This window comes from Cervus elaphus, chromosome 21 (genome assembly GCF_910594005.1).
Source record: "Cervus elaphus chromosome 21, mCerEla1.1, whole genome shotgun sequence".
Classification (NCBI taxonomy): Eukaryota; Metazoa; Chordata; class Mammalia; order Artiodactyla; family Cervidae; genus Cervus; species Cervus elaphus.
This window is the reverse complement of record NC_057835.1, coordinates 82,453,593-82,525,681: the sequence shown is the minus strand read 5'-3', so window position 1 is coordinate 82,525,681 and position 72,089 is coordinate 82,453,593. Positions and strand designations below refer to the sequence as shown.

The 72,089-nt window shown below is 46.9% G+C and overlaps 1 long non-coding RNA gene across 1 annotated transcript; it reads right to left on the bottom strand.

The window, feature by feature from the left end:
• Positions 1-32,131: 32,131 nt before the first annotated feature.
• Positions 32,132-44,408, bottom strand: LOC122679387. The gene is made up of 3 exons (XR_006336380.1): positions 44,278-44,408; positions 43,743-43,744; positions 32,132-32,143 (listed from the first exon to the last, which is right to left on the bottom strand). It is a non-coding gene; the product is annotated as an uncharacterized LOC122679387 (long non-coding RNA).
• Between the last annotated feature and the right edge of the window lie 27,681 nt (positions 44,409-72,089).

Genomic DNA, 72,089 nt, shown 5'->3' with positions numbered 1-72,089 from the left:
CAGGGGAATCGGGCCTCATCTCGCAGCGAGGGGGAAGTCTCATGGTTTTTCTCGAGTTGCGGCGGGAACCTGGGGTATATTCTCGAGTTACGACGGGGATGGCCCTTCCAACCACGTGTTTGTTCAGCGACGTCAGGATTCCTGCCTAGTTGCGAGGGACAACTCGGGATTCTCCTCGAGGCTTGGCAGGGCAATTGGGACGCCTCTCCAGCTGAGGCGGATACCAAGGGTGCCTTTCCACGTCCCACAGGAATCCTGGGAGTCCTATCAAGTTTCCCGAGGAGTCAGGCATCGTCTCCTTTGGAGGCACTGATCTCCGCGTACCTCTGGAGTTTTCAAAGGATGTGAGGCCTCTGGTCGCGATGAGGTGGAGGACTAGGTCTTTCTCTGTGGTCTACACAGGGGATTCAGACATCCTTTCATCTTGGGAGATGCAAGACGAGCCTGCATTCAAGTCACTGCAGGGATATCCGGCCTTATTTCGAGTGAGGGCATCGCGATGTCCATTCCACTTGAGGCCGCAAACTCAGGGTCCCTCTCACATACCTAGAGCTGAGAGAAGCCTCCTCTTGAGGTGCTTGTTGTAAGGTGGTATTCCTCTGGATTCGAAGCCAGGGACTAACCTCTCTTCTCGAGTTGATTTTTAGTCCACGGAGCTCTTTCGTGTTGCTACAGTGACCTCAGGATCCCTCTAGCCTTGAAACAGTGTTCTTGGGGTGTCTCTGGAGTGCCATCAAGGAAATCAAGGCTCCTTTCATGTGTGATGTGCAACACGGAATTGCTCTGCACGCAGTGTAGGGGAATCGGGCCTCATCTCGCGGCGAGGGGGAAGTCTCATGGCTTTTCTCGAGTTGCGGCGGGAACCTGGGGTATATTCTCGAGTTACGACGGGGATGGCCCTTCCACCCACGTGTTTGTTCAGCGACGTCAGGACTCCTGCCTAGTTGCGAGGGACAACTCGGGATTCTCCTCGAGGCTTGGCAGGGCAATTGGGATGCCTCTCCAGCTGAGGCGGGAGACCAAGAGTCCCTTTCCACGTGCACAGGTATCCTGGGACTCCTATCAAGTTTCACGAGAAGTCAGGCATCGTCTCCTTTGAAGGCACTGATCTCCGTGTACCTCTGGAGTTTTCAAAGGATGTGAGGCCTCCGGTCGCGATGAGGTGGGGAACTAGGTCTTTCTCTCTGGTCTCCACAGGGGATTCAGACATCCTTTCGTCTTGGGAGATGCAAGACGAGCCTGCATTCAAGACACTGCAGGGATATCCGGCCTTATTTCGAGTCAGGGCATCGCGGTGTCCATTCCACTTGAGGCCGCAAACTCAGGGTGCCTCTCACATACCTAGAGCTGAGAGAAGCCTCCTCTTGAGGTGCTTGTGGTAAGGTGGTATTCCTATGGAGTCGAAGCCAGGGACTAACCTCTCATCTCGAGTTGATTTGTGGTCCACGGAGCTCTTTCGTGTTGCTACAGTTACCTCAGCATCCCTCTAGCCTTGAAACAGTGTTCTTGGGGTTTCTCTGGAGTGCCACCAAGGAAATCAAGGCTCCTTTCATGTGTGATGTGCAACACGGAATTGCTCTGCACGCAGTGCAGGGGAATCAGGCCTCATCTCGCGGCGAGGGGGAAGTCTCATGGTTTTTCTCGAGTTGCGGCGGGAACCTGGGGTATATTCTCGAGTTACAACGGGGATGGGCCTTCCACACACGTGTTTGTTCAGCGACGGCAGGACTCCTGCCTAGTTGCGAGGGACAACTCGGGATTCTCCTCGAGGCTTGGTAGGGCAATTGGGACGCCTCTCCAGCTGAGGCGGGAGACCAAGGTTCCCTTTCCACGTGCCACAGGAATCCTGGGACTCCTATGAAGATTCACGAGGAGTCAGGCATCGTCTCCTTTGGAGGCACTGATCTCCGCGTACCTCGGGAGTTTTAAAAGGATGTGAGGCCTCCGGTCGCCATGAGGTGGGGAACTAGGTCTTTCTCTGTGGTCTCCACAGGGGATTCAGACATCCTTTCGTCTTGGGAGATGCAAGACGAGCCTGCATTCAAGTCACTGCAGGGATATCCGGCCTTATTTCGAGTCAGGGCATCGCGGTGTCCATTCCAACTTGAGGCCGCAAACTCAGGGTCCCTCTCACATACCTAGAGCTGAGAGAAGCCTCCTCTTGAGGTGCTTGTGGTAAGGTGGTATTCCTCTGGAGTCGAAGCCAGGGACTAACCTCTCTTCTCGAGTTGATTTTTGGCCCACGGAGCTCCTTCGTGTTGCTACAGTGACCTCAGGATCCCTCTAGCCTTGAAACAGTGTTCTTGGGGTTTCTCTGGAGTGCCATCAAGGAAATCAAGGCTCCTTTCATGTGTGATGTGCAACACGGAATTGCTCTGCACGCAGTGCATGGGAATCGGGCCTCATCTCGCGGTGAGGGGGAAATCTCATGGTTTTTCTCGAGTTGCGGCGGGAACATGTGGTATATTCTCGAGTTACGACGGGGATGGCCCTTCCACCCATGTGTTTGTTCAGCAACGTCAGGACTCCTGCCTAGTTGGGAGGGACAACTCGGGATTCTCCTCGAGGCTTGGCAGGGCAATTGGGACGCCTCTCCAGCTGAAGCGGGAGACCAAGTGTCCCTTTCCACGTGCCACAGGAATCCTGGGACTCCTATAAAGTTTCACGAGGAGTCAGGCATCGTCTCCTTTGGAGGCACTGATCTCCGCGTCCCTCTGGAGTTTTCAAAGGATGTGAGGCCTCCGGTCGCCATGAGGTGGGGAACTAGGTCTTTCTCTGTGGTCTCCACAGGGGATTCAGACATGCTTTCGTCTTGGGAGATGCAAGACGAGCCTGCATTCAAGTCACTGCAGGGATATCCGGCCTTATTTCGAGTCAGGGCATCGCGGTGTCCATTCCACTTGAGGCCGCAAACTCAGGGCCCCTCTCACATACCTAGAGCCGAGAGAAGCCTCCTCTTGAGGTGCTTGTGGAAAGGTTTTATCCCTCTGGATTCGAAGCCAGGGACTACCCTCTCATCTCGAGTTGATTTTTGGTCCACGGAGCTCTTTCTTGTTGCTACAGTGACTTCAGGATCCCTCTAGCCTTGAAAGAGTGTTCTTGGGGTTTCTCTGGAGTGCCATCAAGGAAATCAAGGCTCCTTTCATGTGTGATGTGCAAGACAGAATTGCTCTGCACGCACTGCAGGGGAATTGGGCCTCATCTCGCGGCGAGGGGGAAGTCTCATGGTTTTTCTCGAGTTGCGGCGGGAACGTGGATTATATTCTCGAGTTACGACGGGGATGGCCCTTTCACCCACGTGTTTGTTCAGCGACGTCAGGACTCCTGCCTAGTTGCGAGGGACAACTCGGGATTCTCCTCGAGGCTTGGCAGGGCAATTGGGACGCCTCTCCAGCTGAGGCGGGGGACCAATGGTCCCTTTCCACGTGCCACAGGAATCCTGGGACTCCTATCAAGTTTCACGAGGAGTCAGACATCGTCTTCTTTGGAGGCACTGATGTCCGCGTACCTCTGGAGTTTTCAAAGAATGTGAGGCCTCTGGTCGCCATGAAGTGGGGAACTAGGTCTTTCTCTATGGTCTTCACAGGGTATTCAGACATCCTTTCATCTTGGGAGATGCAAGACGAGCCTGCATTCAAGTCACTGCAGGGATATCCGGCCTTATTTCGAGCCAGGTCATCGCAGTGTCCATTCCACTTGAGGCCGCAAACTCAGGGTCCCTCTCACATAGCTAGAGCTGAGAGAAGCCTCCTCTTGAGGTGCTTGTGGTAAGGTGGTATTCCTCTGGAGTCGAAGCCAGGGACTAACCTCTCATCTCGAGTTGATTTTTGTTCCACAGAGCTCTTTCGTGTTGCTACAGTGACCTCAGGATCCCTCTAGCCTTGAAACAGTGTTCTTGGGGTTTCTCTGGAGTGCCACCAAGGAAATCAAGGCTCCTTTCATGTGTGATGTGCAACACGGAATTGCTCTGCACGCAGTGCAGGGAAATAGGGCCTCATCTCGCGGCGACGGGGAAGTCTCATGGTTTTTCTCGACTTGCGGCGGGAACCTGGGGTATATTCTCGAGTTACGACGGGGATGGCCCTTCCACCCACGTGTTTGTTCAGCGTCGCCAGGACTCCTGCCTAGTTGCGAGGGACAACTCGGGATTCTCCTCGAGGCTTGGCAGGGCAATTGGGACGCCTCTCCAGCTGAGCGGGAGACCAAGGGTCCCTTTCCACGTGCCACAGGAATCCTGGGATTCCTATCAAGTTTCATGAGGAGTCAGGCATCGTCTCCTTTGGAGGCACTGATATCCGCGTACCTCTGGAGTTTTCAAAGGATGTGAGGACGCCGGTCACGATGAGGTGGGGAACTAGGTATTTCTCTGTGGTCTACACTGGGGATTCAGACATCCTTTCATCTTGGGAGATGCAAGACGAGCCTGCATTCAAGTCACTGCAGGGATATCCAGCCTTATTTCAAGTCAGGGCATCGCGGTGTCCATTCCACTTGATGCCGCAAACTCAGGGTCCCTCTCACACACCTAGAGCTGAGAGAAGCCTCCTCTTGAGGTACTTGTCGTAAGGTGGTATTCCTCTGGAGTCGAAGCCAGGGACTAACCTCTCATCTCGAGTTGATTTTTGGTCCACGGAGCTCTTTTGTGTTGCTACATTGACCTCAGGATCCCTCTAGCCTTGAAACAGTGTTCTTGGGGTTTCTCTGGAGTGCCATCAAGGAAATCAAGGCTCCTTTCATGTGTGATGTGCAACACGGAATTGCTCTGCACGCAGTGCAGGGAAATCGGGCATCATCTCGCAGCGAGGGGGAAGTCTCATGGTTTTTCTCGACTTGCGGCGGGAACCTGGGGTATATTCTTGAGTTAGGACAGGGATGGCCCTTCCACCCACGTGTTTGTTCAGCGTCGCCAGGACTCCTGCCTAGTTGCGAGGGACAACTCGGGATTCTCCTCGAGGCTTGGCAGGGCAATTGGGACGCCTCTCCAGCTGAGGCGGGAGACCAAGGGTCCCTTTCCACGTGCCACAGGAATCCTGGGACTCCTATCAATTTTCACGAGGAGTCAGGCATCCTCTCCTTTGGAGGCACTGATCTCCGCATACCTCTGGAGTTTGCAAAGGATATACGGCCTCCGGTCGCGATGAGGTGGGGAACTAGGTCTTTCTCTATGGCCTTCACAGGGGATTCAGACATCCTTTCATCTTGGGAGATGCAAGACGAGCCTGCATTCAAGTCACTGCAGGGATATCCGGCCTTATTTCGAGCCTGGTCATCGCAGTGTCCATTCCACTTGAGGCCGCAAACTCAGGGTCCCTCTCACATAGCTAGAGCTGAGAGAAGCCTCCTCTTGAGGTGCTTGTGGTAAGGTGGTATTCCTCTGGAGTCGAAGCCAGGGACTAACCTCTCATCTCGAGTTGATTTTTGGTCCATGGAGGTCTTTCGTGTTGCTACATTGACCTCAGGATCCCTCTAGCCTTGAAACAGTGTTCTTGGGGTTTCTCTGGAGTGCCATCAAGGAAATCAAGGCTCCTTTCATGTGTGATGTGCAACACGGAATTGCTCTGCACGCAGTGCAGGGGAATCGGGCCTCATCTCGCGGCGAGGGGGAAGTCTCATGGTTTTTCTCGAGTTGCGGCGGGAACCTGGGGTATATTCTCGAGTTACAACGGGAATGGCCCTTCCACACACGTGTTTGTTCAGCGACGGCAGGATTCCTGCCTAGTTGCGAGGGACAACTCGGGATTCTCCTCGAGGCTTGGCAGGGCAATTGGGACGCCTCTCCAGCTGAGGCGGGAGACCAAGGGTCCCTTTCCACGTGCCACAGGAATCCTGGGACTCCTATCAAGTTTCACGAGGAGTCAGGCATCGTCTCCTTTGGACGCACTGATCTCCGCGTACCTCTGGAGTTTTCAAAGCATGTGAGGACGCCGGGCACGATGAGGTGGGGAACTAGGTATTTCTCTGTGGTCTACACTGGGGATTCAGACATCCTTTCGTCTTGGGAGATGCAAGACGAGCCTGCATTCAAGTCACTGCAGGGATATCCAGCCTTATTTCGAGTCAGGGCATCGCGGTGTCCATTCCACTTGAGGCCGCAAACTCAGGGTCCCTCTCACACACCTAGAGCTGAGAAAAGCCTCCTCTTGAGGTACTTGTGGTAAGGTGGTATTCCTCTGGAGTCGAAGCCAGGGACTAACCTCTCATCTCGAGTTGATTTTTGGTCCACGGAGCTCTTTCGTGTTGCTACATTGACCTCAGGATCCCTCTAGCCTTGAAACAGTGTTCTTGGGGTTTCTCTGGAGTGCCACCAAGGAAATCAAGGCTCCTTTCATGTGTGATGTGCAACACGGAATTGCTCTGCACGCAGTGCAGGGGAATCGGGCCTCATCTCGCGGCGAGAGGGAAGTCTCATGGTTTTTCTCGAGTTGCGGCGGGAACCTGGGGTATATTCTCGAGTTACGACGGGGATGGCCCTTTCACACACGTGTTTGTTCAGCGACGGCAGGACTCCTGCCTAGTTGCGAGGGACAACTCGGGATTCTCCTCGAGGCTTGGCAGGGCAATTGGGACGCCTCTCCAGCTGAGGCGGGAGACCAAGGGTCCCTTTCCACGTGCCACAGGAATCCTGGGACTCCTATCAAGTTTCACGAGGAGTCAGGCATCGTCTCCTTTGGAGGCACTGATCTCCGCGTACCTCTGGAATTTTCAAAGGATGTGAGGCATCCGGTCGCGACGAGGTGGGGAACTAGGTCTTTCTCTGTGGTCTACACAGGGGATTCAGACATCCTTTCATCTTGGGAGATGCAAGACGAGCCTGCATTCAAGTCACTGCAGGGAAATCCAGCCTTATTTCGAGTCAGGGCATCGCGGTGTACATTCCACTTGAGGCCGCAAACTCAGGGTCCCTCTCACATACCTAGAGCTGAGAGAAGCCTCCTCTTGAGGTGCTTGTGGTAAGGTGGTATTCCTGTGGAGTTGAAGCCAGGGACTAACCTCTCATCTCGAGTTGATTTTTGGTCCACGGAGCTCTTTCGTGTTGCTACAGTGACCTCAGGATTCCTCTAGCCTTGAAACAGTGATCTTGGGATTTCTCTGGAGTGCCACCAAGGAAATCAAGGCTCCTTTCATGTGTGATGTGCAACACGGAATTGCTCTGCACGCAGTGCAGGGGAATCGGGCCTCATCTCGCAGCGAGGGGGAAGTCTCATGGTTTTTCTCGAGTTGCGGCGGGAACCTGGGGTATATTCTCGAGTTACGACGGGGATGGCCCTTCCACACACGTGTTTGTTCAGCGACGTCAGGACTCCTGCCTAGTTGCGAGGGACAACTCGGGATTCTCCTCGAGGCTTGGCAGGGCAATTGGGACGCCTCTCCAGCTGAGGCGGATACCAAGGGTGCCTTTCCACGTCCCACAGGAATCCTGGGACTCCTATCAAGTTTCACGAGGAGTCAGGCATCGTCTCGTTTGGAGGCACTGATCTCCGCGTACCTCTGGAGTTTTCAAAGGATGTGAGGACGCCGGTCGCGATGATGTCGGGAACTAGGTTTTTCTCTGTGGTCTACACTGGGGATTCAGACATCCTTTCGTCTTGGGAGATGCAAGACGAGCCTGCATTCAAGTCACTGCAGGGATATCCAGCCTTATGTCGAGTCAGGGCATCGCGGTGTCCATTCCACTTGAGGCCGCAAACTCAGGGTCTCTCTCACATACCTAGAGCTGAGAGAAGCCTCCTCTTGAGGTACTTGTGGTAAGGTGGTATTCCTCTGGAGTCGAAGCCAGGGACTAACCTATCATCTCGAGTTGATTCTTGGTCCACGGAGCTCTTTCGTGTTGCTACATTGACCTCAGGATCCCTCTAGCCTTGAAACAGTGTTCTTGGGGTTTCTCTGGAGTGCCATCAAGGAAATCAAGGCTCCTTTCATGTGTGATGTGCAACACGGAATTTCTCTGCATGCAGTGCAGGGGAATCGGGCCTCATCTCGCAGCGAGGGGGAAGTGTCATGGTTTTTCTCGAGTTGCGGCGGGAACCTGGGGTATATTCTCGAGTTACGACGGGGATGGCCCTTCCTCCCACGTGTTTGTTCAGCGTCGTCAGGACTCCTGCCCAGTTGCGAGGGACAACTCGGGATTCTCCTCGAGGCTTGGCAGGGCAATTGGGACGCCTCTCCAGCTGATGCGGGAGACCAAGTGTCCCTTTCCACGTGCCACAGGAATCCTGGGACTCCTATCAAGTTTCACGAGGAGTCAGGCATCCTCTCCTTTGGAGGCACTGATTTCCGCATACCTCTGGAGTTTTCAAAGGATGTGAGGCCTCCGGTCGCCATGAGGTGTGGAACTAGGTCTTTCTCTGTGGTCTATACAGGGGATTCAGACATCCTTTCGTCTTGGGAGATGAAAGACGAGCCTGCATTCAAGTCACTGCAAGGATATCCGGCCTTATTTCGAGTCAGGGCATCGCAGTGTCCATTTCACTCGAGGCCGCAAACTCAGGGTCCCTCTCACATACCTAGAGCTGAGAGAAGCCTCCTCTTGAGGTGCTACGGTAAAGTGGTATTCCTCTGGAGTCGACGCCAGGGACTAACCTCTCATCTCGAGTTGATTTTTGGTCCACGGAGCTCTTTCATGTTGCTACAGTGACCTCAGGATCCCTCTAGCCTTGAAACAGTGTTCTTGGAGTTACTCTGGAGTGCCATCAAGGAAATCAAGTCTCCTTTCATGTGTGATGTGCAACACGGAATTGCTCTGCACGCAGTGCAGGGGAATCGGGCCTCATCTCGCGGCGAGGGGGAAGTCTCATGGTTTTTCTCGAGTTGCGGCGGGAACCTGGGGTATATTCTCGAGTTACGACGGGGATGGCCCTTCCACCCACGTGTTTGTTCAGCGAAGTCAGGACTCCTGCCTAGTTGCGAGGGACAACTCGGGATTCTCCTCGAGGCTTGGCAGGGCAATTGGGACGCCTCTCCAGCTGAGGCGGGAGACCAAGTGTCCCTTTCCACGTGCCACAGGAATCCTGGGAGTCCTATCAAGTTTCCCGAGGAGTCAGGCATCCTCTCCTTTGGAGGCACTGATCTCCGCGTACCTCTGGAGTTTTCAAAGGATGTACGGCCTCCGGTCGCGATGAGGTGGGGAACTAGGTCTTTCTCTATGGCCTTCACAGGGGATTCAGACATCCTTTCATCTTGGGAGATGCAAGACGAGCCTGCATTCAAGTCACTGCAGGGATATCCGGCCTTATTTCGAGCCTGGTCATCGCAGTGTCCATTCCACTTGAGGCCGCAAACTCAGGGTCCCTCTCACATAGCTAGAGCTGAGAGAAGCCTCCTCTTGAGGTGCTTGTGGTAAGGTGGTATTCCTCTGGAGTCGAAGCCAGGGACTAACCTCTCATCTCGAGTTGATTTTTGGTCCATGGAGGTCTTTCGTGTTGCTACATTGACCTCAGGATCCCTCTAGCCTTGAAACAGTGTTCTTGGGGTTTCTCTGGAGTGCCATCAAGGAAATCAAGGCTCCTTTCATGTGTGATGTGCAACACGGAATTGCTCTGCACGCAGTGCAGGGGAATCGGGCCTCATCTCGCGGCGAGGGGGAAGTCTCATGGTTTTTCTCGAGTTGCGGCGGGAACCTGGGGTATATTCTCGAGTTACAACGGGAATGGCCCTTCCACACACGTGTTTGTTCAGCGACGGCAGGATTCCTGCCTAGTTGCGAGGGACAACTCGGGATTCTCCTCGAGGCTTGGCAGGGCAATTGGGACGCCTCTCCAGCTGAGGCGGGAGACCAAGGGTCCCTTTCCACGTGCCACAGGAATCCTGGGACTCCTATCAAGTTTCACGAGGAGTCAGGCATCGTCTCCTTTGGACGCACTGATCTCCGCGTACCTCTGGAGTTTTCAAAGCATGTGAGGACGCCGGGCACGATGAGGTGGGGAACTAGGTATTTCTCTGTGGTCTACACTGGGGATTCAGACATCCTTTCGTCTTGGGAGATGCAAGACGAGCCTGCATTCAAGTCACTGCAGGGATATCCAGCCTTATTCCGAGTCAGGGCATCGCGGTGTCCATTCCACTTGAGGCCGCAAACTCAGGGTCCCTCTCACACACCTAGAGCTGAGAAAAGCCTCCTCTTGAGGTACTTGTGGTAAGGTGGTATTCCTCTGGAGTCGAAGCCAGGGACTAACCTCTCATCTCGAGTTGATTTTTGGTCCACGGAGCTCTTTCGTGTTGCTACATTGACCTCAGGATCCCTCTAGCCTTGAAACAGTGTTCTTGGGGTTTCTCTGGAGTGCCACCAAGGAAATCAAGGCTCCTTTCATGTGTGATGTGCAACACGGAATTGCTCTGCACGCAGTGCAGGGGAATCGGGCCTCATCTCGCGGCGAGAGGGAAGTCTCATGGTTTTTCTCGAGTTGCGGCGGGAACCTGGGGTATATTCTCGAGTTACGACGGGGATGGCCCTTTCACACACGTGTTTGTTCAGCGACGGCAGGACTCCTGCCTAGTTGCGAGGGACAACTCGGGATTCTCCTCGAGGCTTGGCAGGGCAATTGGGACGCCTCTCCAGCTGAGGCGGGAGACCAAGGGTCCCTTTCCACGTGCCACAGGAATCCTGGGACTCCTATCAAGTTTCACGAGGAGTCAGGCATCGTCTCCTTTGGACGCACTGATCTCCGCGTACCTCTGGAATTTTCAAAGGATGTGAGGCATCCGGTCGCGACGAGGTGGGGAACTAGGTCTTTCTCTGTGGTCTACACAGGGGATTCAGACATCCTTTCATCTTGGGAGATGCAAGACGAGCCTGCATTCAAGTCACTGCAGGGAAATCCAGCCTTATTTCGAGTCAGGGCATCGCGGTGTACATTCCACTTGAGGCCGCAAACTCAGGGTCCCTCTCACATACCTAGAGCTGAGAGAAGCCTCCTCTTGAGGTGCTTGTGGTAAGGTGGTATTCCTGTGGAGTTGAAGCCAGGGACTAACCTCTCATCTCGAGTTGATTTTTGGTCCACGGAGCTCTTTCGTGTTGCTACAGTGACCTCAGGATTCCTCTAGCCTTGAAACAGTGATCTTGGGATTTCTCTGGAGTGCCACCAAGGAAATCAAGGCTCCTTTCATGTGTGATGTGCAACACGGAATTGCTCTGCATGCAGTGCAGGGGAATCGGGCCTCATCTCGCAGCGAGGGGGAAGTCTCATGGTTTTTCTCGAGTTGCGGCGGGAACCTGGGGTATATTCTCGAGTTACGACGGGGATGGCCCTTCCACACACGTGTTTGTTCAGCGACGTCAGGACTCCTGCCTAGTTGCGAGGGACAACTCGGGATTCTCCTCGAGGCTTGGCAGGGCAATTGGGACGCCTCTCCAGCTGAGGCGGATACCAAGGGTGCCTTTCCACGTCCCACAGGAATCCTGGGACTCCTATCAAGTTTCACGAGGAGTCAGGCATCGTCTCGTTTGGAGGCACTGATCTCCGCGTACCTCTGGAGTTTTCAAAGGATGTGAGGACGCCGGTCGCGATGATGTCGGGAACTAGGTTTTTCTCTGTGGTCTACACTGGGGATTCAGACATCCTTTCGTCTTGGGAGATGCAAGACGAGCCTGCATTCAAGTCACTGCAGGGATATCCAGCCTTATGTCGAGTCAGGGCATCGCGGTGTCCATTCCACTTGAGGCCGCAAACTCAGGGTCTCTCTCACATACCTAGAGCTGAGAGAAGCCTCCTCTTGAGGTACTTGTGGTAAGGTGGTATTCCTCTGGAGTCGAAGCCAGGGACTAACCTATCATCTCGAGTTGATTCTTGGTCCACGGAGCTCTTTCGTGTTGCTACATTGACCTCAGGATCCCTCTAGCCTTGAAACAGTGTTCTTGGGGTTTCTCTGGAGTGCCATCAAGGAAATCAAGGCTCCTTTCATGTGTGATGTGCAACACGGAATTTCTCTGCATGCAGTGCAGGGGAATCGGGCCTCATCTCGCAGCGAGGGGGAAGTGTCATGGTTTTTCTCGAGTTGCGGCGGGAACCTGGGGTATATTCTCGAGTTACGACGGGGATGGCCCTTCCTCCCACGTGTTTGTTCAGCGTCGTCAGGACTCCTGCCCAGTTGCGAGGGACAACTCGGGATTCTCCTCGAGGCTTGGCAGGGCAATTGGGACGCCTCTCCAGCTGATGCGGGAGACCAAGTGTCCCTTTCCACGTGCCACGGGAATCCTGGGACTCCTATCAAGTTTCACGAGGAGTCAGGCATCCTCTCCTTTGGAGGCACTGATTTCCGCATACCTCTGGAGTTTTCAAAGGATGTGAGGCCTCCGGTCGCCATGAGGTGTGGAACTAGGTCTTTCTCTGTGGTCTATACAGGGGATTCAGACATCCTTTCGTCTTGGGAGATGTAAGACGAGCCTGCATTCAAGTCACTGCAAGGATATCCGGCCTTATTTCGAGTCAGGGCATCACAGTGTCCATTTCACTCGAGGCCGCAAACTCAGGGTCCCTCTCACATACCTAGAGCTGAGAGAAGCCTCCTCTTGAGGTGCTACGGTAAAGTGGTATTCCTCTGGAGTCGACGCCAGGGACTAACCTCTCATCTCGAGTTGATTTTTGGTCCACGGAGCTCTTTCATGTTGCTACAGTGACCTCAGGATCCCTCTAGCCTTGAAACAGTGTTCTTGGAGTTACTCTGGAGTGCCATCAAGGAAATCAAGGCTCCTTTCATGTGTGATGTGCAACACGGAATTGCTCTGCACGCAGTGCAGGGGAATCGGGCCTCATCTCGCGGCGAGGGGGAAGTCTCATGGTTTTTCTCGAGTTGCGGCGGGAACCTGGGGTATATTCTCGAGTTACGACGGGGATGGCCCTTCCACCCACGTGTTTGTTCAGCGAAGTCAGGACTCCTGCCTAGTTGCGAGGGACAACTCGGGATTCTCCTCGAGGCTTGGCAGGGCAATTGGGACGCCTCTCCAGCTGAGGCGGGAGACCAAGTGTCCCTTTCCACGTGCCACAGGAATCCTGGGAGTCCTATCAAGTTTCCCGAGGAGTCAGGCATCCTCTCCTTTGGAGGCACTGATCTCCGCGTACCTCTGGAGTTTTCAAAGGATGTACGGCCTCCGGTCGCGATGAAGTGGGGAACTATGTCTTTCTCTATGGTCTTCACAGGGGATTCAGACATCCTTTCATCTTGGGAGATGCAAGACGAACCTGCATTCAAGTCACTGCAGGGATATCCGGCCTTATTTCGAGCCAGGTCATCGCAGTGTCCATTCCACTTGAGGCCGCAAACTCAGGGTCCCTCTCACATACCTAGAGCTGAGAGAAGCCTCCTCTTGAGGTGCTTGTGGTAAGGTGGTATTCCTCTGGAGTCGAAGCCAGGGACTAACCTCTCATCTCGAGTTGATTTTTGGTCCACAGACCACTTTCCTGTTGCTACAGTGACCTCAGGATCCCTCTAGCCTTGAAACAGTGTTCTTGGTGTTTATCTGGAGTGCCATCAAGGAAATCAAGGCTCCTTTCATGTGTGATGTGCAACACGGAATTGGTCTGCACACAGTGCAGGGGAATCAGGCCTCATCTCGCGGCGACGGGGAAGTCTCATGGTTTTTCTCGAGTTGCGGCGGGAACCTGGGGTATATTCTCGAGTTCCGACGGGAATGGCCCTTCCACCCACGTGTTTGTTCAGCGACGTCAGGACTCCTGCCTAGTTGCGAGGGACAACTCGGGATTCTCCTCGAGGCTTGGCAGGGCGATTGGGATGCCTCTCCAGCTGAGGCGGGAGACCAAGGGTCCCTTTCCACGTGCACAGGAATCCTGGGACTCCTATCAAGTTTCACGAGGAGTCAGGCATCGTCTCCTTTGGAGGCACTAATTTCCGCGTACCTCTGAAGTTTGCAAAGGATGTGAGGCATCCGGTCGCGATGAGGTGGGGAACTAGGTCTTTCTCTGTGCTCTCCACAGGGGATTCAGACATCCTTTCGTCTTGGGAGATGCAAGACGAGCCTGCATTCAAGTCACTGCAGGGATATCCGGCCTTATTTCGAGTCAGGGCATCGCGGTGTCCATTCCACTTGAGGCCGCAAACTCAGGGTCCCTCTCACATACCTAGAACTGAGAGAAGCCTCCTCTTGTGGTGCTTGTGGTAAGGTGGTATTCCTCTGGAGTCGAAGCCAGGGACTAACCTCTCATCTCGAGTTGATTTTTGGTCCATGGAGGTCTTTCTTGTTTCTACATTGACCTCAGGATCCCTCTAGCCTTGAAACAGTGTTCTTGGGGTTTCCCTGGAGTGCCATCAAGGAAATCAAGGCTCCTTTCATGTGTAATGTGCAACACGGAATTGCTCTGCACGCAGTGCAGGGGAATCGGGCCTCATCTCGCGGCGAGGGGGAAGTCTCATGGTTTTTCTCGAGTTGCGGCGGGAACCTGGGGTATATTCTCGAGTTACGACGGGAATGGCCCTTCCACACACGTGTTTGTTCAGCGACGGCAAGACTCCTGCCTAGTTGCGAGGGACAACTCGGGATTCTCCTCGAGGCTTGGCAGGGCAATTGGGACGCCTCTCCAGCTGAGGCGGGAGACCAAGGGTCCCTTTCCACGTGCCACAGGAATCCTGGGACTCCGATCAAGTTTCACGAGGAGTCAGGCATCGGCTCCTTTGGACGCACTGATCTCCGCGTACCTCTGGAGTTTTCAAAGGATGTGAGGACGCCGGTCACGATGAGGTGGGGAACTAGGTGTTTCTCTCTGGTATACACTGGGGATTCAGACATCCTTTCGTCTTGGGAGATGCAAGACGAGCCTGCATTCAAGTCACTGCAGGGATATCCAGCCTTATTTCGAGTCAGGGCATCGCGGTGTCCATTCCACTTGAGGCCACAAACTCAGGGTCCCTCTCACATACCTAGAGCTGAGAGATGCCTCCTCTTGAGGTACTTGTGGTAAGGTGGTATTCCTCTGGAGTCGAAGCCAGGGACTAACCTCTCATCTCGAGTTGATTTTTGGTCCACGGAGCTCTTTCGTGTTGCTACAGTGACCTCAGGATCCCTCTAGCCTTGAAACAGTGTTCTTGGGGTTTCTCTGGAGTGCCACCAAGGAAATCAAGGCTCCTTTCATGTGTGATGTGCAACACGGAATTGCTCTGCATGCAGTGCAGGGGAATCGGGCCTCATCTCGCGGCGAGGGGGAAGTGTCATGGTTTTTCTCGAGTTGCGGCGGGAACCTGGGGTATATTCTCGAGTTACGACGGGGATGGCCCTTCCACACACGTGTTTGTTCAGCGATGGCAGGACTCCTGCCTAGTTGCGAGGGACAACTCGGGATTCTCCTCGAGGCTTGGCAGGGCAATTGGGACGCCTCTCCAGCTGAGGCGGGAGACCAAGGGTCCCTTTCCACGTGCCACAGGAATCCTGGGACTCCTATCAAGTTTCACGAGGAGTCAGGCATCGTCTCCTTTGGAGGCACTGATCTCCGCGTACCTCTGGAGTTTTCAAAGGATGTGAGGCATCCGGTCGCGACGAGGTGGGGGACTAGGTCTTTCTCTGTGGTCTACACAGGGGATTCAGACATCCTTTCGTCTTGGGAGATGCAAGACGAGCCTGCATTCAAGTCACTGCAGGGAAATCCAGCCTTATTTCGAGTCAGGGCATCGCGGTGTCCATTCCACTTGAGGCCGCAAACTCAGGGTCCCTCTCACATACCTAGAGCTGAGAGAAGCCTCCTCTTGAGGTGCTTGTGGTAAGGTGGTATTCCTGTGGAGTTGAAGCCAGGGACTAACCTCTCATCTCGAGTTGATTTTTGGTCCACGGAGCTCTTTCGTGTTGCTACAGTGACCTCAGGATTCATCTAGCCTTGAAACAGTGATCTTGGGATTTCTCTGGAGTGCCACCAAGGAAATCAAGGCTCCTTTCATGTGTGATGTGCAACACGGAATTGCTCTGCACGCAGTGCAGGGGAATCGGGCCTCATCTCGCAGCGAGGGGGAAGTCTCATGGTTTTTCTCGAGTTGCGGCGGGAACCTGGGGTATATTCTCGAGTTACGACGGGGATGGCCCTTCCAACCACGTGTTTGTTCAGCGACGTCAGGATTCCTGCCTAGTTGCGAGGGACAACTCGGGATTCTCCTCGAGGCTTGGCAGGGCAATTGGGACGCCTCTCCAGCTGAGGCGGATACCAAGGGTGCCTTTCCACGTCCCACAGGAATCCTGGGAGTCCTATCAAGTTTCCCGAGGAGTCAGGCATCGTCTCCTTTGGAGGCACTGATCTCCGCGTACCTCTGGAGTTTTCAAAGGATGTGAGGCCTCTGGTCGCGATGAGGTGGAGGACTAGGTCTTTCTCTGTGGTCTACACAGGGGATTCAGACATCCTTTCATCTTGGGAGATGCAAGACGAGCCTGCATTCAAGTCACTGCAGGGATATCCGGCCTTATTTCGAGTGAGGGCATCGCGATGTCCATTCCACTTGAGGCCGCAAACTCAGGGTCCCTCTCACATACCTAGAGCTGAGAGAAGCCTCCTCTTGAGGTGCTTGTTGTAAGGTGGTATTCCTCTGGATTCGAAGCCAGGGACTAACCTCTCTTCTCGAGTTGATTTTTAGTCCACGGAGCTCTTTCGTGCTGCTACAGTGACCTCAGGATCCCTCTAGCCTTGAAACAGTGTTCTTGGGGTGTCTCTGGAGTGCCATCAAGGAAATCAAGGCTCCTTTCATGTGTGATGTGCAACACGGAATTGCTCTGCACGCAGTGCAGGGGAATCGGGCCTCATCTCGCGGCGAGGGGGAAGTCTCATGGCTTTTCCCGAGTTGCGGCGGGAACCTGGGGTATATTCTCGAGTTACGACGGGGATGGCCCTTCCACCCACGTGTTTGTTCAGCGACGTCAGGACTCCTGCCTAGTTGCGAGGGACAACTCGGGATTCTCCTCGAGGCTTGGCAGGGCAATTGGGATGCCTCTCCAGCTGAGGCGGGAGACCAAGGGTCCCTTTCCACGTGCACAGGAATCCTGGGACTCCTATCAAGTTTCACGAGGAGTCAGGCATCGTCTCCTTTGAAGGCACTGATCTCCGTGTACCTCTGGAGTTTTCAAAGGATGTGAGGCCTCCGGTCGCGATGAGGTGGGGAACTAGGTCTTTCTCTGTGCTCTCCACAGGGGATTCAGACATCCTTTCGTCTTGGGAGATGCAAGACCAGCCTGCATTCAAGTCACTGCAGGGATATCCGGCCTTATTTCGAGTGAGGGCATCGCGGTGTCCATTCCACTTGAGGCCGCAAACTCAGGGTCCCTCTCACATACCTAGAGCTGAGAGAAGCCTCCTCTTGAGGTACTTGTGGTAAGGTGGTATTCCTCTGAAGTCGAAGCCAGGGACTAACCTCTCATCTCGAGTTGATTCTTGGTCCACGGAGCTCTTTCGTGTTGCTACATTGACCTCAGGATCCCTCTAGCCTTGAAACAGTGTTCTTGGGGTTTCTCTGGAGTGCCATCAAGGAAATCAAGGCTCCTTTCATGTGTGATGTGCAACACGGAATTGCTCTGCACGCAGTGCAGGGGAATCGGGCCTCATCTCGCGGCGAGGGGGAAGTGTCATGGTTTTTCTCGAGTTGCGGTGGGAACCTGGGGTATATTCTCGAGTTACGACGGGGATGGCCCTTCCACCCACGTGTTTGTTCAGCGTCGTCAGGACTCCTGCCTATTTTCGAGGGACAACTCGTTATTCTCCTCGAGGCTTGGCAGGGCAATTGGGACGCCTCTCCAGCTGAGGCGGGAGACCAAGGGTTACTTTCCATGTGCCACAGGAATCCTGGGACTCCTATCAATTTTCACGAGGTGTCAGGCATCCTCTCCTTTGGAGGCACTGATCGCCGCATACCTCTGGAGTTTTCAAAGGATGTGAGGCCTCCGGTCGCCATGAGGTGTGGAACTAGGTCTTTCTCTGTGGTCTATACAGGGGATTCAGAAATCCTTTCGTCTTGGGAGATGAAAGACGAGCCTGCATTCAAGTCACTGCAAGGATATCCGGCCTTATTTCGAGTCAGGGCATCGCAGTGTCCATTCCACTCGAGGCCGCAAACTCAGGGTCCCTCTCACATACCTAGAGCTGAGAGAAGCCTCCTCTTGAGGTGCTACGGTAAAGTGGTATTCCTCTGGAGTCGACGCCAGGGACTAACCTCTCATCTCGAGTTGATTTTTGGTCCACGGAGCTCTTTCATGTTGCTACAGTGACCTCAGGATCCCTCTAGCCTTGAAACAGTGTTCTTGGAGTTTCTCTGGAGTGCCATCAAGGAAATCAAGGCTCCTTTCATGTGTGATGTGCAACACGGAATTGCTCTGCACGCAGTGCAGGGGAATCGGGCCTCATCTCGCGGCGAGGGGGAAGTCTCATGGTTTTTCTCGAGTTGCGGCGGGAACCTGGGGTATATTCTCGAGTTACGACGGGGATGGCCCTTCCACACACGTGTTTGTTCAGCGACGTCAGGACTCCTGCCTAGTTGCGAGGGACAACTCGGGATTCTCCTCGAGGCTTGGCAGGGCAATTGGGACGCCTCTAAAGCTGAGGCGAGAGACCTGGTGTGCCTTTCCACGTGCCACAGGAATCCTGGGACTCCTATCAAGTTTCAGGAGGAGTCAGGCATCGTCTCCTTTGGAGGCACTGATCTCCGCGTACCTCTGGAGTTTTCAAAGGATGTACGGCCTCCGGTCGCGATGAAGTGGGGAACTAGGTCTTTCTCTATGGTCTTCACAGGGGATTCAGACATCCTTTCATCTTGGGAGATGCAAGACGAGCCTGCATTCAAGTCACTGCAGGGATATCCGGCCTTATTTCGAGCCAGGTCATGGCAGTGTCCATTCCACTTGAGGCCGCAAACTCAGGGTCCCTCTCACATAGCTAGAGCTGAGAGAAGCCTCCTCTTGAGGTGCTTGTGGTAAGGTGGTATTCCTCTGGAGTAGAAGCCAGGGACTAACCTCTCATCTCGAGTTGATTTTTGGTCCACAGACCTCTTTCCTGTTGCTACAGTTACCTCAGGATCCCTCTAGCCTTGAAACAGTGTTCTTGGGGTTTCTCTGGAGTGCCACCAAGGAAATCAAGGCTCCTTTCATGTGTGATGTGTAACACGGAATTGCTCTGCACGCAGTGCAGGGGAATCGGGCCTCATCTCGCGGCAACGGGGAAGTCTCATGGTTTTTCTCGAGTTGCGGCGGGAACCTGGGGTATATTCTCGAGTTCCGGCGGGAATGGCCCTTCCACCCACGTGTTTGTTCAGCGACGTCAGGACTCCTGCCTAGTTGCGAGGGACAACTCGGGATTCTCCTCGAGGCTTGGCAGGGCGATTGGGATGCCTCTCCAGCTGAAGCGGGAGACCAAGGGTCGCTTTCCACGTGCACAGGAATCCTGGGACTAATATCAAGTTTCACGAGGAGTCAGGCATCGTCTCCTTTGGAGGCACTAATTTCCGCGTACCTCTGAAGTTTTCAAAGGATGTGAGGCATCCGGTCGCGATGAGGTGGGGAACTAGGTCTTTCTCTGTGCTCTCCACAGGGGATTCAGACATCCTTTCGTCTTGGAAGTTGCAAGACGAGCCTGCATTCAAGTCACTGCAGGGATATCCGGCATTATTTCGAGTCAGGGCATCGCGGTGTCCATTCCACTTGAGGCCGCAAACTCAGGGTCCCCCTCACATACCTAGAACTGAGAGAAGCCTCCTCTTGTGGTGCTTGTGGTAAGGTGGTATTCCTCTGGATTCGAAGCCAGGGACTAACCTCTCATCTCGAGTTGATTTTTGGTCCATGGAGCTCTTTCGTGCTGCTACAGTGACCTCAGGATCCCTCTAGCCTTGAAACAGTGTTCTTGGGGTTTCTCTGGAGTGCCATCAAGGAAATCAAGGCTCCTTTCATGTGTGATGTGCAACACGGAATTGCTCTGCACGCAGTGCAGGGGAATCGGGCCTCATCTCGCGGCAAGGGGGAAGTCTCATGGTTTTTCTCGAGTTGCGGCGGGAACCTGGGGTATATTCTCGAGTTACGACGGGAATGGCCCTTCCACACACGTGTTTGTTCAGCGATGGCAGGACTCCTGCCTAGTTGCGAGGGACAACTCGGGATTCTCCTCGAGGCTTGGCAGGGCAATTGGGACGCCTCTCCAGCTGAGGCGGGAGACCAAGGGTCCCTTTCGACGTGCCACAGGAATCCTGGGACTCCGATCAAGTTTCACGAGGAGTCAGGCATCGTCTCCTTTGGACGCACTGATCTCCGCATACCTCTGGAGTTTTCAAAGGATGTGAGGACGCCGGTCACGATGAGGTGGGGAACTAGGTATTTCTCTGTGGTCTACACTGGGGATTCAGACATCCTTTCGTCTTGGGAGATGCAAGACGAGCCTGCATTCAAGTCACTGCAGGGATATCCAGCCTTATTTCGAGTCAGGGCATCGCGGTGTCCATTCCACTTGAGGCCGCAAACTCAGGGTCCCTCTCACATACCTAGAGCTGAGAGATGCCTCCTCTTGACGTACTTGTGGTAAGGTGGTATTCCTCTGGAGTCGAAGCCAGGGACTAACCTCTCATCTCGAGTTGATTTTTGGTCCACGGAGCTCTTTCGTGTTGCTACATTGACCTCAGGATCCCTCTAGCCTTGAAACAGTGTTCTTGGGGTTTCTCTGGAGTGCCACCAAGGAAATCAAGGCTCCTTTCATGTGTGATGTGCAACACGGAATTGCTCTGCACGCAGTGCAGGGGAATCGGGCCTCATCTCGCGGCGAGGGGGAAGTCTCATGGTTTTTCTCGAGTTGCGGCGGGAACCTGGGGTATATTCTCGAGTTACGACGGGGATGGCCCTTCCACACACGTGTTTGTTCAGCGACGGCAGGACTCCTGCCTAGTTGCGAGGGACAACTCGGGATTCTCCTCGAGGCTTGGCAGGGCAATTGGGACGCCTCTCCAGCTGAGGCGGGAGACCAAGGGTCCCTTTCCACGTGCCACAGGAATCCTGGGACTCCTATCAAGTTTCAGAGGAGTCAGGCATCGTCTCCTTTGGAGGCACTGATCTCCGCGTACCTTTGGAGTTTTCAAAGGATGTGAGGCATCCGGTCACGACGAGGTGGGGGACTAGGTCTTTCTCTGTGGTCTACACAGGGGATTCAGACATCCTTTCGTCTTGGGAGATGCAAGACGAGCCTGCATTCAAGTCACTGCAGGGAAATCCGGCCTTATTTCGAGTCAGGGCATCGCGGTGTCCATTCCACTTGAGGCCGCAAACTCAGGGTCCCTCTCACATACCTAGAGCTGAGAGAAGCCTCCTCTTGAGGTGCTTGTGGTAAGGTGGTATTCCTGTGGAGTTGAAGCCAGGGACTAACCTCTCATCTCGAGTTGATTTTTGGTCCACGGAGCTCTTTCGTGTTGCTACAGTGACCTCAGGATTCCTCTAGCCTTGAAACAGTGATCTTGGGATTTCTCTGGAGTGCCACCAAGGAAATCAAGGATCCTTTCATGTGTGATGTGCAACACGGAATTGCTCTGCACGCAGTGCAGGGGAATCAGGCCTCATCTCGCAGCGAGGGGGAAGTCTCATGGTTTTTCTCGAGTTGCGGCGGGAACCTGGGGTATATTCTCGAGTTACGACGGGGATGGCCCTTCCAACCACGTGTTTGTTCAGCGACGTCAGGACTCCTGCCTAGTTGCGAGGGACAACTCGGGATTCTCCTCGAGGCTTGGCAGGGCAATTGGGACGCCTCTCCAGCTGCGGCGGATACCAAGGGTGCCTTTCCACGTCCCACAGGAATCCTGGGAGTCCTATCAAGATTCACGAGGAGTCAGGCATCGTCTCCGTTAGAGGCACTGATCTCCGCATACCTCTGGAGTTTTCAAAGGATGTGAGGCCTCCGGTCGCCATGAGGTGGTGAACTAGGTCTTTCTCTGTGGTCTCCACAGGGGATTCAGACATCCTTTCATCTTGGGAGATGCAAGACGAGCCTGCATTCAAGTCACTGCAGGGATATCCAGCCTTATTTCGATTCAGGGCATCGCGGTGTCCATTCCACTTGAGGCCGCAAACTCAGGGTCCCTCTCACATACCTAGAGCTCAGAGAAGCCTCCTCTTGAGGTGCTTGTGGTAAGGTGGTATTCCTCTGGAGTGGAAGCCAGGGACTAACCTCTCATCTCGAGTTGATTTTTGCTCCACGGAGCTCTTTCGTGTTGCTACAGTGACCTCAGGATCCCTCTAGCCTTGAAACAGTTTTCTTGGGGTTTCTCTGGAGTGCCACCAAGGAAATCAAGGCTCCTTTCTTGTGTGATGTGCAACACGGAATTGCTCTGGACGCAGTGCAGGGGAATCGGGCCTCATCGCGCGGCGAGGGGGAAGTCTCATGGTTTTTCTCGAGTTGCGTCGGGAACCTGGGGTATATTCTTGAGTTACGACGGGGATGGCCCTTCCACACACGTGTTTGTTCACCGACGGCAGGACTCCTGCCTAGTTGCGAGGGACAACTCGGGATTCTCCTCGAGGCTTGGCAGGGCAATTGGGACGCCTCTCCAGCTGAGGCGGGAGACCAAGGGTCCCTTTCCACGTGCCACAGGAATCCTGGGACTCCTATAAAGTTTCACGAGGAGTCACGAATCGTCTCCTTTGGAGGCACTGATTTCTGCGTACGTCTGGAGTTTTCAAAGGATGTGAGGCCTCCGGTCGCGATGAGGTGGGGAACTAGGTCTTTCTCTGTGGTCTCCACAGGGGATTCAGGTATCCTTTCGTTTTGGAAGATGCAAGACGAGCCTGCATTCAAGTCACTGCAGGGATATCCGGCCTTATTTCGTGTCAGGGCATCGCAGTGTCCATTCCACTTGAGGCCGCAAAATCAGGGTCCCTCTCACATACCTAGAGCTGAGAGAAGCCTCCTCTTGAGGTGCTTGTGGTAAGGTGGTATTCCTCTGGAGTCGAAGCCAGGGACTAACCTCTCATCTCGAGTTGATTTTTCGTCCACGGAAATCTTTTGTGTTGCTACAGTGACCTCAGGATCCCTCTAGCCTTGAAACAGTGTTCTTGGGGTTTCTCTGGAGTGCCATCAAGGAAATCAAGGCTCCTTTCATGTGTGATGTGCCACACGGAATTGCTCTGCACGCAGTGTAGGGGAATCGGGCTTCATCTCGTGGCGAGGGGGATGTGTCATGGTTTTTGACGAGTTGCGGCGGGAACCTGGGCTATATTATCGAGTTACGATGGGGATGGCCCTTCCACCCACGTGTTTGTTCAGCGACGTCAGGACTCCTGCCTAGTTGCGAGGGACAACTCGGGATTCTCCTCGAGGCTTGGCAGGGCAATTGGGATGCCTCTCCATCTGAGGCGGGAGACCAAGGTTCCCTTTCCACGTGCCACAGGAATCCAGGGACTCTTATCAAGTTTCACCAGGAGTCAGGCATCGTCTCCTTTGGAGGCACTGATCTCCGCGTACCTCTGAAGTTTTCAAAGGATGTGAGGCCTCCGGTCGCGATGAGGTGGGAAATTAGGTCTTTCTCTGTGGTCTCCACAGGGGATTCATACACCCTCTCGTCTTGGGAGATGCAAGACGAGCCTGCATTCAAGTCACTGCAGGGATATCTGGCCTTATTTCGAGTCAGGGCATCGCGGTGACCATTCCACTTGATGACGCAAACTCAGGGTCCCTCTCACATACCTAGAGCTGAGAGAAGCCTCCTCTTGAGGAGCATGTGGTAAGGTGGTATTCCTCTGGAGTCGAAGCCAGGGACTACCCTCTCATCTCGAGTTGATTTTTGTTCCACGGAGCTCTTTTGTGTTGCTACAGTGACCTCAGGATCCCACTAGCCTGGAAACAGTGTTCTTGGGGTTTCTCTGGAGTGCCATCAAGGAAATCAAGGCTCCTTTCATGTGTGATGTGCAACACGGAATTGCTCTGCACGCAGTGCAGGGGAATCGGGACTGATCTCGCCGCTAGGGGGAAGTCTCATGGTTTTCCTCGAGTTGCGGCGGGAACCTGGGGTATATTCTCGAGTTATGACGGGGATGGCCATTCCACCCACGTGTTTGTTCAGCGACGTCAGGACTCCTGCCTAGTTGCGAGGGACAACTCGGGATTCTCCTCGAGGCTTGGCAGGGCAATTGGGACGCCTCTCCAGCTGAGGCGGGGGACCAAGGGTCCCTTTCCACATCTCAAAGGAATCCTGGGGCTCCTATCAAGTTTCACGAGGAGTCAGGCATCGTCTCCTTTGGAGGCACTTTTCTCCGTTTACCTCTGGAGTTTTCAAAGGATGTGAGGCCTCCGGTCGCGATGAGGTGGGGAACTGGTTCTTTCTCTGTGGTCTCCACAGGGGATTCAGACATCCTTTCGTATTGGGAGATGCAAGACGAGCCTGCATTCAAGTCACTGCAGGGATATCCGGCCTTATTTCGAGTCAGGGCATCGCGGTGTCCATTCCACTTGAGGCCGCAAACTCAGGGTCCCTCTCACATACCTACAGCTGAGAGAAGCCTCCTCTTGACGTGCTTGTGGTAAGGTGGTATTCCTCTGGAATCGAAGCCAGGCACTAACCTCTCATCTCGAGTTGATTTTTGGTCCACGGAGCTCTTTTGTGTTGCTACAGTGACCTCAGGATCCCTCTAGCCTGGAAACAGTGTTCTTGGGGTTTCTCTGGAGTGCCATCAAGGAAATCAAGGCTCCTTTCATGTGTGATGTGCAACACGGAATTGCTCTGCACACAGTGCAGGGGAATCGGGATTCATCTCGCGGCGAGGGGGAAGTCTCATGGTTTTTGACGAATTGCGGCGGGAACCTGGGCTATATTATCGAGTTACGATGGGGATGGCCCTTTCACCCACGTGTTTGTTCAGCGACGTCAGGACTCTTCCCTAGTTGCGAGGGACAACTCGGGATTCTCCTCGAGGCTTGGCAGGGCAATTGGGACGCCTCTCCAGCTGAGGCGGGAGACCAAGTGTCCCTTTCCATGTGCCACAGGAATCCTGGGACTCCTATCAAGTTTCAGAGGAGTCAGGCATCCTCTCCTTTGCAGGCACTGATCTCTGCGTACCTCTGGAGTTTTCAAAGGATGTGAGGCCTCCGGTCGCGATGAGGTGGGGAACTAGGTCTTTCTCTGTGGTCTCCACAGGGGATTCAGACATCCTTTCATCTTGGAAGATGCAAGACGAGCCTGTATTCAAGTCACTGCAGGGATATCCGGCCTTATTTCGAGTCAGGGCATCGCGGTGTCCATTCCACTTGAGGCCGCAAACTCAGGTTCCCTTTCACATACCTAGAGCTGAGAGAAGCCTCCTCTTGAGGTGCTTGTGGTAAGGTGGTATTCCTCTGGAGTCGAAGCCAGGGACTAACCTCTCATCTCGAGTTGATTTTTGGTCCACGGAGCTCTTTCGTGTTGCTACAGTGACCTCAGGATCCCTCTAGCCTGGAAACAGTGTTCTTAGGGTTTCTCTCGATTGCCATGAAGGAAATCAAGGCTCCTTTCATGTGTGATGTGCAACATGGAATTGCTCTGCACGCAGTGCAGGGGAATCGGGCCTCATCTCGCGGCGAGGGGGAAGTCTCATGGTTTTTCTCGAGTTGCGGCGGGAACCTGGGGTATATTCTCGAGTTACGACAGGGATGGCTCTTCCGCACACGTGTTTGTTCAGCGACGTCAGGACTCCTGCCTAGTTGCGAGGGACAACTCGGGATTCTCCTCGAGGCTTGGCAGGGCAATTGGGACGCCTCTCCAACTGAGGCGGGAGAGAAAGATTTTAGTTGATCTGACTTCACAGCTCAGTAGTTAATTACAGACAGGGGAACTATGAGCAAGAGGCAAAGAATGATGGCAGGCTTCTAGTCTAAGGAACGGACAGCAAAGCCTGGAACCATACTTGTGTGGTTGAGATTCAATCAATCAGTAACTTGTGTTCAAGCAACTTTCTCCAAGGGGAGTAATTCCACCATTAAACTATAGAAATACTGTTCCTGGGCCCTCGTACATGCGAGTCCCTAAGCACTTTGCATTTCATGAGTATGACAATTGCTTTTTATCTGGTCATCCAGGAAGGGTGTGGGTTTAGGACCTAGGATGGGCTTGTTTTAAAGGGTGTTTAGAGCCTTGCAGGATCTTGGGCAATCAAATACCTTCCTGAGCACTGACATTTATTTCTTAATTTTTAAATTTACAATTCATCCAAATCTTGCAGTCAAAAAAAATGTGAAAACATCACAGAAAAATAATATCTGAAAACATCTGATTGCCTTGTGATTCATAGGGGATAAGCCTAAACTGCCCTTGAAATTGAGGGACTACTGAATATTGGCCCTCAGATCTCATCATAATCAACGATGAGCAACTTTTTAAGAATTGCCAGAAGTATTTTCAAGTTCGGTGACTTCTCCTGAAGTCAAGATTGCTAGCTGTAATGATTTAAAAATCACTAATTGATAAACATCAATAAAATTAATTAACATCCACATAGCCAATTTCTATAGAGCCAGGCATAACAGAGTCGAAATTAATAAGATGGGATTCCTATTTTGCAGTGCAGTTGATGAGACAAGTTACACAAGATAGGAGATAATATAAATAAAAATTTAAGCTGTATGAGTGCTGCTTTGGGGAATAAATACTGATATATAAATCGTCACTTCTGTGAAGGATTATTTCATAGTTCCAGCCTATGATTTCTTAATCTGTTCATAGAAGTCAGTGTTTAAGTGGGGGTCTTTACTCCAGATGAAGCAAACTGTGAATTTTCCAGATCAGTCGAATTTAATTCTTCAAGAAACAAACAATTTTTTGAGTCAACTTCTGTTAGAGACCTCTGAAAATTGGATTCTACATTACAAAAAATTCCAACATTTCTGCCTGAAAAATCAGAGTATATGGAGCTGTGGTAGCCATTAGGAATATTCATAAGTATTCAGCCCGTGGAGGACTGCACTTCCCCACTCCTTTGGAAATTAAGTGTGATCACTGACTATCTTTGGCCAATGAAATATGCATCTAAGTGTCTCTGTCACTTCTGTTAGATGCTTCAAGGGTCAGCGTGTAAGTCACACATTCCCCTCCTCACTACTGTACTTATTATGCAAAATGTGTGTGCAAATAAAGCCTCCCTCAGACTGGGTCTCTGAGACAGGAAAGGGCAGAGACCCCTGCTGACCCACACTGACCAAGTAGCATGAGCTAAAAGTTAGCTTTAATTGTTTTAAGCTCAGAGCTTTGGGGGTGGGGGGGGTTGATTATTACTGAAGGAATACCTAGCCTGTATTATATTGGAATTCTATTTAACCATTAACGGACAGAGCAAGGTCATTAACATCATGGTGTTGTTTGAAACTGGACACTTCACATTAAAATCTAGATTTCTGGCGCCTGTTGACAAAAGCCCTGACATGTTTATACATGGTTGATCCCTTGAGCACATCAACAAGCAGGTATATATTCTCCAGCTCATGACAGCCCTCATGACTCACTATGACCATATCTGAGCAGTCTTCCTCCCTGAGGGGGGTGTAGATATTTGACTTTCATCCTCTATCCTAAACTGTCTAAGCATCATACATGTATTGTGCTGACTGTTGTCTACTAGAATTGCATCTCATTTCCAGTTACAAACTTCAGTGATACTTGTAGGAACACAAAAAAATACAAATATCATCAATACAGCACAACAGTTGAGAAAATAGATTTTGGAATTCAGCTTCCTAGGTTCAAATACCGGCTCTACCATTTTCTATCTGTATCATCAGGGCAAATCACTTAGCCTCTTCAAATTCCAGTTTCCTTATGAACAGAGTGAGGATAATGATGATCCCAGCTTCAGAGTGTCTGATGAGCTAGCACAGTCAAGGGCTTAGACAGTGCCTAACCCCGAATAAGCATCCTGTATGTGTTGGATGATATTCTTTTTACTAGAAACAGAGTGATTTCTTCATTTATCCAGTCATCAAGGAATTCAATAAACCTGAAAGATACAGTGGAATTGTTCTGCAGATCTGATTCCAACCAGGTCCTGTTTCTGGTAAAAATCAGGGCCCCAAAGCAGAAGCAAATCTCACTGAGTCTTGTCTCACGCTAGACGCTGTGCTCAGACTCCTGGTACGCTGTTCCTAGGAGCACGGGGACACAGGCATGTAAGACAGCAAACTGTAAACACACTTGCAAAAAGTGTTTGTAGCCTCTGCCAAGTGAACATCAGAACTCAGTTCACTGACCCCAAGGCAATCAGAGAGGACCACACAGCTTACTTTCTCCCATTCTGACAACTGTGGATGGCCACAGCCACACTGTCTAGGAAAGGGAATTTATGTGAACACTGTCCTGCTGAAGGAAACATACTGAATTCAACTGAGAAGCTTGTGAGTCACTTCTGAAGAAGTGCATACAATTCTTTTGACCTGAACGGCCTTGCCAGAAGAGCACTCAGCTTTCAGCAAGGTACCACCTGCCCCAAAAATCCACTTGTCTAGCAGACTAACAGAAACATGTTAGGAAGCACACATTCTACCTTTTTTTTTTTTTCAACCTTTTGGATCCTAGTTCCCCAACCAAGGGCCAAACCTGCTCCCCACCCTCTGCATTGGAAGCATGGATTCTTAACCCCTGAACTGCCAGGGAAGTCCAAGGAAGCACACATTCTAGAGGGACTAATTCAGCATCGAAAACAACCTTTATCCTGTGCACCTGCTCAGTCGCTCAGTCGTGTCCAACTCTTTGTGACCCCATGGACTGTAGCCCACAAAGTTCCTCTGTCCATGGCATTTCACAGGCAAGAATACTGGAGTGGATTGCCAGTTCCTACTCCAGGGGATCTTCCTGACCCAGGGATTGAATCCAGGTCTCCTGCACTGACAGGCAGATTTTTTTTTTTTACCACCGAGCCACCTGGGAAGTCCTCTTGTTATCCCAACTTAACCTATTATTATCTGCTCTGACCCCATCTTCCCCAGATATTTTACCACACTGCCACTTGAGTGACCTTCCCAGAGATAATTCCAACCAAGCTGTTTCTTATAAAATTCCTCACTGGCTTCTCTTACAACTTTGAGAATCAGTTCATGATTGGTTTCCACCTACATCTGCAGCCTCAACTCCTAGGATTGTCCCACGGGTGTTTTTTCACCTCAACTCTACAGAATGAGTCAAAGATGCTTAAACACACCTTCTTTCACATCTCTTTACAAACTCTATTCTTCTGCCTGGTATTCTCTTCCTCATCTTGGTTTCTGTAACTTTTACTCAACTCTTCAAAGCCTCAGTGTCCAAACATTACCTGGATTGCATTGCTCCTTTTTAGCCCAGACTTAACTGTTTTTAGTGAATTAACAATTCACTGTCAAAAACTTGGAAAACTAAAAAGCATAATTTCACTGACCAAAAATAGCTATTATTAATATTTTGTGGAAAAGCCCAAACGTTAACTGGTGGTTATAAAGGGAAATCATTGACAGCACATACAGTTAAAGAATAAAGTCATAAACTCCAACCTTTGGGAAGATTAGTCAACAGTAAACATCAAATAAGATGGTTTAAGAGTAGAAGAGAAAATAAGAGTGATTGGTTAGGCTACCAAAGGAGATTGGCTAGTCTAGTTTTGGGGTAAAAAGGTGAAAGTTGGAGGGGGAAGAAAAGAGAAATGTGAGAAATTTGATAGAAGTACCAGGACGGTGACCACAACATGAATTCAGGAAGGTGACACTGAGAATTGTGGTGTCATAAACAGAGATGAACAGAAATAGCAGTTTGAATAACGAGTGGGCCTGGGAAGAACAACACCAGCTCATTTGAGAAAGGGTGAGGACGGGAGGAATTCCCATGATGTAGTGGAGGAATCTGTGGAATCTTCCAGAATGGACGTCAAACTTGAACCAGAAAATTCAAGGTTGGAGGTTGAGACAGGAATAAAAGAGAGACCAAGAGATATGAACAACCTTTGCATTTGCAAGTAGATAAGACTCATTCATTCAACCAGTTTTTAACCGAGGACCTTTGATGGGGACAGACATTGTGGGAGTACTGAAGTATGGCAGTGAGTTGAAATGCATGATTTAAAAAGATAAAGAATGTCACAGTAGCTCCAAAGACAAGATCCAACTATGTTGTCTGAGGTTGGAATTGACTCAGCAATGGATTAGATGTGTAGATTGAAAGAGAAAAATCAAGAATTATTTTGAAAATGGTACAGATGAGCCTATCTGCAAAACAGAGACAGAGACATAGAAAACAAACATATGGACACCAAGTGGGGAAAAGGGGGTGGGGTCAATTGGGAAATTGATATTGACACATATACACTACCATGTCTGAAACAGATAACAAATGAGAACCACAGGGAATTCTACTCAATGCTATGTGTGACGTAAACAGGAAGGAAATCCAAAAAAGAGGGGATATATGTACATGTATGGCTGATTCAATTTGTTGACCAGCATAAACTAACACAACATTGTAAATCAACTATACTCCAATAAAAGTTATTAAAAAAAAAAAACAAAAAAGAATGACTCCAAGGTTTTGTGGTGAGTAACTGGAGGCTGTTTTCTAAATGAAGGGATGCAAGAGAGAGAAGCTCATCTGATGAGCAAGACCATGACTTCCTCTAAGCATATGAAGTCAGAAGTGCCTGGCAGGGTCTGACATTTAGTAGATGGTTAGGGTCATTGGCTACCGTTACTGCTATTTTTGTTATGACCATAATAGGGTAGATGGAATAGTAAGCATTCACTATGCTTATATTTTTTTCCAGGGATCAAATGAATGGAGTAGAATTTTATCTTTTCCCTACAATCCCCACACTGTCTCAGCAACCTGTCATAGTCCCCTGAGTTCTCACCCCCATTACAATCTGCGGGGGTTTATACCTCAGCCACATTCATCACAGTTCTGTAAAGTCCTCTCTGGAAAGTTTACTGGAGTACATTCACACTAATTATTTAGTAAATAAGTCATTGCTCCCACAGGCCTCAAACAATGAGTTTAACAAGAGAATTCAGAGAACCTATCAATACCAATAAACCAGTGGTTCTCAAGGTGGGGTCCCTGGACCGGCATCAGAAGCATATCCTTAGAACTTGCTAGAAAGCAAATTTTGAGACCCTCTCCCAGAACTTTTGGGTCAGAAGCTCTAGAATTAGGGCCCAGAACACTTCTTTTAACAAGTCCTTCACGTGATTCTGATGTACTTTCAAGCTGGAGAACCATTGATCTAGAAAAATCCACAAGTCATACATTACAATCTTTTGACTTTATATGGGCAGAATGATGTCCAAAATATGGACATCATTGTAGGCTGAACACTGTTGGGCTCGGAAATCCTCTGAATCCAGAGGGTAGTCCTGAGGCAGAGAAAAAGGGCCAGAGGCACGCTGCGCGGTGAGCTGGGCCAGCACAAGGCTGAACAAGTTCCCCCAAGTCCCATGAGAGCAGACCCCTACTTGCTTCTCTCCAGAAGTCACTACATTCCTTTCCCTTTTTTATCTTCGAAACAGAATCTTCAGTATGGATTTCTGTTACGTCTCTGATCATGGTATTTTAAATAAGTAAAACATCATCTTCCAGTAAATAATACTCCTTAAAATACATTTTACATTAAAGTTCTCAAAGACAATATTTCGTCTGCATGAACAGAAGTACAGAAGAGAAAGGTTATTTTTACTGACCATGGTCGTGGCACCAGCTGGAGCCAGGGGTCCAGGAAGCAGGTGTGGCTTACCTGGCAGATGTCATTGATACACATGCCCAAGGGGTCAGCGGTGCACTGAGTCCCATCCAGGACAAAGTTTTGTCCCTGTGCCTGACACCTGAGCGTGCAGTGGGTGGCAGGGTCGTTGTACTGTGGAAGCCATTCATAACATCCCTGCTACTGAACATCATTGTAGGCCGAACACTGCTGGGCTCGGAAGTCTTCCACATCCAGAGGGCAGTCCTGAGGCAGAGAAAAAGGGTCACAGGCACATCTCAAGGTGAGCTGGGCCAGTGCAAGGCTGAGCAAGTTTCCCTGAGTCCCATGAGAGCAGACCCCACCTGCTTCTCTCCAAAAGTCACTCCATGGAGAAGGAAACGGCAACCCACTCCAGTATTCTTGCCTAGAGAATCCCATGGACGGAGGAGCCTGGTGGGCTACAGTGCACGGGGTCGCCAAGAGTCGGACACGACTGAGCGACTTAACTGTCGCACAGAGTCGGACACGACTGAAGAGACTTAGGAGCAGCAGCAGCTGTTGCACTGTTGGGTGAAAAGCCCTCCTTTGCACTGTCTACGCGGCGTGTCTCTGCAATTTCCACATTGGCCACTGGGTGGCGCACTCAATCCGCAGAAACACTCCTATCAGCTCAGACGTTTCTATCGCTGTTGACAGATGGAAGATCATCAGTATAAGCCAAGACTGGCTGCTCTGTAGAAATGAGAGATTAGAAACTTAAAAAAAAATTACCCAAAAGTCACTACATTCCTTCGATTTGTTTTTTTAACTTCCAAACAGAATCTTCAGTGTGGAATTCTACTGGTACCTCTCTGATCACGGAGCGGATCACCTCACTTATTCTGATTATTTTTCCACTCAGGTAGTTTTTTCCAGATAATTAAAGCTTACCCTACATAAATGCCAAATTCTGCTCTATTTCAACCATATTGAGTATTAATGTTCAAACACATTACACAACCTCCTCCTTTTTGAAACAAGGGGAAATGGGATTTTTTTTAGTTTTCCAGGTGACCTACTGTCTTCATAGGAAATATTAAATCATCATCCATGCTCTCAGGAGCCATTTCAGTGTAAATGATTATTAGCCATTATTTTAACTGGCCCCAAACTGCTGCACTAATGGGGGAACTTGTTTGTTTCACTGTCTTCGTCGTCTAGTTCATCGCCTTTCGTCTCTGGCTCTCAGGCCTCCAGCCATCACTCTTTCTTTACTGGTACCCAGTGCCTGCCTGGCACTGGCTCTAGAAAATAAAGAGATAACATAGCTTTTTCAAATCCTGTCTTCAACAAAAGCAAATAAACACACCCAAGGAGCTCTCATACTAAGAACTGTTTGTACAAGACTTGATAACTCAAAGATCTTCTTTAATTACTAAACAATCTCATCAGACAGTTCCAAAGCAATATACGAATGCCACAAACATCGCTTTACTCTTCAAAACTGAGCACAAAAAAAAACTGAGCACAGACTTCCCAGTTAATGGGAATGAATACACTCCCTAATGAAAGGAAACAGATACAGAAAGGTAATGTTTTTCTCATATTGTAAAAGAAATAAATGTTCACTGTAAAAACTCTGGGAATAGTTTCTATTTTAAAAAAAAGAATAAATAACAAAGATTCTTATACATAAATCTTTGAACAAATGTTTTATTTCTCAAGGACAATTTTCTGGAAATAAAATTTCTGAGAAAAAGGGTATATGTCATGAGATTTTTCAATATATTGCCTCATTGCCCTCCAGGAAGGTCTTGATATTATTATCATCAGGCAACCTAAGTTACCTTTTCTCAGTACCTCTTCTCAGTTTGGATATACTTTTCTAAAATTTTTTCTCATCATAAGTGTTAAATAGAGTTTCAGGTTTTTTTTAATGTCAATGCTTTAATTTGAATGTCTTTCTTAGGTTTAATATCTTTTCATGTAATTTGTGTTTTTTTGCATTAAGTCTTCAAAATTTTCTTGTTTTCTGCCCTTCATTTGTTTATTGGAATGTTTGTGCTTCTATCATTTTAACAGGTAAAGCTATTACATTTCATACATTTCATAGTGAAGTTATCAATTCTTTGTCATCTGTACTGGAAATATTTTCCCCATTTAATTCTTGTTTTTGGTGCTTTGTGAAGTCAGGAAGTATTACATTTTTATGTAGTCCGTTTCTTTTAAGCTTTCTTTACTAGTGAGATATGCTTTTCCCACCCTGACCTGAAAACAGATAAATACTTAAATATATTTTTCTATTTTTTTTTATAGTTTAGATTAAGTGTAACTCTTTATTCCATTTGTAATTTATTTTGATTTATGGGGTAAGGTAGAACTCAAACTTTATTTTTCTGCAAATAGTTATTAACAGATTACCAGCCAGAATTTTTAAATATAATTTCTTTTATTTATCCCCTTTTCCTACTGGATTTTTGTATTTTACAGTGTTTATGCTTTGGGCCTTCATAAAGTACCTCAAATTCGTTTTGAATGTAGGTAGGGAATAAATAAAATATAATTAATAAACTTTCCCCTGGAATTAGTTGTATTACTTTCTTGTGAATCAATCTAAAATCTCATATTGTGTCCACATTTTTCTTTGTTTTAGCAAGATTAACCCTTAACCAAGGTCACACCTATGGAAGAAAGAATCAAATTAAAGAGGATTAAAATTGGATGACATTTTCCTCTTGGCTTTGTCTTCCATCTAGCCATAGAGAAGATTATCAGTAATAACATTATCTCACCTCCACTTTTCTCAACCATGGCCAATTTTCTCGGTATCTGATTCTTTGAAATCCCAACCAGAGGATATAAGAGAGCAGGGTAAAAATAACTTCTCCTGCATCAGGTTCACTTACCATCCTAAGTATGCTCCAGAAACTTCAAGTGCTAGCTGTCTGACTCTTGAACATCTTAAACCCCCCAAACCAATCAAGCTTTACAAAATCAGCTATGTTTAATTAACAGAAAGCATCTAGGAAGGAACTTATATGCAGAGTACATCATGAGAAATGCCAGGCTGGGTGAAGCACAAGTTGCAATCAAGATATTTGGGAGAAATATCAATACCCTCAGATATGCAGATGACACCACCCTTATGGCAGAAAGTGAAGAACAACTGAAGAGCCTCTTGATGAAACTGAAAGAGGAAAGTGAAAAAGTTGGCTTAAAACTTATTCAGAAAACTAAGATCATGGCATCCAGTCCCATCACTTCATGGCAAATAGATGGGGAAACAATGGAAACAGTGACAGACTTTAATTTAGGGGGCTCCAAAATCACTGCAGATGGTGACTGTGGCCATGACATTAAAAGATGTTTGCTCCTTGGAAGAAAAGCTATGACCAACCTAGACAGCATATTAAAAAGCAGAGACATCACTTTTCCAACAAAGGTCCATCTAGTTAAAGCCATAGTTTTTCCAGTAGTCATGTACAATGTGTCAGTTGGACCATAAAGAAGGCAGAGTGCTGAAGAATTGATGCTTTTGAGCTGTGGTGCTGGAGAAGACTCTTGAGAGTCCCTTGGACTGCAAGGAAATCCAACCAGTCCATCCTAAAGGAAACCAGTCCTAAATATTCATTGGAAGGATGGATGCTGAAGCTGAAACTCCAATACTTTGGCCACCTGATGCGAGGAACTGACTCATTGGAAAAGACCCTGATGCTGGGAAAGATTGAAGGTGGAAGGAGAAGGGGACAACAGAGGATGGCATCACTGACTCGATGGACATGACTTTGAGTAAGCTCTGGGAGTTGCTGATGGACAGGAAAGCCTGGTGTGCTGCAATCCATGGGGTGGCAAAGAGTTGGACACGACTGAAAGACTGAACTGAACTGACAAAAAGAATAAGTGAAAAGTAATAATGTGCCAAGAAGTAGAAAGGAGCAAAATCTATCATTGAAAAATCCCATCATCAAGACTTTTACCTTTAATATTTTACCATTTCCTCTTCGAGTGTTTCTGCCATGATTTATTTACATATTTATTTATAGCCCATTCAACTTTGTATTCAGTTTAATCTAAAATTATAACCACATTCCCATTTTATTAATAATTTCTTGGAAAAAATTGCTTAATGACTTCACAATAATCCATTATAAATATATAATATCTGTCTTACAGTTTTGAATTTTCTTAAACTGTGGTAAAATACATATCACATAAACTTTACCATCCTAACCAATTTTAAGTATACTATGCAAGACTGCAAGTATTTTCACATTGTTGTACAGACACTAGGCTTCCCTGGTGGCTCAGATGGTAAAGAATCTGCCTGCAATGCAGGACACCCAGGTTTGATCCCTGGGTGGGGAAGATCCCCTGGAGGAAGAAATGGCAATGCACTCCAGTATTCTTGCCTGGAGAATCCCATGGACAGAGGAGCCTGGCAGGCTACAGTCCATGGAATTGCAAAGAGTCAGCACGACTGAGCAACTAATACACACACACATACACAGACATTATCTTTTGTGTGCACCTGTGCTATCTCTTCATTTTCTCTACTTTTAAAATTTACATACAGTAAAATTTGGTGTGGGGGGGGGATGCTCAATTCCATGATATTTAACAAACCCATACAGTTGTGTAAGCACTACCACAATTACCATGTGAAACAGATCCATCATCCCATAAATGCCCTCAGGTTGCCCCTTGTAGCCAAATTGTCTCCACCCTCAGACCTTGGCAACTACTGACTTGTTTTCTGCGCCCATTAATATTGCCTTGTCCTGTAAATGGAACCATATAGTTCATAGTCTTTTGAGACTGACTCCTGTCACTTAAAATAATACATGTGAAATCCATTCATGTTAATGTGTGTACCCGTAGTTCATTCCTTAATTGCTGAACAGTATTCCACTGTGTGTATCACACAGTTTATTTACCTATTCACGAGGTAGATGTATGGGTTGTTTCCAGCTTTTAGCAATTATAGACACAAATGCCATAAACATTCACAAATGGGTTTTGTGGGAACACAACTTTTCATTTCTCTTGGGTAAATACTCATAAGAGGGTTTGCTCAGTCTCCTTATTTGACATAACTTTTTGCTAAACACCTTCATGCTTTCATTTTTGTTCAAATTTAAGATACATATCTAGAAATGGATGACAAATACCAGTCTTTTCATCATATGACTTTTTCATGCATGTATTTTTAACTTGGTTGGCTAAGTATTATTTGATTGGTTGTTTCTTCAAGCAGGGTAAATTTCTCCCACATTACTGACCTTTGTACTTCACATAGGAAAGGTAATATTACAATACCAGATACATTATTTTTTTCATGATCCTTTCCCCTCAAAACTGTAGACATGTATCACTGACATTTGACATTGAAATTCGCAGAAGAGAAGTCTGAGTTTTATACTTTTTAACATGTATTTTATTTTTCTGCATGGAAACATATAGGGTTTTGCTTTGTTAACACTTGAAGTAAAAACTGCAATCAGGGTATACCTGTTAATAGCTGTCTGTTTATTTTCATCTATTTTGACTAAAATGGTTGCCCTTTTTGACTGGATACTCAAGGTCTGTAAATTATTCTCAGATTATAATGTTGATTACTGCTCTTGTTCCAAGAATATCTATAATTCTTAAGTTGGAGTTCCTTTTCTCTGCTGCTATTATTTATTGATCTATGTTTTTTTTCTAATTTATATCTCATTCATTTGACCTTCTCTTATACATCCAAGAAATTTCTTACAGATATCCCTACACATGACTGATTTTCTTCACAGCGGTCCACTCCAGTATCCTTGCCTAGGCAATCCTGCATACATAAGAGCCAGGCAATCTACAGTCCATAGGGTTGAAAAGAGTTGGACAGGACTGAAGCAAGTAAGCAACACCAGTAGTGATTATATTGTATTTTTTTATCTGATACACTTTTTTTCTTGTCCACACTGTGCAGCTTGAGGGATCACAGTTCCCTGACGAGGGATTGAACCTGGGTCACAGTAGTGAACTTGAAAGCCTGGAATCCTGAATGCAAAGTCACCAGGGGAAAATTCAGATACAATTTTTCTTTCTTTGTTATCCATCATGAACTCAAGCTTCAAAGAAATAGAGGGCAAAAGGCTTTGTCAGAGGGAAGGGGAGAGCAAGGGGGTGGATGCCCAACACCTCTTTGTCTCAGCAGCCACAGGGCAGCAGGGAGAGCAAGAGGCCCACTGTGCCCCTAGGTCGGCTCTGCCAGATCACACACAGGCGGTGCTGATGAGTTTGCCGAGGAGCTGCCTGAAAGACTCTGCCCCCCTCCGAGCTCTCTGCCGGTGCAGGGGGCAGGACCAGACGTGTGCATGTGGTTCTGCCTTGGCCTGGGAGTGTGGACCCCCTGGCTGGCCCCCAGGCTCAGGGGCAAGGGCCCGGAGAGAGGACCACCCCGAAGCGCTTTTCTCCCGGGCTTGGGAGCATTGTGCGCGGCTGGCGGGAACAGCGGGCGAGAGTGCTTGCAAAGCGGCCTTTGGAGGCAGCCGGGGAGGTCTTCCAGCGGGAGAGGGCCGGTTGTGCTCAGAGACCCCACAGGCCAGGGGCAGGACCCAGCAGGGCCCCTGCCCCTGGCCGGCCTTGCCCAGACCTTCCTGGCCTCCGGGGGTACTGCCCCACCAAGGGGCACGCTGCGGGGGCTGGGTCCAGACATGCCCGGGCGCCTCCCCAGGCTCATCCCCGCTGGCGCCTTTCCCCTGGGCCTAGGCCTCGGTTGAGGCCTCCTGGGAGGGGAGGTTGCTGGCAGGGGCTGTCTCCACACTGCAAGGTGCTGGAGCTCAGAGGGCCTCGGCAGAGGGAAGGGGCGAGCAAGGGGCTGGATGCCCAAGACCTCTTTGGCCCAGCAGCCTCAGGGCAGCAGGGACAGCAAGAGGCCCACTTTAATGAATGACTTTAAAATCTCAAACAAAACATGAATATATGTATTTCTTCAATCTGACAAGTGCCATGACCAGTGAAGGACAATGTGAAGAATGCTTCAAAGTCGATTTGGCAAACACAGCCTAAGTTGACAATATTTAGTCCTCAAATGAATGAGAATGTCATTAATAGTGGTCATTTCAAATAAGTAGCCTGTGAAGCTGTTTATACTTATTGTGAATCGCAGTATACCACATTCACAAATTTCAGTCCTGTACATTTCTCAGTGGAAGCTTCTACATGGACTGTTGGGATCAGAGCTCTAACTCATAGAAGCATACTTTTACTTTTAAAATGATTCTGCATGATAATCAAACAAAACACTAGATTAACACCTAGACAGTGTTTGAGCTCTGTACTAAATGATTTTAAAGCTAGTAGATGGAATGAGCTGACGAGGAAGACTACAAACAAGTCATGTTCTTCAACTTGGTCAAACTGCTGATGGTCATACAAGTTAATGAAAAGTTAAGCCTGTTGTCATTAAATTGGTTTAAAAGAAATAGAATAATAAAACAAATTAGTAAATCTTGTTTTCTTATTAAACGTTGTATTATTTCTGCACAGCTTTGTTACTGGCATTAATAGAATACCTTCAATGATAACTTGTCACAGTGAAACAGATTCACATTCTACATCTATTCACATCCACAATTGATGCCATAGCTGTTTGATACTATTGCTTGAAAGAATATAACTTATGTGACTTCACAAACTACACACATTACTAATATAATAGGTATTAGAATACCTTGAGTGATATGAGCATTAGGATTTAGTAGAGTTGCTCTCATGAATAATGACAGTATTCACTCCAGCCATAGTACTGGAATCTGTACATTAACACCCCTGCAAAGGAAACTGAAAGGATAGAATAATACTTGTCTATACTAAAGGAACTTCATAACTATACATTTAATCCTACTGTAATCATTCAACATTGTATATTTTCTTTTAAACTAACTTTCATAGTTGGTCTCCTCTAACCTCTTCTGTGTCCACTTTATGCTATACTTATTGCTAACAGTAAAATTACCATAGGAGCGCTAATAAATTTTTTTTTACTTTCAATGCTACTGATAGAACCAAAGGCTGATATCTACATCAAATGGGAGAAATGTACTGGAAACTGTAAACAATTTTATGTAATAACATTGCCGTGCTCCTATACAGTCAAATGGACATTCAACAGGACGTGATTTTTCTGAAAGTTTATTTCAGAAAGTTAGAATTGGATGACTGCAAACAATAAAACTAAATATATTAATACATAATATTAATAGTATACAGTTGGTCATTCTTTTCCCTATTCTACCACAGCTAACTGACTGGAAGTCAGTTTTAGTAACTACTACTAACATAAGACCCTCACCAATAAGTGAAGATATATAGGAAAATCCATAATAGATCTAAAAACCATCAAAGATAAAATGATGATAAAAAAAATACAGGGACATCTTAGTGGGTATAAGAAACAGGATGATTATGAAAGCAAAGCCAACAATCATGTACAGGCCATGGAAGCCTGTGTCTGTCACGAGTGTTAACTTTTTATCCTTATCTAAGGTTGTAAAAAGTGCTTTGTAAAATCCTGAGGTTTGCAGCAGTTGTAACCTCCTGAAGAGACTGCAATAAAAAGGGTCTCTAGAATATCCTGACGATTTCCATCTACTAGGCTGTGGTGAGCTCAAGCTCAGGGAGAAAGGGCATGTTGCTACTCAGCCTAGTGCAAGTGTAGAAGCAACACCTCAGTGATTAAACCTTTAAAGACAAATATGAGAAGGACTGGTATGAATAAACCTTCAGAAGTACCTTCTCAGACCTCCCATCATACGCACAAGCATAATGAAAACACTGAGTCTTCATGGTCTCACACAAAATTAGATTCACTTATGACTTTGCTTTGAGAGGAGCTGAACTACTCATTCTTAGAGAGAAATGATCCTTTCTTCTCTGAAGATTTGTTAATCATTCAGTTGGGTGTGGTGAATAAAATACTTAAGGATCTAAAACATAAAAATGCAATAGGCAAAGCACATAGAATTTTTGCTCCCTTTCTCAAAGGATGGAATATTTTGTATTTGCACTGATTTTATGTCTTGACTTTGTGTACAATTATATATTGATATTTTTAGTTGAAATACAATAGGACTAAAAATATTGATATAACACTAATAAATCATGTTGGTATGTGTGGTTGTCACATATGATTCACAGGAGATTTAAATTCACAGTTGTCAACGTAAAGGATTAATGCTATTTAGCTTCTTCATGAATCTATACCATGAATGAAGAGCTTTTCTCAAAATATTTCACTGAGGGAAATACAAGGATGATAGGTATAATACTATGCTTCAACTCATGGATCTCTAAGCATTGCTCACAACACAGATCTGATTTTCAACATTAGGGTTCTTTCAGTGTCGTTGAACAGCATTTGTTTCTCTGCATACAGAAGAAAAAAACTCATGAGTATCAAACTTGCTCACGTAAAACGAGTTTATGAAATGTTATCTTCCCGACCCAGGAATCAAACCCAAATCACTTCCATCTCCTGCACTGGTAGGCAGATTATTTACTGACTGTGCCACCTAGGAATCTATATACATTTCAATAATCACTGCCATCAGCTTCTACTCTTCATGACCGAAGTAGGAGAAAGAATATTGGAAGAAGTACTCATAAATGTACTCATAAGAAGTATTAATAAGTCAAGGAACTGTGATATTGGGTACTCCAGTTATTACTGGGACAAGTCAGCTCCTCCAATGATGATGGGTATAACTGAAAAATTATTACAAATTCATGGGATGCGAGGTCTACACGATAAATGTGTTCATCTCATGCTACTGCTTCAGGTATGCCTACTTCAGCATGAAAGACTGCACTTAAAGGGATGCCTGCTATTCCAGCTCAAGCAACAGAAACTGAAGTACAGATCATTGTCCTTTGTTGAAAATAATCAGCAGTTTGACAACATATGTAAGATGCCAGAGCAAGCCTTAGGATGGAACTCTAAAAACAGGTTAGGCCCTCTTTTTGCCAAGCCCTGTGATAAAATACAAATCAAAAAAAGAAAAATAGCAACAATTCTGTCAGGACTTCCTCACCTTTTCTTTCTGGATGGCAGGAAGCAGATATTGAGGCCAGGCGACTGCAGGATTTAATTGTGAGTTAACATTGGGTGGGGTGGAAGCTCATCACTCTAGTAATAATGTGGCTCCATTAAACTGTTTGACTTTCATTCACTTCATGTACATAGAGTTCTATAATCCTTCATTAAGGAATTAAATAAGCTATACTTCCTTACATCTTCACAATCTTTTGGTTTACAATAATGTAAATTCCTAGTCCAGCACTTATACAATGAGTGTTTACAGGGAGTAATAGTGCATAAATGATGATGAGCAATGACAGGAAGTTTATTTATTCTCTGAGTTCTCTATTTTTTATATAATCGATCAGTGAAATATACTTACAGATGTGAATATCTTAGTGGCATGTATAAATACATGTTGAGTACTGCTATGATAACTCATATTGTTGGCACAATAATTATTATGGCTATTATGTCTTTTTCACATATTCCTTTTGACATTCTGTTCCATTATACATTATCATAAGATATTCAATACAGTTTCCTAAACTGTACAGTAGGTCCTTGCGGTTTCTTTCATATATAGTACTATGTTAATAATTCAAACAAAAACTGGTACACAAATATTCATAGTGACATTATGCACAATAGCCCAAAGGTAGAACCCATTCAAGTGTCCATCGGTGGGTGACTGAATATGCAACACAGGATATATTCAAAAGCTTGAACAGTATTCTACCATATAAACTAAAATGGTGCTCCACTATGCAAAACATTACAGAAATTACTCCAAAACTAACACATGGAATAAATATATATTTCCATTCTATTTCATGCTATGTACCCAAAAGGTTTGGGAAAGGGGGCTGAAGAAATTGATATTTCTGCAGTCATATTCACAACAGCATGATTCACACTGGCCAAGAAACAGAAGCAATCTAAGTGTCCATAGTAGTCAATTCCATAAACAAACTGCGGTATACACACAATGGAATATGATTCAGCCCTTAAAAGTCATTAATTCTGACAATGCTACCTTGTGGACGAACCTTATGGTCATCATATTAAGTGAAATAAACCAGACCAACAAAGGACAAACGTTCTGTGATTCCACTAGTCTGAGATATCCAAACAAGTCAAATCCAAAGCCAGAAAAAGCTTTGAAAAAAATAACTGAAAGTCTCAGTAACACTCTAAAAAAAGAAAAAAGGATGAAGATGGAAAAAAAGATATATTCATACAATTGAACAACTGCTGAAAGTGGAAATGGGGCTGTGGATTACATTATAATGTAGAAACCATGTGATTTCCTGATTTTGGAGGTTATGTGCTGGTTCTGCAGGAGAATGCACCCATTTTGGATGAAACACATAGAGTATTTTAGATGACGTGGCAAATGTGAGTACTTTTTCCCATTGCTAGGAGTTTTCTGTACATTTTAAATTACTGGAAAGTAAATTATGTTTCAAAACAACCATGTCAATACCATAAAAGAAAATCAGATTAGACAGGCATGAAACTTTCTTATACAGGCCAAGCCTTACCCAGATGAAGTTCAAGGGAAGCTGTGATGCTCACCGCCATTGTAGGAGTCCACATGGAATGAAGAAGTACTGTGGGAAGTCTATTAGTAACCACCATCTCTTGGGTCCTCTGGATGACCTATTGCAGGAGAAACAGATTTTACAAATAAAATTTTCCACATCACTTCACAAAAAGTTGTTAGACTACATTCAGTAAAACAATCATTTCGGATCAATTTACAATCATATAAAATACTACAATTTACAATCCCAATCAATATACAAAAATCAGTTGTGTTTCTATACACTAACAACAAGCAGAAACAAAAATTAAGAAAATCCCACTTATAATTGCATCAAAAAGAATAAAACATCTAGCAACAAACTTAATCAAGGACATAAAAGACCAGTAGTCAGAAAACTTGAAAGCACTGATAAAGAAACCAAAGAAAACACAAATAAACAGAAAACTATTCCATGCTCATGCACTGGAACAATGAGGAATTAAAATGTCCACTCCAACCAAAGCCATCAACAAATACATTGACTGCGATCGCAAAATAACATTCAATGGCATTTTTCACAGAAATAGAAATACTCCTAATATTAGGCTGCTAATATTGAACAGGCCCTTAAACAGCCAAAAAGACTCTGAGAAAGAAGAACACAGCTGGACGCATCTTCCTCTCCGACTTCAAACTACATCACAGAGCGGTAGGAAGCACCACAGTGAGGAACTGGCAAGAACACAGACACGTGGACTCGCGGAAGGCATAGAGAGCCCAGGAGTGAAGCCACATGTACGCGGTCAGTTCATGAACATCAAACCGGGAACGATCGAAGAGGAAAGGACAGTCTTCTCAAGAAACAGTGACAGGAAAACTGGCCACCTGCACTGAAGAACATCACTGGTCATCCTCCAGATCATCTAAAAGAAATCTAACTGAAAACCCGCCGTTTTGCACATGGAGCTCTCCCCCCGCGCCCCGAGTCCTCTGAGATGGCCCTCCGGTCAGCGCTCAGCTGGACACAGGAAACGTCTACTTCGTCCTCATTTTTCCCTCCTGCAGCGCTTCCCTGCTGGGGCACTGAGGCTAGCCCGCTCCTCTCAGCCTGGACGCAGCCCCATTTACAGAAGCCCGAGCCCTGACGGCCCTGAGGAGAGAAAGCTCCCGCCAGCTGCTCACCGAGCCCAGTCTGAGGGCAGAGAGTCCTGCGCCCGCGGGTCAGAGGGGGCTTTGGCGCCCCCTGCGGGCCGCCTGAGAAGAGCGGGCAGCCCCGCGCTCACACAGCCCAGAGGGCTCCCCCAGAAGCCGCTCTGCGGGAGCGCTCAGACTGGAAGCCCAAACCCAAATGGAGCCGAATAGCTCCATGACCCTCCTCAAAACACGGTAAGGAACAGTCAGAGCCTGCATGGAATGCGGCCACAAAAAGGATCACATTTGAGGCACTTCTAATGAAGTGGATGAACCTAGAGCGTATTCAACAGGAAAGTCAGAAAGAGAAAAACCTGGACTCTAGAAGGATGGTCCTGACGAATCTGTTCACGGAGCAGCAGTGGAGATGCAGACATAGGGAACAGACTTACGGACAAGGGTGGGGAACGAGAGGGTGAGGTGAACGGGGAGAGCAGCACGGATGCGTGGACACCAACCTTGGTAACTAGACAACCACTGGGAATTCGCTGACTCAGGGAACTCAACCTGGGGCTCTCTGATAGCCTGGAGAGGTGGGAATAGGCGAGACGTGGGAGGGAGATTCAAGAGCGAGGGACCACACGCACCCCTACGGTTAATTCATAGGATGTATGACCATCAAACCAATATTGTAAAGCAATGATCAATCAACTAAAAATAAATAACTGTTTAAAAAAATAAAAGAAAGAAAACCAAACAGATGGAATGAAATGAACAGATTATGCAACTCACACCTTAATCCAATTACCAAAAAAAGACTGTAAAAATTTTAGAAAAACAACAAAAATCTACATGACCTTTGGTCTGGTGATGAGTTCTAACACACAACAAAAAAGCCAACTTACCAAATTATGAATATAAATTATTTAAAACATTGATTTGTACAATTTTATACATTTATTCTGTGAAGGACCTTACTCGAGAGAACCGAAAGACAAACTGTTAGATGAACCACGGACCACCCACCCTTGCCAGGCAACAGAGAAGAGAAAACACTTGGAGGAGTCATCTTACAACAGGAGGTCCTGGTAAGGAACAAGGAACTAACAAGCTACCACCAACCAGAATTCTGGAGAGGACAAAAGGAGATGGGAGACTCCAGTCCAGAGGTCCTACCAACCTCCCAGGATCCTCCTCACTGGAATCCATCTCGGCTGAGTGGTGCGTGTGCCCCCAGGAAGGATCCCAATTCAGAAAGACTGGCAAGAGACAAGCCAGAAACAAACCCAATGACCATAAAACCTGAGACTGTGAGGCACGTGGCAGAGCAGTTCTCTCCGTTTCCCTCACCCTCCTGCCCTCCATCCCAGCAGCCCTTCCCAATAAAGCCTCTCGCTTGGACAGCACTCCTCTCCCAGGACAACTCATTTCCAAGTGTCAGACAAGAACCCACTCTCAAGCCCTGGAAGGGATCCCCCTTCCTTCATCAAAACCAATGTCCAGGAGAAAATAGCTTCAAAATGCTATCTTCTAGAGAAGGAAATGGCACCCCCTCCGGTATTCTGGCCTCAGAAATCCCAGGGACAGAGGAGCTTGGTGGGCTACAGTCCCACAGCAGGGCATTTCTGAGGGGAGGAAACAGTCCCAGGGAAGTTGAGGTGCTTGCCAAAGGCCCCAGAGCTTTCGATGGCACAGCCAAAACTGTGGCTGAGGATTCCCAGCTGCCAGGCCTCTTGATCCCGGCCTCTTTCACCAGATACATGTGTGGAAAACTAGAATCTAAAATATGCCCTGCTGGCTCCGTCGTAAAGAATCCGCCTGCCAGTGCTGGAGATGCAGGTGTGACCCCTGGGATGGGAAGATCCCACGTGCTATGGAGCCCGTGTGCCACAACTGCGGAGCCTGTGCTCTGGAGCCTTGGAAGCCACAAAGCCGAGCTGACAAACTGCAACTCCTGAAGCCCGTGAGCCTGTGCCCCACAACGAGAGGAGCCGCTGCAGTGAGAAGCCCGCACACCACTGGTTATGGCCCACGCTCACCCAAACTAGGGGAAAGCCCACACACGAAGACCCAACACAGCCAAAAATAAATACAATCGTCTTCCTAAAAAATGCATGTCTGACAAAGAATCTGCACTCAAATTGTCCAAGAACGCTAGAGCAAACAAGCCCATTCATAACTGGTAAAGACTGAAATAGACACCGGGCCACGGAGGGTCTACTGATAGTAAACTATCATACAAAAGCATACTCGAGATACTCGTGGAATGCATGCACAGCCCCCTTTGGAAGACAGTCCAACAGTTTTTTCAGTAACCACATGGGACATGCACTGAATTCTACACATGACAAGTGGTGGAAGCCAGGTATCTTACCACTGGAATGGGAAGTTACAGATAAACAAAAGGAAAGGCTACAATATCCATGTCATGGTGGATCAGGTTGCAGACATCATCACAAATTACCTTTAACTGAATATGTTCAAAGGTAAGCTGGAATACATGTATATATTTCCATGTATTGTCAGTTGAGCATCTTTAGCTCCTGCATGTATGTTTTAAATATCATTCTCTAATAAAAGGGAACAGGAAACATCCCTGTGGCCCGGTGGTAAAGAATCTGCCTACTAATGCAGGGAACACAGGTTCAATCCCTGGTCCTAGAAGATTCCACATGCCCAGGGGCAACAAAGCCCCTGAACAACTACTGAAGCTTGCATGCTCCAGAGCCCAAGTTCTGCAACCAGAGAAAGCGCTGCAATGAGAAGCCATGGCACAGCACCTAGAGGGCAGCCTCTGCTCACTACAACCAGACAAACTAGCAATAAAGCCCCAGCACAGTCAAAACTAACTCAATGGTAAAGAAATAATAAAAGGACAGAAGTTCTTTGAAGAAATGACTGAGACTAGGGGTGAGACTGTAAATATATGAGCCAGGGTAATCTTAAATTATGAGAAAGTAAAGAAAGTAAAGACAACTATCAAGCTGTCCAAACTGATAAAAAATGAATGATTACACAGTTTTATCTGTATACACTAGCAAATAATCTGAAAAGGAATTTAAAAACACAATTCCCTTTCAATAATGTCAACATTAATAAAATACTTTGCCATGGATGTAATGAGGATGATAAGACTGGCACAGTGGAAATTATACATGATTGCTGAAAAATATCCTAAATACATGTACAGATATTCCATAGCGATGGAAAGACTTAAGATGGCAACACCATGGAATGCATCCTCAATCTGAAATGAAGATTCAATATGAATTACAAAAGGCGGAAAGGTTGTTGCTACACCATGGAAGATGCCAGGATTCTTGGCCTCCAGATAAGAATTCAATCCAGGGCCAGTGACGAAGCTTGATCGCTCAGAGCTTTTGTGTCATGGTTTTATTAAAGAATAAAAGAGATAGAGAAAGCTGCTGACATAGACATCAGAAGGGGCAGAAAGAGCACCCCTTGCTAGTCTTTAGCCAGATGTTATACAGCCACTGTCAGTCTGCTAATTAAAGAAAGGCAATGTCTCAGAGAATGGCACCAGGCCCCTCACCCACAACATGCACTGAGATAACATTGGCAGCAGGTGAGTCATCCCGGGCCATAAAGTGATTGACATGAATCTTGAAAAAAGGCAGATTTCCAAGCAAACATATAGTTTCATGAACATAGATTAGGAGAACAAGGTATGAGTAAAACATACTGTTTGTCAAGTTGGTTCTGAGCCTTTGGGAGGAACTGACTTGAAGACAGAGTCTAGGGTAAATACATAGTACCTTCACATAGCTTAAGACAAACATTTCCATAAGAAAAACGCATTGCTTAGCTCAAGGTTTGACAAAAGTTAAATTCAGGTGGAGCCAGGAGTTGTCATGGCAACACAGAATTTTAAGAGAAACCTCCTTTTAAATTTGTATCAAAAAGGGGGAAAAAATGTAACACTAGTTTGTTTCCTCCTGCCTCTTAAGAGAGAAAGAAAAAAATGTCTCACACTTGCAGCCTATTTTCTCTCTCCAAGACCCCTGGCCTTCCTTCCTGTTACCCCCTGGAGGCCTTTAGGAAGCAATACACAAGCTGACCCTCACATACACGTGGGATGACAAGGGACTCCAAGGAGCCAAAACAATCACATGAGTCTGAAGTTCAAAGGTCCTCTGGTATGCTGGGCTAAGTTGCTTCAGTCACGTCTGACTGTCAGAGCCCTCCAGGCTCCTCTGTCCATGGGAATTTTCCAGGCAAGAATACTGGAGTGGATTGCCGTGCCCTCCTCCAGGGGATCTTCCCAACCCAGGGGTCGAATCCCTACATTGGCAGGTAGGTTCTTTACCACTAGCACCACCTGGGGCAAAAGATCCTAAATGGAGATCAGGAAAACCTAGCTAGGAGAACGGGCTCAGAGAAAAGGAAGTGAGGGAAGGAGATTCTTAGTCACATTCAGAGAAGCCCAGCAGGTAGTTCTGCAGGTGGAAGAGGAGGAAGCAGACTAGAGCTGTGTAGGAGATGAAAGAGGGAACTAAAGCAGGGGCCCCCAACCTCTAGCATCAAATGCCTGATGGTCTGAGGTGGAGCTGATGAAATAATAAAAGAAATAGGTGTTTGGCCACTCAGCCGTGTCCAACCCTTTGTGACCCTATGGACTGTAGCCCACCAGGCTCCTCAGTCCATTGAATTCTTCAGGCAAGAAAACTGGAGTGGGCTGTCATTTCCTTTTCCAGGAGATCTTCCCGACCCAGGGATGAACCCGGGTCTCCTGTATTGCAGGCAGACTCTTTACTAACTAAGCCACCAGGGAACAGAAAGAGAAATAGAGTGCACAATAAATGGACTGCACTTGAAACATCCCCTAACCTTCCCCCACCCCTGTCTGTCAAAAAAATTGTCTTCCAAAAAAATTCCCAAGGTCAAGGAAGGAACTTCAAGTGTACTCAGGTGTCCCAGGTTGCTGGCTTAGGGAGATGCTGAAGCAGGGGTGTCCCAAGAGGTAGACCCTCCCTTGTGTGGGGTCCTCAACAGACCTCCAATAGCCTTGGTGATGATTAGAGAGACTTGTTTCATTTTTTTTTTTAATATCCTTGTGGAATAAACTTAAAACTTAGCAATTCTGTCACAGTCTTACTAAGAAAAAGTTTTCTTTCTTTACTGATCTGTGAAGTACCAACTGTGATGATCACTGTTCTAACATACCTAATAGTGTTGCTGACACTAGGGATATAACTGTGTGAAATTGAACTTAGTCAATAAAAATGATGAGGCATCCGCCCTGTGCCCACCACTTTCCAAGGGTTGGAGAGTATAACGAAGATACTCCATAAGATGCACAGCTGGCAGGCACATTCTTTAAAAAAGGCTTTTACACTTCCACCAATAGTTTATTCTCAATGTCAACACTTGCCAATTAATGACCAGGCTGGGTAGCAAGCTCATTAAAAACCCAGGAGCCAGGGTTCCTGGAAGGATATCCCATTCTCCCTTGGACAGTCCTCCATGCTCTCAGGGTCTCAGTTTCCTCATCTGTAAAATCATGGACCACTGACTATAATTCATTCCTGGAACCCAAGCCTATTGAGAGGGATGGGAAATATTACTCCAAGGCCTGGATGATAGACCAGATTTAAAGAAAAATAGGTCATTGCTGCTTTTCAGTCAAATAGACAAATAGAATGAAGGAAGGAGTCCGTGGCCCTAAGGGATTTGCCTAGGAGTCTAGTCTGGGAAATTCTTACACATCAGGAGATGGCTCTGAGCTGGATTTCCACAAACAAGAACATCCACGCAAAGGACAAGCCTGCAGAGCTCTGTGCCCATCAGCCACAGGAAGAGACTGCCTCCCGACAGCCAGCAGCATTTACAAGTGACCTCCTAAGACCTTCACCAAACTACATGGCCTCCTCTGGGTTTTCTGTTTCCCTCACTTTTCTGACTCTTCTTTAAAAAACGCACATTTCTTCATAGAATACCACAGTGGAAGGAAAATAGGCCTTCAATTTTTAGACCGCAATTTGCAGAAAACTTGGAGCTTTTTTTTTTAATTAAAGCACCACATAATTTAAAAATTTTACACGTTCTAATTATCCAGTTTCAAAACACCACACTTATTGCACAGGGTCCCCATGGAAAGGCCCCCTCTCAGCAGGACAGCCACAGATTTCACCATGAAAGGGCAGCAACGTGCCCTCCTCCCTTCTTGTCCGCCTGGGTGGCCACCAGGTTTTTATATCCATGCACCCTACTAAGTTTCTAGGGTGCAATTCCTGGACCCTTCCCTTTCCCATCCCAGCAGGTGGTCAAGGGCCCGCAGGGCTGCAAACTGCCAGTAGCAGGGCTGGGCCAGCCGGCCAGAGTAAGGGTTGTGGCATCCCAGCAGGTGAAATCACCAGGCAGGATAAATCCCTTGGACTTCTTCGGGACCTCGCTGCAGGCACTAGACTGCTTGGGAAAACCGCACAGGTCTGAGGTTTTGCAAAGGGGTAAAGTCCTTGACCCCAATGACGAGGCCTTTCTGCGACCACCAGGTTAGGGGGCTCCGAGACTGTGCCAACAGAGAGGGTGGAATACGTGGCTCCCTGCTCCATCCTGCGCCACCGAGCCCCAGTTCCCTTACCTGTGGTCCTCACCCCTCCGCTCCGCTCACTGAACGCCGATTGATGGGGACCCAGGAGCCCACGAAATGGGCGTTCCCAGCCGCAGTGGAGACCCCCTGAGACCTGGGACCCACTGCCTAGGATCTCCTAGGAGGCGCGCTCCGCCCCCAACTCCGGCCAGGTGTGCTCCGCCCATACGCCCACTTCCAGGAGAGGCCCACGGGGCATGGATACTGCCACCAGGTGAAATCCATCCAGGAGCAAATCCACCCCACTGAGACAACCCACGTTTTCTATCAGCTGATCTGTCTACAATTCAGGGATAAAACTATGACTACAGAAAGGAAAGATGGCCTGACCTAGAATGGCCATGATATTCTATAGAACCAGAGAAAATTGGTTAAAATAAAAAAAATTTTCTTGGAAACTGTAAAGCTGGTTCTTTTGCATATGCAATTAAAAACAATTAGCTTGTTAAAAAGGCCTGCCTAGGGCAAAGCTTGACGTTAACCCTTTCCTTGAAAAACACTGCCCACTTTGCCTGAGACCTCAGCCTTAGGCAAATGAAATCTTCAAGCCCTCCCCCCCCCCCCCGCCGCCAAAAAAAAAGGAGGTCAAAGAGATATTTTAAATCTTAGACGGAAAACTAAAAGATCTCTGTCTGTCTGTCTCTGTGGATTTATGTATGTCTCAGTGTGAGTCTTCTGTTTTTTTATAATATTGCTGAAGTTGTAAGTGAGTTCTTATTTAAATAATCTAAAGAAAAGAAAGCCCTTACAAATCAAACAGTTCTAAACACAAGAAAAAATTGACCTGAATGAATTTTAGATTCATGTGAACTGGGAAATAGTCAATATTAAATATCTAGTATTTTTTTCCACTACTCTAATATAGACATGTCTAAGAGTCATTAGCATTAAGCATAAACTTTTCATAGTGCCTAGGTTTATTATAAGTTAATTATTGCTATATTGTTATATCTGTCACAAGCTTGTCAACAAAGAAAGTACCTCTAAAAACAAAAAACTCCTAAAAAATGTAAATGCAATATGAGCTTTTAGACAAGCTATTAAAAATAATTATACTTTAAAATGTCTGTCTATAATAGTCTCGATTGAAGGCAGAGGAGAAGGGGACAACAGAGGATAAGATGGTTGGATGGCATCACTGACTCGATGGATGTGAATTTGAGCAAGCCCCGGGAGTGAAGCCTGGCATCCTGCGGTCCATGGGGTCGCAGGACATGGAACAACAGACTGTTTCCAAATAGGAAAAGGAGTATGTCAAGGCTGTATATTGTCACCCTGCTTATTTAACTTATATGCAGAGTACATGGTGAGAAACGCTGGGCTGGATGAAGCCCAAGCTGGAATCAAGATTGCCAAGAGAACTATCAATAACCTCAGATATGCAGATGACACCACCCTTATGGCAGAAAGGGAAGAAGAACTAAAGAGCCTCTTGATGAAAGTGAAAGAGGAGAGTGTAAAAGCTACCTTAAAGATCAACATTCAGAAGACGAAGATAATTGCATCTGGCCTCATCACTTCATGGCAAATAGATGGGAAAACAGGGGAAACAGCAGCAGACTTTATTTTGGGGGGCTCGGAAATCACTGCAGATAGTGACTGCAGCCATGAAATTAAAAGATGCTTGCTACTGCTGCTGCTAAGTCACTTCAATCGTGTCTGACTCTGTGCGACCCCATAGACGGCAGCCCACCAGGCTCTGCCGTCCCTGGGATTCTCCAGGCAAGAACACTGGAGTGGGTTGCCATTTCCTTCTCCAATGCATGAAAGTGAAAAGTGAAAGTGAAGTCACTCAGTCGAGTCCGACTCTTAGCGACCCCATGGACTGCAGCCTACCAGGCTCCTCCGTCCATCGGATTTTCCAGGCAAGAGTACTGGAGTGGGTTGGCATTGCCTTCTCCGAAAAGACGCTTACAACTTGGAAAGGAAGTGATGACCAAACTAGATAGCATATTAAAAAGCAGAGACGTTACTGTGCCAACAAAGGTCCGTCTAGTCAAGGCTATGGTTTATCCATGTGTCGTGTATGGCTGTGACAGTTGGACTATAAAGAAAGTTGACCGCCAAAGATTTGATGCTTTTGAACTGTAGTGTTGGAGAACACGCTCGAAGGTCACTTAGACTACAAGGAGACCCAACCACTCCATCCTAAAGGAAATCAGGCCTGAATATACATTGGAAGGACTAATATGAACCTGAAACTCCAATACTTCGGCCACTTGATGTGAAGAGCTGACTCATTTGGATGTCACTTTGATTTCCCTGTGAGTGTGGGAGCCCGACCTAGGCGCAGGGCTTCAGGGGCTATTGCCACTGAATAATGACAAAGCAAGTGCGTTCCAGCCCTCTGTGACTCTCAGCACGCAAGAGACTGGGAAAGCTATAGATCTTGGAGGAAGTAAAGGCAGGCGACAGAATGTGTTTTCAGGGCTCTCCTCGAAGCAGGGGTTTGGCTCCTCAGAGGTCGGACCTCCAAGCCTGCTCCAAGGGCCTCAATTCCCAAGTAAGGGCCATGTGTCACCCTGCACCTTCCCAGCCTTGCAAACACATTTCTAGGTCAGCACAGCACTGCCCATGGGGAAGGAGCCTGCGGGAGTGTGTCTGAGGGGGCCGGGTGCCATTCTGGGGTCACATGGCCAAGGGCACCTGGCACTTCCAACGGGACCCCGGCGAAGAGTGGTGGCCTGGCACCTAGCTTGCGAAAAACCGAAGCAGGTAGCAAAGCTAGCTCTGGCAGAAGGAAGCAAACAGCCGTGGGAGGCCTTTGGAAGCAGCTTCTGGACCACCCTGCATTAGGGCTCCCCTGCCAAAAAAAGCCAGTTTGGGCCCCAGGTCCAGGCTCCAGGTGGGCGCCCAGGGTGTCCTGCCCGCAGGAGCCAAGCACAGTGCAGACAGGCCTAGGCTCGAGAGCTCTCTCCTCCAGAGCAAACGTGACGGAGCAGCCATGTGGAGGTTGGCTGGACATTCCCTGGGAGTGTGGGAGCCCTCCCTGGGCGCGGGGCCCCAGGGGCCAATGACACTGCAAAATGACCTCCCAGCTGGGGGTGACTCTCAACCCGCAGGAGGCTGGGGATGCTATCTTCCTGGGAGGCAGGAAAGGCAGCCCCAGAGAGTCGGTTTTCAGGCCTCTGTCACGCAGCCAGTGTGTGGCTCCTCAGACGCCAGACCTCCGGGCCTGCTCTCAGGGCCTCAATTCCTGAGTCAGGCCCGGGTGTCTGCCTGCGGTCTGCAAGCCTTACAAACACATTCCTAGGTCATCACGTTCCTGCCCATGGGGAATGAGGCTGTGGGAGTGTGTCTGAGGGGGCCGGGTGCCATGCTGGGGTCACCTGGCCGAGCCACCTGGCACCTCCCATGTGTCCCCGGCGAGTGGTGGCAGGCCAGCCCCTGGCGTGCCCAGTGCCGGAGCGGGGAGAAAAGCTAGCTCTGGCAGAAGAAGCAAACAGCCATGGGAGGCCTTTGGAAGCAGGTGCAGGGCCGCCCCACGTTAGGGCTCCCCAGGCGAAAAATGCCAGTTGAGGTCCCTAGGCCCAGGCTCCAGGTAGGCACCCAGGGTGTTAGAAAATGCCAAAGAATGTTCAGTTCAGTGCAGTGCAGTGCAGTCGCTCAGTCGTGTCCAAGTCTGCAGTAGTTTAAGCATTCTTTGGCATTGCCTTTCTTTGAGATTGGAATGAAAACTGACCTTTTCCAGTCCTGTGACCCCTGCTGAGTTTTCCAAATTTGCTGACATATTGAGTGCAGCACTTTCACAGCGTCATCTTTTAGGATTTGAAATAACTCAACTGGAATCCCATCACAATTGCACTCATTTCACATGCTAGCAAAGTAATGCTCAAAATTCTCTAAGCCATGCTTCAACAGTACGTGAACCATGAATGTCCAGATGGTCAAGCAGAGTCTGGAAAAGGTAGAGGAACCAGAGATCTAATTGCCAACACCTGCTGGATCATAGAAAAAATAACAGAATTCTAGAAAAACATCTACTTCTGCTTTATTGATTATGCCAAAGACTTTGTGTAGATCACAACAAACTGTGGAAAATTCACACACATACGCACACACACACACGCACACATATATATATGAAGTAAAGTGTTAGTCGTTTAGTCCTGTCTGACTCTGCGACCTCATGGACTGTAGCCTGCCAGGCTCCTCTGTCCATGAAATTCTCCAGGCAAGAACACTGGAGAGAGTTGCCAGCCTTCTCCAGTGCTCCTGTAGGGGAAATTAGAATTGGACACCTCCAGTCCAAGTGAGCACCCCCCTCCCCCAGGATGTTCATGATCAGAGTGTTCCTCTCCTTTGTAAAGCACTTCTAATGACCAGATTGTTTGTGAGCCATTCCGGAGCCATTGCTCTTCTGATCTTAATATATCTGATGTGCACCCCAAAGATATTTCTTTCAGGGTAGAGGAAATATTTCCTATTTTTGTGAGCTTTATAACCACAAAACACAAAATACGCAGACAAACTCTAATAGAAACGGCACAACCAGATTCCAGCATCGATGCATACAGACGAACCAATTCCCCGATAGGGTAAAACAAATTAAATAATTCCAACTAGGCTACCGACCCCCACAAGAGCTGGCTCCCAGATGTAAGTCTAGGTCTACCTGTATTCCATGGAACAGAAACAAAACAAAGCAAAACCCAGGTCCTCACTTCCTCATGCATTACCACATATTACCGTTAGATGCCAGCAGTGGAAAAATAACCGTGTAGTCCAGGCTGCGTTTTTCTGTTTGTTTTTTGTTGTTTTTTGGTTTTTTGTTTGTTTGTTTTGCTTGTTTTTGTTTTTTTTAAGGCAGAGCAGGACCGCACTTGGGAAAGGAAGGCAGTTTACACGGTGGAAGATGAGAAAGCACTGTGAAAGAGCCTTTCAACAGTTCGCTATCTGATGGCCACTTGGAGAAACTGCCTCTGGGTGTTCAGCAAGTGGGAATGAAGAACAATAGAACAATACTCCCTGAAGAACGGGACACTGTCTGTGCTCCTCCTTGCTGTATCACAAGCCTATTAAAGTGATGTTCTGAGCTTACTCAGTCACTCAGTCCTGTCCAACTCTTTTCCAAACCCCTGGACTGTAGCCTGCCAGGTTCTTTTGTGCACAGGATTCTCCAGGCAAGAGTACTGGAGTGGGTTGCCATTTCCCCCTCCAGGGGAATCTTCTTCACCCAGGGATGGAACCCACGTCTCCTGTGTCTCCTGCATTGGCAGGCAGATTCTTTACCACTGTACCACCTGGGAAGCCCATAATTTAAGTGACATCAGAGGTATAAAAAAACATATTGCAGCAACTATGGTCTTGCAGGTCATCATGCCTCTGATTTAAGATGAGGCAAGTATTTTAGACAAATCAAGGATACATTTGGTGTAAGTTTCACCTGAGTAACATCTGCCAGGTGTAAACTGAGCAGGACTTACATGCGCTCCCTTTGTGTGGAGCCAAGGGCAATGGCCAAGAGAAGAGCGACATTTTCAAAAGTATAACACTGAAACTAATAAAACTCAGGCCCCTTTGAAGAAGTAAAGCAGCCAGTGTTAAAAAAGAAAAACTGATTTATCTAAAAGAGCAAAATTGGTAACTGCGACTTCACTCAGCCAGTCTTAGTCAGCGTTCAACTCTAATCACAATCTTCCTGAGTGAGAAAGGAGCTGCAGACCGAGCCTCTGCAGGAGGAAGGACACACCCCTGGGTGCAGAGACCCGCGGCGTCTGTGGCCTTGGGTGGAGCTCTCCGGGCGTTGGCTGTGCCGGGTGCTTGAATTATCACGGCACCTGAGTCTCCCAAGGACACCGTCTTATCACCCTCCTTCCACAGTAGAGGAAGCCAAGGCTTACAGACCGAGGGCCCCACAGCTACTAAGGAGGGAGGTGGAGAAATGCCAGGTCCGAGGCCAAGACTTTCTCCTCCGCCAGGGCAGGGTGTGGAGCAGGAGAGACAGCGCCACCCGCTGAGGGCTCTGCGCTCAGCCCAGGCACCCGTCCCTCTCCGTCCTGAAGCCAGGCCCGTGCAGTTCAGCGGCAGGGAGAATCAGAAGAGTGGGAGGTGGAGAGACGTGGATCCTACCTGCCACCAAACTCCCAAGTCTGCCACTGCGCTCTGCCTCCATCCACGGTCGTGGGCAGCTCACATCTGCGTTCGTGGAGGGAGCCTTTTCTGTGCTACAGCCTTGTCACTTGCAAAAAACGGCCTGCTGTTTGTTCGTTTGTTTGTTTGTTTGTTTGGGGGGTGCATAGTTGCTTGACAATGTTGTGTTACTTTCTGTCGTACAGTGATGTGAATCAGCTGTAGGTGCACGTATATCCTCTCTCTTGGCCCTCCCTCTCACCCACCCCGCATCTCACCCATCTAAGTCACCTCGGAGCACCAACCTGAACCAGGAGGAAAATATCGTATGTTAACGCTTATATGTGGAATCTGCTATTTGTTTTATTTTGAACATCACATGCCTACTTCCATCATAAAATTCCTCAAAGGTCTTCACTTAATGGCTTTGTCAGATATTGATGACTGGAATGGAATCATCAGAATGGAGGGGATTTTTTTATCCAGCTTTGTGGAGATTTCACTGACATATAACACTGTATAAATTTAAGGTGGATGCCTGTTGACTTAACACACTTATATGAACCCCCACCCCCTTGGCAACCACAAGCCAGTTCTCTGTGTCTGTGAGTCTGTATGGTTTGTAAAAACGTTTATTTGTGTAAGAGATCTTTTACTTCTTTTTGTCCTTAGAATATATCTCCCTAAGGATGTACAGTCTAAATATGTGTTTCAAAATCATTTGCTATAGTTCTTGAGATTACTATGCCAGAGAATTAATATAAAGTTAGGTTCATTTTTTCCCGTTTATTTTAAAGTTTTAGGACTTGTGTTTTGGTGTGATTTTCTCTTTGCTTTTAATTGGGTGAAATATTTACATGATTCCAAAGTCAAAGAACAAATTGTTTCATAAAGAAATCTATATCTTTTTCATATCCTCTACTTCCTTGTTCCCTCCATCCCATTTTTAAATTAATTTTTGGTTTATCCAGCTACAGAAATTATACATAAGTGTGTATTTACTATGTCTTCTCCTTTCTTATCTAAACTACAACATTGTGCAAATTCCATGATGCATTTTGTTTTCGTTACTTAAAAATATGCCCCAGCCCACTGTACGTTGGGGTGTAGAGGGCTTCCTGGTTCCCTTTCACAGATGCATAACATGGCATTGCGTGGCTGCTCCAAGCTTTATTTGCCTCGCCTCCCTTTGATAGACATCCAGGTCATGTCTAGCCTTTTGCTGGTTAGTTTTCTACGTTTGTCTATTTTACCCTTCGAAGAATCCAGTTGCTTTGCCTTCTGTGAGTGTGCTCAATCTGTCAGTTTGTGTCCAACTCTTTGTGACCTCATGAACTGTATTCCACCAGGTTCCTCTGTCCATGGGATTTCCCAGGCAAGAATCCTCCTCCAGGGGGTCTTCCCAGCCCAGGGATCAAACCTGCGCGTCTGGTGTCTCCTTCACTGGCAGGTGGATTCTTTACCGCTGTGCCATCTGAGAAGCCCCGTGCTTTGGCTTAGTCTTGTTTTACAGAAGAGCAGACAATTGCTTAAGCAGTTGAGGATTTGACCAGAGTCACAAGAGTTAAGTGGGGAGGAGCAGACCAAGGATTCTCCTGCTTCATAGTTTCTGCTCTTTGCTCAAATCTATACAATTCACACTGTGTTGTAAATAGCTATTAACACCTTTATTTTAGAGCTGAGGGGGGTGGAGAGGGGAACACGTGCTTTGCAGTAGATTGTGGAGGAAAATTTAGCCTTAAGCTCAAGGCTGGAATGTCAGGTCTCAGCCAGCCCGTGGGAGGAGTGTCTGAGGGAACAGCTGGCCTTTCTGGCACTGTCCCCAGTCAGAGGAATGCCAGACATTCACAAGCAGGTGGGTCTATTTTTGGCAGAAGGACCTTCTCCGTGTGCCTGCTGAAGTCACATCATGTCCCCTTCTGTCACAGTGCACTGTGCTCTCTGGGTAAATCCACTCAAGACTCCCTTTAAAGGATATAAAGCAATCCCTTCTCAACTCTTCCCGCACCCAGGACTGCTCCCTGCCTTTTTCTTCTTTCTTACTCGGCAGACCAGTGGGGGTGGGGGTGGGGGCTACATGTACCAAACCACACAGAGCAAGCGCAGCTCTGATAAGTAAACATCATTTTATGGTCTTTTTATGGGAGAAATTAAGCTGCTGTTTACAGGAAGCCTTAAGACTTTGACCAGAATCCTTCACTAATTTTCCCTTTTTCCATCACTCTTTTTTTTAGGGGCAGTGTCAGTTCTGCAGGAACATGAGTCCCTATCACTACGTGATTTTAAAGTGAGCATCTCAAGGTAGCACCTCACCTCAGAGTATGTTTACCCCAATCTCCTCTACATGCTCCCCTCCAAAGTAATCAAGTTTAGAATAAAGCACAGCCCCCACTGTAAGATCGGAGGCTCAGCAGCTTTTCAACTTCAAGACACAAATCGTGTTCACCGCACAGGTGACCAGGGCGCAGCAGCCACCGCATTTTACGGAGACTTTAACGGGGTTAAACAAAGGCGCTGTCAGTCCTCCTGGGTAGTCAGAACGCGCCGTCCCCTGCGTCGTCTTGTTGATAAGGCTGCGCTGTGCCACTGCTGCGCTTCTGAAACCAAACACACTGGACGGGCCTCACCACCGCCCTGCAGCGGACTCGGCAGCCGGCCCTGACCTGTGCGGATCGGATCTCCTCCTGGGTCTCACCAGCCTTCCGAGCCAGTCTAGCTCAGGACTCTCCCAGCTCAACTGGGTGGGCCTACTCAAGTAAAAACAGTGCCCCGGAACTCTGACTTCTGTCTTGTCAAGACCCAGACTTTGACACACGACTCAATGCCTGAAAGTTCACCCACTCAGTGTACGTGAAATCATTTTCTGCAATGTGCTAGGGACAGGGAAGAGAGTTGTGAGCAAAACACATACACTCCCTGCTGTCTGAGAAAAACAGGGAGAAATGAGGATACAGAAGCACAAATCTATACAAGTGTTACAGTATGGCCTCGAGTAAATTTTTAAGCTCTTTGTGCCTCTGTGTGTGCATGCCTAGTGCGTCAGTCGCTTAGTCGTGTCCGACTCTTTGAGACCACTATGGACTGTAGCCCGTCGGGCTCCTCCATCCATGGAATTCTCCAGGCAAGAATACTGGGGTAGATTGCCATGCCCTCCTCCAGGGGATCTTCCTGACCAAGGGACTGAACTCGCACCTCCTGAATTTGCGGGTGGATTCTTTACCACTGAACCACCTGGGAAGCCCTAGCCTGTGTGTATTTACTTGTAAAGGAGGATGATACAAGCAGCTAAATCACACGGTTGTTTCAGACACATGGTAGGTGCTCCATATATGTTAGAATTAATTATTACGAGAATTTAAAGTTAAAGGTCTTCTCCCTAAACTTCCTAATGTATATCTTTCTCTTCCAGGGTTTCATTTAATGAACCCAAAAAGCCTGTAACATAGACGCTACCCGCCTTTGAAGAAGCTGAGGCCACAGAGATGAATGGGCTTCTCCAACACTTACGCCTCATATGAGCAGAGGTGGAACCCAAACTAACCCACATCAGTTCAGCCCTCAAAATTCCTTATGCTTTTAACCCATACCTGGTGCTACGTCCCCTGGAAGAGTCAAAACCAGGATTAAATACGCAGAGGAGAGACTAACCCCATGAGGAGGCATCTAGAGTAACCTGAGAAAGAAAGGAGAGCGCACACTGCCTTGCTAATCCTCCCAGGGCTCCCCACTGCCTTGTTCCAACCTCTTACCGAAGCCAGAAGGCCTCCTTTCCCTTCAGCTCCCGTCTAAGTCGCCAACAAATCCTGTATGTTAGAGTCACAGATTTTATCCCAAAACGTCCTTTTTCTCTGTCTACTGCTACCACCCTAACCCAAGGCACCACTGTCTCATGTCTGCTTAGGTTCCCCTACTGACCCCTGCACCTTTTCCAGCCGACCTAAACCCATTCTCTGCATAGCAGCAGCAGTAAGCTTAAAATCCAAAGCAGACGCTGGCAGTCTCCCACTTGACAGTCTTTCAATAATTATCCTTTGTATTTAGAATTGAGCTTCCCAGGTAGATGTAAAGAACCCGCCTGCCAATGCAAGAGACATACAAGACATGGATTTGATCCCTGGGTTGGGAAGATCCCCCGGAGGAGAAAATGGCAACCTACTCCAGTGTTCTTGCCTGGAGAATCCCATGGACAGAGGATCTGGTAGACTACAGTCCATAGGATCGCAAAGAATTGGACATGACTGAATCAACTTAGCGTATGTATTTAGAATTCTAAATTCCTTTCCATGATGCTAAGCAAAAATATCTGGGGCCTGCTTAGCTTTCCCACTTCTTCTAGTCAGTGTCTTCTCTCCAGTCATTAGGCAGAAGCCATAAATACCACCTTTATTTTATCCAACAGGAAACATTCTCTATCCCATCTCATGGCTTAGCACTTATTGTTTTCTCTGCCCAGGCTGCCATGGTCTTTTCTTCTGGACTTCTTTCCTCTTATTGTTCTGATCTCAAATGTCATCTCCTTAGAGAGACCTTCCCTAAACCCTCCATCTAAAATAGAACCTCATTTCTACCCCTCCCACCCCCACCATCATTTTCTGTTACTGCACACTATCTAATTCCTTTAAGACATGAATCATATGCTATAATTTTTAATTACATATTTATTGATTGACTGGACCCCCCATTGAAATGTAAATCTCCAAGGGGGTGGGGATTTGGTCCATATTGCTCCATATCCTGATATGACATTCATGATATATTTATTAAAAGGATGGAGGGGAGGGAATAAAGGAAGGAATATCCAACTGAATTTTTTTCAGAAGTATAATATGTGAACAGGCAAATGTAGAAGGAAAGCAGGGAGGCAATAAACAGCAGAAGGAATAGCTTGAACACAAATCTCAAGTCAGATGAGTTCAAGATTTGTTTAAAGAAGAACAAGTGTATTAATGTGCCCAGAAAGCAGCTGTATAAGGAAACTAGAATCATTGGCCAGTTTACAAATACTTGTCAAATGTCTGTGATATCTCAGATATCCTGTGCTGGATGCCCCCATTACATACTGCTGCATAGCAGATTATCCTAAAACCTAGTGGCTTAAAGCAATCACAGTCATTTACCTTCCTCCCAGAACTGCAATTTGAGCCGAGCTCAGGAGGGGTGGCTCGCCTCTGATCAAGGGGATGTTGGCTTGGGAAACTCAGCTGGGGCTGGGAGATCGATTTCCAGGATGGTCCACTCACGTGGCTAGTGAGCACTGGCTGTTCTCTGGGAGCTCGGCTCCAGCTCTGGGCTGGGGCCCTCACTTCCTCTCCCTGTGGCATTTCTACAGAGGGCTTCAGTGTCCCCACAGTACAGGGACTGGATTCCAAGAACAAGTGTCTGAAGAAAAGAAGCAACAGTGCGTGGTATCTTGATGACCTACCCTTGAAAGTAACAGAGCATCCTTTCAGGTCTATTGTTTGAGAGAGTCACAAAGTTCCATCCAGGTCCAAAGGGACGAGACAGGGAATCCAGCTCTGGAAGGGGTAAGGTTCTGGAAGAGTGCTTGAAATAGGAGCTATCATTGCAGCCATCTTTGTAAAATACAATCTACTGCTCAGGAATACAGCAGTGTGCTTGGAGTTACAATACCTGCTCTCAGGAAGCTCAAATTATAATGAGGAAGACAAACCCATATGGTTTTGTGATGTGTAACTTCAGTGGTGGAGAATAAACAAAGTGTTAGGCTGAGAACAAATGATCTATTGCTACACTCAGAATTTAACACTTGAGGGAAGGAGAGGGTGGGATGAACTGAGAGATTAGTATTGACATATACACGCTGTGTGTGTGTCTGCACATGTGCACTGAGTCACTTCAGTTCAGTCGCTCAGTCGTGTCCGACTCTTTGCGACCCCATGAATCGCAGCACGCCAGGCCTCCCTGTCCATCACCAACTCCCGGAGTTTACTCAAACCCATCTCCATCAAGTCGGTGATGCCATCCAGCCATCTCATCCTCTGTCGTCCCCTTCTCCTCCTGCCTCCAATCCCTCCCAGCATCAGGGTCTTTTCCAATGAGTCAACTCTTCACATCAGGTGGCCAAAGTACTGGAGTTTCAGCTTCATCATCAGCCCTTCCAATGAACACCCTGGACTGATCTCCTTTACGATGGACTGGTTGGATCTCCTTGCAGTCCAAGGGACTCTCAAGAGTCTTCTCCAACACCACAGTTCAAAAGCATCAATTCTTCATGCTCAGCTTTCTTCACAGTCCAACTCTCACATCCATACATGACCACCAAAAAAACCATAGCCTTGACTAAATGAACATTTGTTGGCAAAGTAATGTCTCTGCTTTTTAATATGCTATCCAGATCGGTGATAATTTTCCTTCCAAGGAGTAAGTGTCTTTTAATTTCATGGCTGCAATCACCATCTCAGTGACTTTGGAACCCAAAAAAATAAAGTCTGACACTGTTTCCACTGTTTCCCCATCTATTTCCCATGAAGTGATGGGACCAGATGCCATGATCTTATTCTTCTGAATGTTGAGCTTTAAGCCAACTTTTTCACTCTCCGCTTTCACGTTCATCAAAAGGCTTTTTAGTTCCTCTTCACGTTCTGCCATAAGGGTGGTGTCATCTGCATATCCGAGGTTATTGATATTTCTCCCGGCAAACTTGATTCCAGCTTGTGCTTCTTCCAGCCAAGCGTTTCTTATGATGTACTCTGCATTTAAGTTAAATAAGCAGGGTGACAATATACAGCCTTGATGTACTCCTTTTCCTATTTGGAACCAATCTGTTGTTCCATGTCCAGTTCTAACTGTTGCTTCCTGACCTGCATATAGGTTTCTCAAGAGGCAGGTCAGGTGGTCTGGTATTCCCATCTCCTTCAGAATTTTCCACAGTTTATTGTGATCCACACAGTCAGAGGCTTCAGCATAGTCAATAAAGCAGAAATAGATGTTTTTCTGGAACTCTCTTGCTTTTTCAATGATCCAGTGGATGTTGGCAATTTGATTTCTGGTTCCTCTGCCTTTTCTAGAACCAGTTTAAACATCAGGAAGTTCACGGTTCACATATTGCTGAAGCCTGGCTTGGAGAATTTTGATCATTACTTTACTAGCATGTGAGATGAGTGCAATTGTGCGGTAGTTTGAGCATTCTTTGGGATTGCCTTTCTTAGGGATTGACATGAAAACTGACCTTTTCCAGTCTTGTGGCCACTGCTGAGTTTGCCAGATTTGCATCAGTTACAAGATGAGCTAGGTTGACATGGGGATTAGAGAAAATGTAGACAAAGCACCTGGCACACAGTAGGTAGAAACTTCTATAGGACACTGTCACCAATCTTTGAGTCATCAGCTTCTGTCGATTTCACTTCCCACAGTTTTGGGGGAGGGTTCCTTGGATACTGCCTGTGTATTCCCTAAATGTTACCCAATGGTACCCTAGGGGTCAGAACAGGTTAATGCTCTTCCTAACTTGTCCTGTACTTCCAGAGGTTAAGTTCAGCTGTAGAGGATTTAGCTGAAGGTGAGGGAAAGTAGTCTTTTAAAATAGAGTCATTAAGAGCCGGCCTCCCCGCTGTATTCCAGTGAGGGGAATGAGTCACGGTTTCCCTGCCGACGTGTGTGTGTAAATACAGAGCAAGGTTAAGCAACTCCCTGCTCTTGCCTTATTCTTTGTGCCATCACAGCAGCTTGTGAAATAGTGAAAAATGCAATGATTGCATGACCTAATTCAGGCCGGGATGTTCAAGTGGGAAACATGTGTGGGCCTTTCTCTTTCATACACACATTCAACATAGAGCAATCAGCGGGGATTTTGAAACGGGTCCCTGTGGAAATGGATCCAGGGCCCTACACCTACTCATTACATAACTTGAGGTTAAGGAAACAAAGCCTGGTAGATGGGTGTGCCTGGGTATGCAAGCCAGAGAAATACACATGAGATACCGGAGCCCTACCCTATCCTTACTAAGCAGAAAAAAGGAGCCAGTAATGACCTCTTTATCATGGATGGCCAGAATATTTTCTTCTTAGGAGGGTCCAGTGGGAGAAGGGAAAAGATGAACATCTGTGATCACCTACTGTACGTTAGAGAACAGGCTGGGTGATTTTGCTGAGGGTTTTTTTCAATCTTCAGAAGAGTTCCCATTTTTTGAGCTGAGCATTATGAGGTCACAATCTTCAAATTATAGTGGAGAAACAGGAACTCAGAAAAGTGAAATCAAGTTGCTGGCTAATAACGGGGGCAAGGTCTCAGTGGTATCTATGCAGCCACAGGTCCATATTTTAGCTCAGTCTCTTGCTGGAGTGGGAAAGCAACAAGGCCTGGCCTCAAGTCCTGTTTGTCCCTGTCCCTGTGAGATAGTGTGAGATGAGAGTCAGATTGCTATTGACCTTCACTTGATAGGCATCCACCGCCCACCAGGAATGAATTTGCCTGCAGTTCTTTTTGGAGCAAGAAAAGGTGTCCGCCACTCATAATAGATGAAGAGTAGAAGGAGCTATACTCTTGATACAAAGAGATAAAAATTGGAGCTTTCTAAGCTCAACTTCATCTTTGCACAGGATTCTCAGTGAGAAAGAACACAATAGACTCAAAAGTCTAAGGCTTTTGCTATTATCCAGAGACAATAAAATTGTTTCTTATTGTTCATTTTTTCAGTCTTGACAACTTGATGATCATGAAAAGATAATTTAGCTAATGTCCTTTGAAGGTCCCATGTGTACCATCCAATCAAGCCAAAGAATGGACAGTTCACATTTTAAAATATTTTTTCCTGCCTTCATGGATTTATTTATTCACTGAAGCACAATAACTATTTACTGATAGATTATTGTATGTCAGACATCATGCTCTTGGCAGACACAGCAGATATCAACAAGGCATAAATCTTTCCTTAAGAGACTCTTGGTCTAGTAGTGAAAACAACAAGACTTGGATGATGATACAGATACATGCAGGGTGCTGGGAGAATTCAGAGGGTGGTTTCTGCCAGGGGTAGAATCTGACAGTTTTACTGAGAAGCTGAAAGATAGGGGAAGGGGCACCTGCAGGAGACAGAAGTGGGGAAGTGCAGTGTCTCAAACAGAAAGACCACTACATGCAAACTAGGGAGTCTTAAAACAGTTCTATGCTTTGGGAAAAAGCAAGTAATCCAAAATTTGGGAGAGTGAAGCTTGAGGAATATATCAAAGGAAGTGAAGTTAGAGAAATAAATAGCTCAATGAGGAAGGAGGTTACATATTTGCCCAAGATCACAGTTTACCAAGCATGAGGTCTGGGACACCAGTCTTCTGCCTTTGATTATGGGAAAATGGCAACTACACAAATCTAATTCTTCTATGAATGTGATCCCTGACCTTCAGAGACTACTGAACATTGCTGAAAGATGCATTGCAATTCTTTGTGGTAAAGTTAGATTCAATCATATAGTTGAAGTTGGTATCTTTTATGTAATTCTTCTCTATGGTATACAATCCATATTCCAATAAGAAACACTGAATAACCTCTTTGTCTCTGGCTAAAGTTAAATGAAGAACTCCTGAAATCCTGAAATCATGGCTCCCTTGCCCACCTACTATAAATATGTAACTCTTCACCTGCACACACGTTTGCACTGCACGCATATACCACTACCTAGTTCCCCTTCACCCTGCCTGTCTCTTCCTACGAGGCACTCTCTCAGACCACATGCTTCTGGAGCACTGAGTCACCATGTGAGAAGTCCAGCTATCTGAAGCCACCCTGCTATAGAGATCATATACAAAAAGAGCAAATAGGTAGAAGAATATGCAGAGGGGCCCTAACTCTTCCAGTCTCTAGCTTCAAAGGTCTTTCTGTTCCAAGCATCAGGTCAAAGAATCCTTTGAATTGACCTCTGCCCAGTCCCCATCTGGCTGCAACCTCTTAAGTGACCTCAAGTCAGAAAAGCTCAACCAAACTGTGCCTGAATCCTTAACCCTCAGAAACTGAGAGGTAATAGATGCTGATTGTTGTTTAAGAAAGTAAGTTATAGGATAATATATTATGCAGAAATAAGTGGTACAGATTGTCAATGGTGTTTTGAGTAGGAAGCCCAAATGATACAGAATGCTGTTTCTTACAGTGTCTGTCTCTCTGTACCTCTGTTCTGGCTTTTCTTCCTTATCTTCATTTACCCAAAACCACCCACGCTTGAAGGCTCCTTTCAGATCGCCGCCCCCCTTCTCAGTCTTTCTCTGATCACCCTGGTTCAGAATGAACTCTGTCCTCATTATTTATGTACATGATTTTATTTATTTATTGTTGGCTGTGCTTGGTCTTTGTTGTTGTGCAGGCTTGTCTCTAGTTGTGGCGAGTGGGGGCTACTCTCTAGTTGCGGTATGTAGGCTTCTCATTGCAGTGGCTTCTTTGGTTGTGGAGCATAGGCTAGGGGCATTCAGGCTTTAGTAGTTTCAGCTCCCAAGCTCTAGAGCACAGGCTCAGTAGTTGTGGCACACAGGCTTATTGGTCCATAGCATGTGGGATCCTCCCAGATGATGGATCAAAACTGCATCTCCTGCCTTGGCAGGCAGATCTTCACCACTGAGCCACCTGAGAAGCCTGATCTCTGTCCTCTTTGAGGTCAAGACCAACAGTTCACAGACTTGCCTGAAAAGCAGAATCCTTGTGGAGTTTATTAAAGAAACAAACGCCCAGGCCCGCTGAATCATAATGGAGAGGGTGGAGACCAACCATCTTTACTGGCCTGACATCAGTTGGTGGACTGGTGTGGATCAGCTTTTGGAAACCATTTTTCTGGACTGCAGATCTGAGTATAAGATTACTCACTGCCTTGTAATACCCACTACCCTGCAATGAATCTTTAAATGTGTGAAGAGTAGAACTCTGTCCCTTTGTGCATTCACTTAATGAAGATTTATTGGGCATCTGCTGCTTTCTGGGCATCACACTAGGTGATGGCAGTATAGAGATGAGTAAGCACAGGATCTATCTTAAAGTGATCTCGGGTCCTTCCTCCAGGGTGGAAGACAGGGCCGTGACTCAGGGAGGCAAGCAGCTGGAGGTGGAATGAAGCAGCATGTTCAGCTGGTACTAAAACACCCTGAAGCTTTTACGAGCATAGTCAGCCAGGCAAACAGGTAGGACCAGGATGAGCAGGCTGCCATGCTTCTAACCATTCTTGTTCATGCACAGATCTTTTCCCCACTTCAAGACTTCCTTGAGGGTCAACATAATCCAATTTTTCCTGTAGAAAACTGTCTTCAGAGATGACCAAACATTGTGTTCTCTGAGGTCTTTACCCACCGATGGATTGTCTCGCCCAGAGGAGTCAATATTCTAACCAACTGTATATGAAGCACTTACGTTCCAGGTTACTGTCCTAAATAGTTTTTCCCCATTCTCTAAGAGCATTTATTTGAGAGAAACATTAGTATTTTACCCCTGTTGTCTCGCTTACTGCTACATCTGCCGCTGTGCCTACCTAACTCGGTTCCTCCAGCCCTATGCCCACCGTCACCTATGTCTAACCTGGCACCAGCTAATGCAGACATCTGATACCTGAGAACAAGTTTGCCAACATTGCACTTAAACCCACTGTATTCCTTTCCTATTGCTCTTGTAAAAAATATTACCACAAGCTCAGCAGTTCAAAGCAACATAAATTTCTAAATATACCTGTTTTTATTGTGCTTTGCTTTATTGCAACAACAACTGGTTCCTCAATTCTGCTTCCTGACCTGGTGCTGTCTCTCTAATTGCCTCCTTTCCTTCACCATCTCGATATTTTCATGCTTTTATCATACTTCAAGGGCCAGCCAATTGCCTTGTCGTTGAAGTGTTGACTGGAATCGCCAGCCATACCCAGTGCCTCCCTGCTGCTACTTCTTGGGACATCTACACATTCCTCCTAGGAACATATTGTACAGAGCTCTTATCTTCACAACTTTGTAAGCTGCTAAGAGGAATGGATAAAGAATATGTAAAGCGTATATACACTGGAAAATTACTCAGCTAAGTAAAGAATGAAATAATGCCATTCGCAGTGACATGGTTGGACCTAGAGATGGTCATTCTAAGTGAAGCAAGTCAGAGAAAGACAAATGTCATATGAGGTCATGTATATGTGGAATCTAAAAAAGAAAGGTAAAAAGGAATCTATTTACAAAAGAGAAATAGAGTCACGGATGTATAAAACAAGCTTATGGTTACCAAGCGGGGAGAAGGAGGAAGGGTAAATTGGGAGATCGGGAGAGACATATGTACCCTAAATACATAGCTGGTAAGAACCTACTGAATAACACAGGGAGCGCTACTCAACAGTCTGAAATGACCTACACAGGAATAGAATCTAAGAAAGACGTGAGCATAACTCTTCCACTTTGCTGCACAACAAAAACTAATGCAACATTTTAAATAACTCTACTCCAATAAAAATTATTTAAATAAATAAATAAAAATAAAAGCAAAGTTTATTTATTCTTTATTCTCTTTATTCCCTAGACACTGGTCCTGCTATAGAGTACCCTCAAATGCAGATCGGCTAAGTGCATGAAGGAACAAATGAACACAAAACATCAGTGCTTTCTTCAGTAACACCACCATGATAAGTTGGAAATTGACTCAGCTGGGCTTGTAAAGTCAGTACATTCCTTCAACAATATACTTTTACCCAACAGGAGACTCGGTATACCAATTAGAAGAAAAATCTCCAGTCACCTGTAATTACAAGATTTCTTTCTCAAACATGCAAATGCCTGTTGTGAAAACAAACAAAAAGACCCCCAGAAAATGAGATGTGTTTATATATGTGTAGACATAGCAATCTTCTCAAATCAATTGAAATTGTGTGTCTTGCCAGCACAATGTAATGACCGTCAGATTCCCCAAATTACTTTCTGTCTCTAAACTCCTGTATTATAAACTTTTGGGGGGCAGAGCTGAAAAAGGAGTAGAGATAAAGTAGGTGGAGGAAAGAAGGAAAGTATTTAAGAAGGAGATACTTCCAAGCTAAATCACAAAAAAAATGAAACACCCTTTCCAGCAATGAGGTTCCATGCGGCTTTTGACAATGGTTCAAAGCTATTACACTTCTTTAATTCCTAGATGCGTCAGCCGAGAAAGGTTTCATTATTCCCACCGAAACCAGAGATACTTCAGATTTATGTGATCCACACCCTTGGAAGCAAGGCACTAACATGTTCTCCTGGAGGCAGTGAAGAGCTTAGCATCTCACTTTCAAAAAGAAAGATTTCCTGTAAAACAACTGGAGCCAATCTCTGGTGGATCCAGTCCAGGTTATTACAGCTTACACGGCTAAGGTGAGATTGGGTTAAGAAAGAGTTCCTGCTTGTTTTTCACTTCATTCTTCTCTATTGTGAAGATTCCTTTCCATTGGCTTTGAAAGCTTCAGTGGTTGGTTAGACCATTCTCTGTGTTTGTAAGAGCTTCAGGGATTTAGCAAAACACTCTCTCTGCCTTTGACGAATTTCCCTCACTCAGGGACAGATCTATGATTCAGCTTCGTCAAATAGCCTGGGAATTCAGTGATGATGGGTAATTGTCCTTTAACGCCAAGTTGATGGGCTCTTGAGGCACTTAACTATCATTAACTAATTAAACTACATATAAACATTCACCTGCCCTGGCTAACGACCAAGTGGAGGTTAAGGTCATCACCAAAAAGCAGGCTCACTAAGTTTCAGCTATCATGTATTGTCAAAGCTCATCGTTTTGTTCCTTTGGCATGAATTTTGCTTTCATTAATGTTACCAGATTAATGTTATCATTTGCAGAAGCAAATGATCAATCAAGTAAATTTCCCCACAAGAATAATTCTTAACCAGAGCATATGTCCCTTTGAGGGGTCTTAACAGATTTGTTATGGGAGTCAGGGGCACAGAGTTCAAACTGTTCTGATATACCTTCCTAAGGATGTCACATTCCCCAATCTCCATTTGAGATAGCGAGCTCATTATTTCTATAGGCATTCTTTAGTGGCATTCTTCAGGTTTAGGGAGGAGGAAAAAATGTGACTTCATACTGATGCTGAAATATGTTTAAATTTTAATTCTTGTATATTACAGTGGGAGCCTAGACTGATTCATTTAACCTTGATATCAACCTGGTTCTCAACCATAACTACACATGGGAATCACTTCTGCTTTCTTAAAAAATTCTGGAGCCAAAGTCCCTTGCCTGAGGATTGTACTTTATTAACTCTGAAGGAAGCCTTTGGTGTGTGTTTGTGTGTGTATGTGTATACATACATATGCAAACACACATATATACATATAAATGTATATATACATGTCTAAAATTTATGGTAATATTAATGCATTGATGTTTATTTGATCAATAATAAAAAAATTAGTGACCTAAAATTGCTTTTATTTAATGAATATTCACTGAATACTTGCTACATACAGGATATAATGCTGAGTAAAACATGGCCTTATCCTAAAGGAATTTGCAATGACTTTTAACCACTAAACAAGAAACATGTTTTATTCATCTTTGTCGTACCTCCTATATCTTTAACGGACACTGGCTCATAATAGAAATTCAATTCACATTTGTTCCATCAATGAGTGACTTCATGTTCTTCCGACAGCACATAGATATCTATTCTGAGGCTGATTTTTCTCTTCTCTTGAGTCGGCCATCTTTAGGGTCTGTCAGTGTTCTGTTCTGAGGTTTCACGTTCTTGCAGTTCTTTGAACTTGCCCTGCTCCTCTCACCACAGAGATGTCACACCCCTTCCTATCCCTCTTCCCACCTTTCTTAGCCTAGTGGACTTCTATTCACCCCTTAAATCTCAACTCAAAGACCATTTACACACAGATTCCTTCCTTGACATCTGCTGCAGACCTTGTCCCCTATATGGACAACCCAAGTCCACTTCTTTCCCTCTACTCTCTTACAAGACCATGTTTCTGTCACTCAGGACTCACATAAATTTGGAATTCTATAGTCAGAAATGCAATTATTTCTTTTGTAGGTCTCTTTACCTCCCTCACCAGATAAAAAGCACCATTAGAACAGGCACATAGTGCCTCGCACCTCCAGAAGTTCACAGGGCCTGCACACAGAAAGGATGAAAGAACTAATTGCATCCAAGAACTATCAGGATGAATTAGTAAATGGCAGAGA